The sequence below is a fragment of the Saccoglossus kowalevskii genome, chromosome 18 (genome assembly GCF_978046115.1).
Source record: "Saccoglossus kowalevskii chromosome 18, keSacKowa6.1, whole genome shotgun sequence".
Lineage (NCBI taxonomy): Eukaryota > Metazoa > Hemichordata > Enteropneusta > Harrimaniidae > Saccoglossus > Saccoglossus kowalevskii.
Genome location: NC_140658.1, coordinates 4,855,059 through 4,920,422, shown reverse-complemented (window position 1 = coordinate 4,920,422; position 65,364 = coordinate 4,855,059). Strand labels below are relative to the sequence as shown.

The 65,364-nt window shown below is 38.3% G+C and overlaps 3 protein-coding genes and 1 long non-coding RNA gene across 6 annotated transcripts in view; 3 read left to right on the top strand and 1 right to left on the bottom strand.

The window, feature by feature from the left end:
• LOC100372449 (bestrophin-2-like) overlaps window positions 1–188 on the top strand; it is a 6,223-nt gene extending 6,035 nt beyond the window's left edge. The window contains exon 7 of the mRNA XM_006825581.2: window positions 1–188. This exon is cut by the window's left edge and continues 16 nt beyond it. Coding sequence (XP_006825644.2) covers window positions 1–149 — 149 coding nt within the window. The 3' untranslated portion in view covers window positions 150–188.
• Window positions 189–5,090: 4,902 nt separating this feature from the next.
• On the top strand, window positions 5,091–25,359 carry LOC100372599 (bestrophin-4-like). 3 transcript variants are annotated; one of them, XM_085492814.1, is made up of 10 exons: window positions 5,091–5,205; window positions 17,036–17,315; window positions 17,634–17,925; window positions 18,584–18,735; window positions 19,299–19,376; window positions 21,906–22,043; window positions 22,725–22,805; window positions 23,490–23,650; window positions 23,807–24,128; window positions 24,250–25,359. In XM_085492814.1, exons 2-10 carry the CDS (start codon window positions 17,124–17,126, stop codon window positions 24,307–24,309), a joined length of 1,476 nt encoding a protein of 491 aa, XP_085348940.1. In that variant the 5' UTR covers window positions 5,091–5,205; window positions 17,036–17,123; the 3' UTR covers window positions 24,310–25,359. The 3 variants fall into 3 exon arrangements, with proteins under 3 accessions (XP_085348940.1, XP_085348941.1, XP_006825639.2); XM_085492815.1 differs by having other exon boundaries at window positions 5,110–5,210; XM_006825576.3 differs by lacking the exon at window positions 5,091–5,205 and adding an exon at window positions 14,801–15,055.
• A 1,098-nt stretch (window positions 25,360–26,457) lies between these two features.
• On the bottom strand, window positions 26,458–42,293 carry LOC102803795 (histamine N-methyltransferase-like). The gene is made up of 4 exons (XM_085493299.1): window positions 42,219–42,293; window positions 31,451–31,668; window positions 27,427–27,756; window positions 26,458–26,937 (listed from the first exon to the last, which is right to left on the bottom strand). The coding sequence occupies exons 2-4, from the start codon at window positions 31,650–31,652 to the stop codon at window positions 26,600–26,602; spliced, it is 870 nt and encodes a 289-aa protein (XP_085349425.1). The 5' UTR covers window positions 31,653–31,668; window positions 42,219–42,293; the 3' UTR covers window positions 26,458–26,599.
• LOC146731499 (uncharacterized) lies at window positions 28,705–29,364 on the top strand. The gene is made up of 2 exons (XR_014927078.1): window positions 28,705–28,792; window positions 29,285–29,364. It is a non-coding gene; the product is annotated as an uncharacterized LOC146731499 (long non-coding RNA).
• Window positions 42,294–65,364: the final 23,071 nt, after the last annotated feature.

The following is a 65,364-nucleotide window of genomic DNA, read 5'->3' as shown; positions in this document are numbered from 1 at the left end:
TCGACAACTGTTACGATCTGGTGCCTGATTTGGAGAAAGATAGATATTGGGAACTTCCTTTCTTTAGTCTTCCTAGCTCAAAGTCGGTAGAGTCTCTCAACCAAGGAAAGGCTTGGCTGGGTTCCACCATTCCAGCCGGCTTTCAGTAAGTCGTTTGTTGTTTTATGCATTTAACCTTTCTAAGCACAGGGGCCTGATGATCTATTCGTGTAAATACATGCATCAGGAGCGGATCTAGAATTCTGGAATAGGGGGGGGGGCGATAAGTTGGCCTAAGGCCAAGTTCGCGAGCGCCGATGGCGCGAAGCCCTGTTTGTTGTTAAAATTAGGGAGGGCGCGCCCCCCTCGGCCCCCATCTAAATCCGCCAATGTGCATGCACGTCTATGGGACGGAGCAACTATGTTCTGGTACAGGGCCTTACCTTTGCTAAAAATAATGGATTTCTGTTCCATGTGATACCAGACACCACTGCGCATGCATACAGCGCCCTCAAGTTGACACAATTCACTGTCCTGCCAATTGAGCGCGCCTCACGCATGCGCAGATTGACATAAACATTTGTATCTGGTATCGCAAGAAACAGAAATTGTCAAATTTCGTGAAATCTGGAAAAATTTATATGTAATCTTATATAAGCACTCATAACTGGTTTGAAAAATGTATTTTGTATTTGAAGTATGATTTTCGGCAGCTAAAAAAATGTGTGAATATTTTGTTTCTTCCCTTGTCATATATATATAATGCAGGCTGATTGGTGGTGTCAAACAATATATATTATACCGTATAAAAAGATAAACAGAATGAGGCATAGGTACCGTCCGCCATCTTATGTGCCGTTTGTCACGTGAATGGCCCAACGGGCATTGCTAATGTGTTTAGAGAAGCCCTATGCTAAAAGATTCTTGTCTGCAAGAAAATGTGATTAAAATTCCACACGACACTTTATACTTTGGGCATAATATAACAAGGACTTTCATATTAGAAGGTTTTTCTCCTTGGTTTGTTTCCTGAAGTCATTTCCGGAAAACAGCTTACTCACCTCATCTAGAAATGATTTCACAAAATAAAACCGCATAACAACGATTTTTTTCTCTATGTCTCAGTGACTCGAAACCCCCAAACAGTCCATTTTCATCTTAGTTTTACATTCTAAATGCTTTCAAATAGTTTTTCAGATTATTCCTGTAAAAATAAATAAATAATTATTGATGGCATGATGAAATAATGTTATTTATTGTGAAAATGTACATGACGCGTATAGAATTACCATTGTCGGAGTCACGGTAATCCCTTTGAGCGTCAAATTCAAGTTTTGGCATCTTTTTCAAAATAAACCCGCATATTTTTCCAGATTGTTTCAAAAAAAACGTTACCACGACTTGTGGATAATCTCGACCACTGTGATTTCCAGAGTCTGGCGAAATCTCGCGTGATATGTATGAGCAAGTCATATTCTACATTCTAAAGTAAAGTCTATACCCCTGGTCTTTGCACGTGACATCATCAGTTAAACTGGCCCAGTCATGCAATTTTATTGTTTTATGTGATGAATTCTTTAGAACGAGTTTGTAGAATCTTCCACGTTGACGCTGAATAACCAAATGACGTGACAATTCCGCGTCGGACTACGATTTAAGAAAACAAATATATAAAATTGCCACGGCTGGGCCAGCCTAATCATCTGTGTTTTACTTCGTAACGTTCTACATGCTAGACATATAGCACACTGCTGAGAAAGTACAACTATGGCCGCCAATTTTTAGTCAACGCCGTACGAAATACCGAATTTGGTTTACTTTTGTACTTTCCCACTGTAGTCAGGATATTCTTTCCACAATATATTTACCAATTCGTGAAACGTTTCTCAACTTTTGAATGTCTATGACGAAAAAACAGAATTATACAAAGAAATAAGAGAAACGAGGGGAAATAATCTCGCGTCTCATGTTACTTAAAAAAGACGGTCACCCTATATATATTTATTACAAACAATTAAATAAAATATTAATTAAATTCGGTCGCACACATTGATCATTGATCTCACTTTTTATTCTTCTTCAGGACACTTTCAAAGGAAGTCATGAGCTGGAGTGGGGTCACTACAAACGGGGCAAACGACAAAAGTAATAATGCTTCACATGATAACCACGCATTTGAGAAAGAACAAAATGGTGGCAAGACTTGGGCAACAAAACGAGAGACGGCTGAAACCGGAACCGGAAATGGGGATGGAATTGTGGTACATAATTTGACGGATGAACACGCTCCTGCTTACTCAGGCGTTGGAACTGGACAACCCATACATTACGAGGTTAGTCACGAACTACATTAATCTGGGTTTATAATTTTAAACATTTCAATGGATTTTATATCTTATCATCTTGACAGTCATATCGCCTACTCTGTGTAGTATTTCATAAATGCATGTAATATCCCATCATTCCATGGGGTATCCTACCAACCTACGTAGTATGGCATCATACCATATAATATCTCGCTAACGTGTCAGTGTAGTATATTACAAGCCCATCCCACCAACCCATTTAGTTTCTCACCAATCCTTGTAGTGCTTCAACAACCCTACTAGTGTCTCACCAACCCATGTAGTGTCTCACCATCCCATGTATTGTCTCACCAACCCATGTAGTGTCTCACCATCCCATGTAGTGTCTCACTAACCCCTGTAGTGTCTCACTAATCCTTGTAGTGTCGCACCAACACATGTAGTCTCTCACCAACCCATGTAGTGTCTCACCAACTCATGTATTGTCTCACCAACCCATGTAGTGTCTCACCAACCCCTGCAGTGTCTCATCAACCATGTAGTATCTCACCAACCCCTGTAGTGTCTCACCAACCCCTGTAGTGTCTCACCAACCCCTGTAGTGTCTCACCAACTCATGTAGTGTCTCACCAACCCATGCAGTGTCTCACCAACCTTTGCAGTGTCTCACCAACCCATGTAGTGTCTCATCAACCCATGTAGTGTCTCACCAACCCATGTAGTGTCCCACCAACCCATGTAGTGTCTCACCAATCCTTGTAGTGTCTCACCAACCCATGTAGTGTCTCACCAACCCTTGTAGTGTCTCACCAACCCATGTAGTGTCTCAACAACCCCTGTAGTGTCCCACCAACCCATGTAGTGTCTCACCAACCCATGTAGTGTCTCACCAACCCTTGTCGTGTCTCACCAACTCATGCAGTGTCTCACCAACTCATGCAGTGTCTCACCAATCCATGTAGTGTCTCACCAACCCATGTAGTGTCTCACCAACCCATGTAGTGTCTCACCAACCCATGTAGTGTCTCACCAACCCATGCAATATCATCGCGCCTTGTGTGGTATATATCCATTCACTGTAGTATATATCCAACCTATGTTGTAGTTTTAAAACCCATCAATGTCATTATATCTCACCAATCTTTTTTGCAACTCCAGTATTCCACATTATCTCGTAGTTGCGATATTATGATAATTTAATATGACTCTTGATACACGCGGCGATTAAATACTTTCTAATCAACATTTATTTTGTGACATCTTACTTTTTGTCTATCGTTCTTGTACCTTATAGATGGAGCTCTACAACAATTAACCGACAGAAAAATCACCTTTCGGAATTGCAATCACAAAACATATATCGTCAACAATAACACTGCGAGATTATGACGCAGCAAACATGTGACCACACACCGCGAGATTACGATGCAGCAAATCATGTGACTATAAACTGCGAGATTATGATGCAGCAAATCATGTGACTACATACTGCGAGATTGTGTTGCAGCAAATAACGTGATCACTACACACCGCGAGATAATCATTTTTATGTTATTATTATTATCGATATTATTTTACTGTTATTCTTACAGGTCAATGATTTAATTTTTAAATCAAAATACGAATGATATATATCATGAGTTAGGTATTAGAATTATGGTATTTCTACTTAAAGAGAGTTTGGAGTGGTTCTTCACATTGACAACTCTATTTACTAGTGCCTAAACTCAGACCATTTGTACATCATACGTTGTTGATAGCGCTGGAACTACCATGATTGCACATAAATATAATGAAGTATAGCATAGATGTTAATTTGACATGTTATGGAAAATCAGAATTTATTCTCATGCACATATTCCAGTGTATTTATATATCAAGGAATGAGGGAAAACAGAATTTACTTGCGATTAGTGTATTTAGCATTTTTCTACTTACATTGCACATTTGTTTACTCAGGGTTGAATGATTAAGTTGGATACAACGAACATGACGCATCAAAACAAGATAAGATGCAACGCAACGCAGTAGTTTTTTTTATTTGAACTACTTCCATATAACCATTTGGTGGTAGTAGTGGTTTCGGACATATGTTGGTATCGAACATTTTGATAATTAAATTATTTTGTCTTGTCATTTTCTGTTATTTGTCTATTAAAATGTATCTTACACAAAGTGCTCTGTTCTACGTAAGTCTGGGTTAATAATTGCTTGAGTCACAAAACAAGTTATTTACAGAAATTTAATTTATGTTAAAACTAGTATTTACTAGCTTTCTTGAACAATACTGATGCATGTAGAGACTATGGTCGCTTTTAATATTACGTCATCTGTTTTTGCATTTCAGTGTACATGTCTCTAACTAGCGTGTACGCCAGTATCCTTAAAACGGTGAACACAAAATAAAAGCAACCAGAGATTCTACCTGCATCAGTGTTTTAGTTGTCTCCATATTATATTTAATTTCCACGCTGACACCCGCAACAAAATTAGAAAGTTAGTATTAACAAACATCGGATATCATTATGAGTTTTATATTATCATTTTCTATTCTGGGAAATACAAAATTATCCGCGATGTATTCCATAACATCTTTGATTTAGTTACATCTTAGTACTACGACTTTACTAGACATAGTTTTATAAGGTGCCGTCGTGATCCCATATTGAACACCATTCTCAATTCATAACAAACGCCGCCGCCAACCAATCCAGAAAGCCTATATATAAGACCGACCTTACCCAGACAGTGAAGCGACCTTCACCGATCGACTACTGTTACCCAGGGTACATGTGCATTCACTGTCGCTAATACACTCAGTTTATTGGGAGTGGCTTTTATGTCACGGGTAGTCATTAATACTGCCAGTTACTCGTAAACAAGACGTAACGACCACCACACGACGTCATTTCATGTACTGGTAAGGTACTGATATTTTCTACTATGTGATTTTTCGTTCCCTGCGCAATCTCGCGTAATGCGTGCCATATATTAGATCTAGACGAGTATTTAATGTCACGCGTACGTGTTTGTGTATACGAGTACTATTTCGTTGTCTGACTATTGTTGGTTATGTAATTGATACCTCGCCATGTTTCAGAAGCCAGCGTTTCAGATCGCACTGTTTTTGAACTTGTATTTTTGTTCGGCTTTGCATATTATCCCAATATTACCCGATGGCGGTGATCTCTCAAGCGGAAGATGACCTGAACATCAACGATTGAGGCATTGTTTTTAGAAGTTATTTACCGTTAAAATTACAGTATTACGCCATATTGAAAGGGATACCCGCTCTGTTAAATATTTTAAATGTGTTAGGTTTTTGTACTGTTCTATCAAACAATCTCATTGTTATTCACGGGGTATGACAGTATACAGACTGTTTATCCGTGAACATATGCTACAAATATTCATATATTATAGTCTATAACAGCGTGATGCCGTGTAATAATTTTTATATATTGCTATATTTCATTTCTAACTTCGCACGTAGTAAATATAGAATTTAACAACACACCTTTATCGCGCCTAATATTAAAAACTGCACAAACTCACAGTATGTACCTGGTATATAAATTCACAATTTCAGGGTATATCTTACTTTCGCATTCATGGGAAGTGAATTTTAAAATCGCATTGTACTCGCAATGTCCTTATTTAAATTACTCCTTACCCGGGGTACGTTCAATCCTCTTATGTGATAGACTTTTACAAATATAAATAAATATAAATAAATGTATTATTTTTAAAATATCATTACCGTAATAGTGAATTCCCTGAACTTGACATTGGCATTATAGCAAAGCATACGGGTATGTGCATTTTCGCCACCATGTCTAATACTTTAGTTATTGTTCAGATATACCCTATGAACACCGGCGTTCTCCGGTGACACGCCGGGCGGTCATGTTTCCATATCCTTTATTTTAAAGGGACATTCGCCGACAAATTGACAATTTTACAAAAAACTATCTATAGTTCACAAACGCCACATAGGAGATATTTTCTTAAAACCAGTACGGTACATAATTTTACATCTAATGTTTTGGATCCAACGTGAGATCCAGACGAGTTATGTTTCATAATAAGAATCGTTATGCACCCAGAGACATGTACACTGACTGTGTGGTTTGGCCCCTCAGTGCACGTTCACACCCAGAGACATGTACACTGACTGTGTGGTTTGTCCCCTCAGTACACGTTCATACCCAGAGACATGTACACAGACTGTGTGGTTTGGCCCCTCAGTACACGTTTACACACAGAGACATGTACACTGACTGTGTGGTTTGTCCCCTCAGTACACGTTTACACACAGAGACATGTACATTGACTGTGTGGTTTGTCCCCTCAGTACACGTTTACACACAGAGACATGTACATTGACTGTGTGGTTTGTCCCCTCAGTGCACGTTTACACACAGAGACATGTACATTGACTGTGTGGTTTGTCCCCTCAGTACACGTTTACACACAGAGACATGTACACTGACTGTATGGTTTGTCCCCTCAGTGCACGTTTACACACAGAGACATGTACATTGACTGTGTGGTTTGTCCCCACAGTGCACGTTTACACCCAGAGACATGTACACTGACTGTATGGTTTGTCCCCTCAGTGCACGTTTACACACAGAGACATGTACACTAACTGTGTGGTTTGGCCCCTCAGTGCACGTTTACACCCAGAGACATGTACACTGACTGTATGGTTTGTCCCCTCAGTACACGTTTACACCCAGAGACATGTACACTGACTGTATGGTTTGTCCCCTCAGTACACGTTTACACCCAGAGACATGTACACTGACTGTATGGTTTGTCCCCTCAGTACACGTTTACACCCAGAGACATGTACACTGACTGTATGGTTTGTCCCCTCAGTACACGTTTACACCCAGAGACATGTACACTGACTGTGTGGTTTGTCCCCTCAGTGCACGTTTACACCCAGAGACATGTATATTGACTGTGTGGTTTGTCCCCTCAGTGCACGTTTACACCCAGAGACATGTACACGGACTGTGTGGTTTGGCCCCTCAGTGCACGTTTATACCCAGAGACATGTACATTGACTGTGTGGTTTGTCCCCTCAGTACACGTTTACACCCAGAGACATGTACAGTGACTGTATGGTTTGTCCCCTCAGTGCACGTTTACACCCAGAGACATGTACATTGACTGTGTGGTTTGTCCCCTCAGTGCACGTTTACACACAGAGACATGTACATTGACTGTGTGGTTTGTCCCCTCAGTGCACGTTTACACACAGAGACATGTACACTAACTGTGTGGTTTGTCCCCTCAGTACACGTTTACACCCAGAGACATGTACACTGACTGTGTGGTTTGTCCCCTCAGTACACGTTCATACCCAGAGACATGTACATTGACTGTGTGGTTTGTCCCCTCAGTGCACGTTTACACCCAGAGACATGTACATTGACTGTGTGGTTTGTCCCCTCAGTGCACGTTTACACCCAGAGACATGTACACTGACTGTATGGTTTGTCCCCTCAGTGCACGTTTACACCCAGAGACATGTACACTGACTGTGTGGTTTGTCCCCTCAGTACACGTTTACACCCAGAGACATGTACACTGACTGTATGGTTTGTCCCCTCAGTGCACGTTTACACCCAGAGACATGTACACTGACTGTGTGGTTTGTCCCCTCAGTGCACGTTCATACCCAGAGACATGTACACTGACTGTGTGGTTTGTCCCCTCAGTACACGTTTACACACAGAGACATGTACATTGACTGTGTGGTTTGTCCCCTCAGTGCACGTTTACACACAGAGACATGTACACTGACTGTGTGGTTTGTCCCCTCAGTACACGTTCATACCCAGAGACATGTACACGGACTGTGTGGTTTGTCCCCTCAGTACACGTTTACACCCAGAGACATGTACACTGACTGTGTGGTTTGTCCCCTCAGTGCACGTTTACACCCAGAGACATGTACACTGACTGTGTGATTTGTCCCCTCAGTGCACGTTTACACACAGAGACATGTACACTGACTGTGTGATTTGTCCCCTCAGTACACGTTTACACCCAGAGACATGTACACTGACTGTGTGGTTTGTCCCCTCAGTGCACGTTTACACACAGAGACATGTACACTGACTGTGTGATTTGTCCCCTCAGTACACGTTTACACCCAGAGACATGTACACTGACTGTGTGGTTTGGCCCCTCAGTACACGTTTACACACAGAGACATGTACACTGACTGTATGGTTTGTCCCCTCAGTGCACGTTTACACCCAGAGACATGTACACTGACTGTGTGATTTGTCCCCTCAGTACACGTTTACACCCAGAGACATGTACACTGACTGTGTGGTTTGTCCCCTCAGTGCACGTTTACACACAGAGACATGTACACTAACTGTGTGGTTTGGCCCCTCAGTGCACGTTTACACCCAGAGACATGTACACTGACTGTATGGTTTGTCCCCTCAGTGCACGTTCATACCCAGAGACATGTACACTGACTGTATGGTTTGTCCCCTCAGTACACGTTTACACCCAGAGACATGTACACTGACTGTATGGTTTGTCCCCTCAGTACACGTTTACACCCAGAGACATGTACACTGACTGTGTGGTTTGTCCCCTCAGTGCACGTTTACACCCAGAGACATGTATATTGACTGTGTGGTTTGTCCCCTCAGTGCACGTTTACACCCAGAGACATGTACACGGACTGTGTGGTTTGGCCCCTCAGTGCACGTTTACACCCAGAGACATGTACACTGACTGTATGGTTTGTCCCCTCAGTACACGTTTACACCCAGAGACATGTACACGGACTGTGTGGTTTGTCCCCTCAGTACACGTTTACACCCAGAGACATGTACATTGACTGTGTGGTTTGTCCCCTCAGTGCACGTTTACACCCAGAGACATGTACACTGACTGTGTGGTTTGTCCCCTCAGTACACGTTTACACCCAGAGACATGTACACGGACTGTGTGGTTTGTCCCCTCAGTACACGTTTACACACAGAGACATGTACATTGACTGTGTGATTTGTCCCCTCAGTACACGTTTACACCCAGAGACATGTACACTGACTGTGTGGTTTGTCCCCTCAGTGCACGTTTACACCCAGAGACATGTACACTGACTGTGTGGTTTGTCCCCTCAGTACACGTTTACACCCAGAGACATGTACACGGACTGTGTGGTTTGTCCCCTCAGTACACGTTTACACACAGAGACATGTACATTGACTGTGTGATTTGTCCCCTCAGTACACGTTTACACCCAGAGACATGTACACTGACTGTGTGGTTTGTCCCCTCAGTGCACGTTTACACCCAGAGACATGTACATTGACTGTGTGGTTTGTCCCCTCAGTGCACGTTCATACCCAGAGACATGTATATTGACTGTGTGGTTTGTCCCCTCAGTACACGTTTACACCCAGAGACATGTACACTGACTGTGTGGTTTGTCCCCTCAGTGCACGTTTACACCCAGAGACATGTACATTGACTGTGTGGTTTGTCCCCTCAGTGCACGTTTACACCCAGAGACATGTATATTGACTGTGTGGTTTGTCCCCTCAGTGCACGTTTACACCCAGAGACATGTATATTGACTGTGTGGTTTGTCCCCTCAGTACACGTTTACACCCAGAGACATGTACACGGACTGTGTGGTTTGTCCCCTCAGTGCACGTTTACACCCAGAGACATGTACACTGACTGTGTGGTTTGTCCCCTCAGTACACGTTTACACACAGAGACATGTACACGGACTGTGTGGTTTGTCCCCTCAGTACATGTTTACACACAGAGACATGTACATTGACTGTATGGTTTGTCCCCTCAGTGCACGTTCATACCCAGAGACATGTACATTGACTGTGTGGTTTGTCCCCTCAGTGCACGTTTACACCCAGAGACATGTACACTGACTGTGTGGTTTGTCCCCTCAGTACACGTTTACACCCAGAGACATGTACACGGACTGTGTGGTTTGTCCCCTCAGTACACGTTTACACACAGAGACATGTACATTGACTGTGTGATTTGTCCCCTCAGTACACGTTTACACCCAGAGACATGTACACTGACTGTGTGGTTTGTCCCCTCAGTGCACGTTTACACCCAGAGACATGTACACTGACTGTGTGGTTTGTCCCCTCAGTACACGTTTACACCCAGAGACATGTACACAGACTGTGTGGTTTGTCCCCTCAGTACACGTTTACACACAGAGACATGTACATTGACTGTGTGATTTGTCCCCTCAGTACACGTTTACACCCAGAGACATGTACACTGACTGTGTGGTTTGTCCCCTCAGTGCACGTTTACACCCAGAGACATGTACATTGACTGTGTGGTTTGTCCCCTCAGTGCACGTTCATACCCAGAGACATGTATATTGACTGTGTGGTTTGTCCCCTCAGTACACGTTTACACCCAGAGACATGTACACTGACTGTGTGGTTTGTCCCCTCAGTGCACGTTTACACCCAGAGACATGTACATTGACTGTGTGGTTTGTCCCCTCAGTGCACGATTACACCCAGAGACATGTATATTGACTGTGTGGTTTGTCCCCTCAGTGCACGTTTACACCCAGAGACATGTATATTGACTGTGTGGTTTGTCCCCTCAGTACACGTTTACACCCAGAGACATGTACACGGACTGTGTGGTTTGTCCCCTCAGTGCACGTTTACACCCAGAGACATGTACACTGACTGTGTGGTTTGTCCCCTCAGTACACGTTTACACACAGAGACATGTACACGGACTGTGTGGTTTGTCCCCTCAGTACACGTTTACACACAGAGACATGTACATTGACTGTATGGTTTGTCCCCTCAGTGCACGTTCATACCCAGAGACATGTACACTGACTGTGTGGTTTGTCCCCTCAGTACACGTTTACACACAGAGACATGTACATTGACTGTGTGGTTTGTCCCCTCAGTGCACGTTTACACCCAGAGACATGTACACTGACTGTGTGGTTTGTCCCCTCAGTACACGTTTACACCCAGAGACATGTACACTGACTGTGTGGTTTGTCCCCTCAGTGCACGTTTACACCCAGAGACATGTACACTGACTGTGTGGTTTGTCCCCTCAGTACACGTTTACACACAGAGACATGTACACGGACTGTGTGGTTTGTCCCCTCAGTACACGTTTACACACAGAGACATGTACATTGACTGTGTGATTTGTCCCCTCAGTACACGTTTACACCCAGAGACATGTACACTGACTGTGTGGTTTGTCCCCTCAGTGCACGTTTACACCCAGAGACATGTACACTGACTGTGTGGTTTGTCCCCTCAGTACACGTTTACACCCAGAGACATGTACACGGACTGTGTGGTTTGTCCCCTCAGTACACGTTTACACACAGAGACATGTACATTGACTGTGTGATTTGTCCCCTCAGTACACGTTTACACCCAGAGACATGTACACTGACTGTGTGGTTTGTCCCCTCAGTGCACGTTTACACCCAGAGACATGTACATTGACTGTGTGGTTTGTCCCCTCAGTGCACGTTCATACCCAGAGACATGTATATTGACTGTGTGGTTTGTCCCCTCAGTACACGTTTACACCCAGAGACATGTACACTGACTGTGTGGTTTGTCCCCTCAGTGCACGTTTACACCCAGAGACATGTACATTGACTGTGTGGTTTGTCCCCTCAGTGCACGTTTACACCCAGAGACATGTATATTGACTGTGTGGTTTGTCCCCTCAGTGCACGTTTACACCCAGAGACATGTATATTGACTGTGTGGTTTGTCCCCTCAGTACACGTTTACACCCAGAGACATGTACACGGACTGTGTGGTTTGTCCCCTCAGTGCACGTTTACACCCAGAGACATGTACACTGACTGTGTGGTTTGTCCCCTCAGTACACGTTTACACACAGAGACATGTACACGGACTGTGTGGTTTGTCCCCTCAGTACACGTTTACACACAGAGACATGTACATTGACTGTATGGTTTGTCCCCTCAGTGCACGTTCATACCCAGAGACATGTACACTGACTGTGTGGTTTGTCCCCTCAGTACACGTTTACACCCAGAGACATGTACACTGACTGTGTGGTTTGTCCCCTCAGTACACGTTTACACCCAGAGACATGTACACTGACTGTGTGGTTTGTCCCCTCAGTGCACGTTTACACCCAGAGACATGTACACTGACTGTGTGGTTTGTCCCCTCAGTATACGTTTACACACAGAGACATGTACATTGACTGTATGGTTTGTCCCCTCAGTGCACGTTTACACCCAGAGACATGTACACTGACTGTGTGGTTTGTCCCCTCAGTACACGTTTACACACAGAGACATGTACATTGACTGTATGGTTTGTCCCCTCAGTGCACGTTTACACCCAGAGACATGTATATTGACTGTGTGGTTTGTCCCCTCAGTGCACGTTTACACCCAGAGACATGTACACTGACTGTATGGTTTGTCCCCTCAGTGCACGTTTACACCCAGAGACATGTACACTGACTGTGTGGTTTGTCCCCTCAGTACACGTTTACACACAGAGACATGTACATTGACTGTATGGTTTGTCCCCTCAGTGCACGTTTACACCCAGAGACATGTACACTGACTGTGTGGTTTGTCCCCTCAGTGCACGTTCATACCCAGAGACATGTACACTGACTGTGTGGTTTGTCCCCTCAGTACACGTTTACACACAGAGACATGTACATTGACTGTGTGGTTTGTCCCCTCAGTGCACGTTTACACCCAGAGACATGTACACTGACTGTGTGATTTGTCCCCTCAGTGCACGTTCATACCCAGAGACATGTACACTGACTGTGTGGTTTGTCCCCTCAGTACACGTTTACACACAGAGACATGTACATTGACTGTGTGGTTTGTCCCCTCAGTGCACGTTTACACCCAGAGACATGTACACTGACTGTATGGTTTGTCCCCTCAGTGCACGTTCATACCCAGAGACATGTACACTGACTGTGTGGTTTGTCCCCTCAGTACACGTTTACACACAGAGACATGTACATTGACTGTGTGGTTTGTCCCCTCAGTGCACGTTTACACCCAGAGACATGTACACTGACTGTGTGATTTGTCCCCTCAGTACACGTTTACACCCAGAGACATGTACACTGACTGTGTGGTTTGTCCCCTCAGTACACGTTTACACACAGAGACATGTACACTGACTGTGTGGTTTGTCCCCTCAGTGCACGTTCATACCCAGAGACATGTACACTGACTGTGTGGTTTGTCCCCTCAGTGCACGTTTACACACAGAGACATGTATATTGACTGTGTGGTTTGTCCCCTCAGTACACGTTTACACCCAGAGACATGTACACTGACTGTGTGGTTTGTCCCCTCAGTACACGTTTACACACAGAGACATGTACATTGACTGTGTGGTTTGTCCCCTCAGTACACGTTTACACCCAGAGACATGTACACTGACTGTGTGGTTTGTCCCCTCAGTACACGTTTACACACAGAGACATGTACATTGACTGTGTGGTTTGTCCCCTCAGTACACGTTTACACACAGAGACATGTACACTGACTGTGTGGTTTGTCCCCTCAGTACACGTTTACACACAGAGACATGTACACTGACTGTGTGGTTTGTCCCCTCAGTACACGTTTACACACAGAGACATGTACACTGACTGTGTGGTTTGTCCCCTCAGTACACGTTTACACCCAGAGACATGTACACTGACTGTGTGGTTTGTCCCCTCAGTACACGTTTACACACAGAGACATGTACATTGACTGTGTGGTTTGTCCCCTCAGTGCACGTTCATACCCAGAGACATGTACACTGACTGTGTGGTTTGTCCCCTCAGTACACGTTTACACACAGAGACATGTATATTGACTGTGTGGTTTGTCCCCTCAGTGCACGTTTACACACAGAGACATGTACATTGACTGTGTGGTTTGTCCCCTCAGTGCACGTTCATACCCAGAGACATGTACATTGACTGTGTGGTGTGTCCCCTCAGTGCACGTTTACACCCAGAGACATGTACACTGACTGTGTGGTTTGTCCCCTCAGTGCACGTTCATACCCAGAGACATGTACACTGACTGTGTGGTTTGTCCCCTCAGTACACGTTTACACACAGAGACATGTACATTGACTGTGTGGTTTGTCCCCTCAGTGCACGTTTACACACAGAGACATGTACATTGACTGTGTGGTTTGTCCCCTCAGTGCACGTTTACACCCAGAGACATGTACACTGACTGTGTGATTTGTCCCCTCAGTGCACGTTTACACCCAGAGACATGTACACTGACTGTGTGGTTTGTCCCCTCAGTACACGTTTATACCCAGAGACATGTGTGGTTTGTCCCCTCAGTGCACGTTTGAATTTCGTGTAAACACACAGGGTACACGCTGCATGCGTCACATGGGACCCAATCAACGACTGCTTTGTCAGCACCAGTGTCGTAGACGACGCCTATCACAAACGAGTTAATAGCATGACCTGAAGTTTCACCTTATGCATTCAGTGAAGGGGACCCGAACTGTCTGACCTTACCTGGAGTACGCGTACGTTTGCCAGTGTTTGTCTCGTTATATAGAAATACACTACAAAACAGACTTTACGTAAAACTATGGTCGATATTCTGAGGTTGTGATTGACTATTCGGACATGTAGTCACTGACTTCAATGCGTCGTAGCTTTATTTCCACTGGTTCTAGACAGACTTAGAAACACTTGCACAGGTATGCAATATTTCCTGTTGTCGTTAAAGTCTGGATAATCATTGTTCATGTTTATTTCCTGCATGTCATTACGTCACTGATTAGCTACAAGCGTTCAACAAAACGATTAGCCATAATTACAACATTAGCTCCATGATTTTAGTCTGTCATTCATCGCAACAAACAGTGAGATAGTATTTTTCTGGGAACAATTAAACACTTCCGTTTTTTACGTGAATTTGTTTTATGTTTATCGGGTAAAAGTGGTCCGATTCAGATCACATCTGTGCCCAGACATCCTGATACAAATGAACATTCAGTATCATTAGATCATTAACATTCATCGAGCGTTTGATATTAGAGTCTAGTAAATACAACATAGAACATTTAAACTGTCTATATACGGTGTCTGAACATTTAACTCAATGTCAACAACTGCCATGGTATTAGTATGTTATTCACATACACTGACCGTAGTACATTTTCCTAGTTGGTACAATAGGTGACGTATATGATGATTTGGCCTCGACAATAAATTGTTAAGTTTCAAACCTTACCCAGGGTACAGTCTCACATAATTTGACCTCGACAATGAATTGTTAAGTGTCAAACCTTACCCAGTGTACAGTCTCACATAATTTGACCTCGACAATGAATTGTTAAGTGTCAAACCTTACCCGGGGTACAGTCTCACATAATTTGACCTCGACAATGAATTATTAAGTACCCAACCTTACTCAGGAAACGTATGGAATAATAGCATAGACAAAAAACTAAAATTAAGACAATAATAGTGAAACCATGACAACCGCCACCAGAACGTGAGTATGCTAATGAAGTCGTTTTGTGTGTATAATATGAGATGTATATGCCATAGTGTGACCCGCATTCCAATTACATTTGATATCATATTATGAAAATGCATTTAAATTAAATGTGAATACTGGCAGCATGCTGAGGTTACTAGTTACAAAGTTCACACTATTATCATGTGACTTGTGAGGTCAGCATGACGTAGTTGGTGTTGGTGTAAATAATGTAGTTCAAACAGACTATTCTGATTGTGTAGTCTTTCGTAATTGTATCTTATGAAACTCTATCAACGTCATTCGTTGTTGTATTATATGATATATAAGTTTTCGACTGTTTAGTTTTTTATTTCACTTGTGTCATCTAAAACAGTCCCGTATATACAGTAAGTTATTTTATGTAGTTTTGTGTTCAGGTTTATTTCACTGAATCGTGTTGTTTGTGTAACGCCGCCCGTAGCGATGAAAGGAGTGCTCACGAAGCGGGCAGTGCACAACGGGTCACTGCACACTACCTGACAATAATCAAACGAAATCTGTTGCAATACAACGTTTTTTTAATGATGTGTTTATTTTGGAATAAATCTACACACACAGAAAGACACTCTTCTCTGAAATAAAGATTTTCTCAGACATTATTCAAGATAGTGTCCATTACAGTGCTTTATTTTTGGCAAAACTCCATACATGTTTTCTATGCGAACAAGTTAGGTTCAATATTGGTATTATATCTCTTGCCAAGCGTTGGTTTGTTCATCCACCAGTAGGAAGCGTGAGCTGCGTTAGTTGTACCCTACTGATGAGATTTAGGCTATATTTTCAAGTATTAAAAAATAACAAACGTGAATATTTTCGAACGTTGGTAACTCACTCTCAAAATAAATGTTTGTGGTTGAGCGAAATGCATACGAACCGCATAAATTTCGCATCCATGAGTGTTAACCAATGTCCGTGTGTCAATTGATTATCTCTTGCTCGAGAACAACATTTGCGTCCTGATCTGAGAAATTCTCTGCATTCTGTAGGGGGGGGGGGAGTTCCTTGTTGACGGGTTAGTGAACGTCTAATCAAAATCATCAATGCTAACTTATACTATAAATATACTATATCGTGTTACGCTAATATGGTTGGTTGATATTTTGAAAATTCTATAGCGGTATTAATATTTAGTCTTTATTTTTTGTTATCTCAGTTTGTTTTCTGATGGACGGTCATAATTAAGTTTTCAACAACAATTGTTCATATATCGTCGTATTACCGCTGTGAGACAGAAACCCACTATGACTGTGAGTTACTCGCTCAGCACGTCTCGGGCAGGTGTCCTGACGTTCCCACGACTGTTATTCAGATGGAGAGGAAGTATTTATAAATTGGTGTATGTGGAATTATTCATCTATCTCATGTTTTACTTCGCATTGTCGTTCACTTATCGATTTGCACTGAATGCCTACCAACGAACACTTTTTGAAGAGGTGAGTAAAATAATAAATTTCGATTGGCTATGCGCTTGAAGTATGGCGTAAAAGTATTTTTTACGTGTTCCCATTACCGGCGCACAATGTCTTGTCTTTGGTCCAACTTGAACAAAACCGGTCAAGACATGTCTGAGAAATGACGCCGGAAAACGAATTAATGAAATGAACCCAAAACACCGAAGTCACCATTATTTCAGACTATTTTTTAAACTAAAAGTCGGGCATGATTACGTAACTCCAAACTATGACGTAAAACAGCTTCTTTGAGTATTTCTCGTTATAACTCACAACATAGTGTTGTTCATTTTATTACAGGTGTGCGGGTTTTTCAGTGACATTTTCCTTGACGTTATTCCTCTCAGTTTCCTCATGGGATTCTACGTGGCACTTGTCGCGGCTCGCTGGTGGAATATGTACAGCGCAATTCCCTATATCGATGGTATAAGTCAAATATTTGCCACCTACATCCGGGGCAATGATGACGTCACGCGGATGCAGCGTCGGTCTCTTGTAAGGTGGATCACCTTGACGTCGACCATAGTATTTACGTCTGTGTCACCTCCCGTCTTGAAACGTTTTCCAACGTGTCTTCATCTAGTGAAGGCTGGTGAGTTTCGTTCCCGGGTGACCTCGTATCATTTGTGTTATATAAGCGCCATGAGGTATTGTTATTTAGTTTTCAAAGGTCGTCCCGCACAATACATGTACCCGTTATTGTTCCGTCTGAAGTCGGAATGATGGTTCTTTAAACGCCCTCTAGTGGTGACTAATTGTGATTCGTTTGATTCAATGAACGTCGCAGAATCGGCGAATAAACGGCGTCTTGCCGTTTCAAACAAGCACAGAAAATGTATATAAATATGAAACCAGGTTTAAAAATCACAAAAATGTAATTATCCACGTGATTGTGTTCACAATTATACAAATTTCGCGTGCCCGTGAAGTGCGCCACAAGCGTAAGAATGGAGAAATGTTTATTGCGTATTCCGAGGTCATTTTTTAATATTTTTTTGTTACAGAGGGTGATTTTGTCGATACAAAAAAACATGTAATGCGTGGATTCAAATTAATTATTTAATAAATGTTAACACTAAACATATATTTTGTTGGTGTGGTACAAAAAAATAAAACTGCACAAATTTTCAATTTACCGTGAGAACGAGCACAGCGTGTTTGTCATCAGCCATCATACACAGGTCGTCATTTTAAAATCTCGTACTATGTGGGACGATAGCAGTGTGATAATGTATCGCGTTTTTACACAGGACTGATGACTGAGAGCGAGCGAAAGACGTACGAGCACATGCCCACCCCTCATGTAAAATGGTGGCTGCCGATATCATGGTGCTGTAATTTGGTAGGCAGGCTGAAAGCAGACGGTAAGGTGGATGGTGAAATGGCTGACTTGTTGCTGAAGGTAATACGGGTTCACAGGGTTTTGAAATATTTAAATATAAATTTAATTTTTTGTGATATAACAGCATTCGAATTATTTTTGGAAAATCCATTGATGTTTCTAAAAAGTTGTTTATTTTATTATTGAACCATCTCATTAGTGCATGCCTTCATTTGGTAAAACTCTACAAATGAATGTTTGTTTGTTGGCCAAACATAGTTTGCTCACACATTTGGTCATTTTCCCCAAAAACTTATGGCAGGATTTATTTTGATGGTAATTAAAAAAAATCCAGTAGTGAGTTGGAATTTTTTTACGACAATTTAATGTATTTGTATGTACCAATGAAAGTAAAATGGTTACTATCAGCCAAGATTAGTGGTAATATATGCTTATCGCCGAAGTGCAAACACATTCAGAAACGCTGGTTTCTATGTGCAATGTCCTGAACCTGAAGACGGCGTGTGCTGTAACAATATTTGTATATATTCCTGTTTTTAAAAGTTCAAGTGAAAGTCTGAACACGGTTACAATGAGTTGGACATCGATTGACGTTTAATGTATAACTTGCATTCTTGTTTCAGGAAATTCAAGCCCATCGTCAGGCATGTGGTGCAATGATGGATTATGATTGGATAAGTATACCATTAGTCTACACTCAGGTTAGTATACTATGTCATTTTACTGCTTTTGACAATCGGGAATCTCATTGGCCGATATGTAATCACGTGGTACAATGATGGATTATAATTGGACAACTGTGCAATTTTCTTATACACTTAAAGTGTAACTGAATTGGGACAATTGACTTTTTTTGTGTGCAAAAATTATTTATAAACAACATTATGAAAAAAAATCAAGTGAAAAATGTACATAAATTAAATAAACGATCAATAATAATGTTCTGGATAAGGAAACGCCCACGTCCAATTTCTTGGCCGACTCAGAACGAGGCTTCAGCTAGAGAACCTAATTAGCATGCAAGGGTGATTTGTGACGTCACGGGGGGAACTTGTCACCGTTTCACAATGGCCGCTATACGCATGCAGTGCTCGGAAGCGACACGGAATCTATCTTATCATCGTCTGACGAGAGTTGTGAGATCGAGGAATATGATGACAACGAGAGATGTCACGATTTTGTTTTAGAGTGCCAGGGACAAAGTGGCCCATACAGGTTTGAACCTGCGAGAAAAGTATGCGATGTGGGTCATGTGGGTGTAGGGTCATTCCAGTTTTTGTCCACCCCCCCTACGGATGGTTTAAATCCGAGGGGTCATATTTTTACAAAAAAGATGGATGGTACAATTCCGAGAGGTGTCATTTTTTGACTATTTGTTTTTCTATATCCACACCCCTACAGATGATTTAATTCCGAGGGGGGGGGTCATATTTTTGATTATTTTTTTTTCATATTATCCACACTCCCCACAGATGATGTGAATCCATGCGGTCATAATTTTTAAGCTTCCAAGGGGTAGGTTTGTAATAAAAAAAAGTGTCAGCCAAGAGACCTGACAGGCTTCACAATTATTCACTGAAAAACATCGGCATATTTTGACAAACGGATGGGATTTGACCTCAGTTCAAAAAAAAAAGAAAGAAAAAACAGGGCTGAGATACAAATCAGTTTTGCAAGTTGGTAAATAAGGTAAACCAGACTGAGGTCGACGATTTTCAGTATCGAAGGACTTCCGTGTGAATCATGATTTTCAAATTGTTCATCGGCTGGTCACCAAATATTTACGGCTACAACTAAATGGACACGTTTTTTTCTGAAGACCGATACATTATTTCTGCATGTCAAGTGCTATTCGATTTTTTACAGGGCATGTGGTTTTTATTTGAAAATATTTTTTGTGAGAATACTTTTAAAGTACGTATAGATCGAGCTCAGGTCACTGATCGTGACTTAATTTTGAAAATTGGATGTCAAATTTTACCAGACCGACGCCATCACAACCATCCAATCATAGTTAGAAATGTACGCACTTGTTTTGGAACTTTGTATCAAGATGGCTGGCGACAACGCCTACGCACCAGGCGGCGTACGTGTGTTGTGCATGTATTAGTAGTCCGGCCATGGGATCGGTTCTCTTACCAGAAAATAAAATGAGCTAAAAAAAAGGTAATTTTATAACAAAAACAGTTTCATTTCGTATATAGCAAATTTTGTTGTATCCGAACGACGATTTCATCCTGTGATTTAAATTTATCACAATTTTCCTTGCAGTCAATACGACACTCGACACCTTGCCGATTGTAATGTACTTCACAAAGTTTTTGGTGCCCAATACTCGCAACACTAAAATAATTCAACAAGATATCTTTTTAGTAAAATGTCATTTTACTCATGTCACAATACTTTGAAGCTGATGCCATGTTGATGCCATGAGACTGCGAAGCTGAGGCCACGATGATTCCACAAAATTAGCTGCGGTTCCGTAGCTCTTTGGTGCGAACTACAATCGAATTTCGCCCTAACAATTTCATTTGGACGTCTTTTTTTTAATTTTGTTGTTGTACGGGCCGGCCAGAGTCAGTCACGTAAATAATGCGGTCGGCAACATAGGGCTATGATTCCACAGCTACCACAAAATAAGCGAGGCGAGCACAGCTTCAATTTTCAATGACGCGGAGCTGATGCCACAATGATGCGATGCTGAGGCGACAATGAAGCCGTGCGTAGGCGACAATGATGCCACAAAAGCCAAAGCTTTCGCGAGAACTGTACTGCATACTGTATGCTGGTTTACTAAACGCTTGCGTATGGAAAATGGTAAACAATCTTGTCTGCTGGCAATATCCTGCTTTATGGTCCCGTTGGTGGCGCCATTTCGGCAACACTCGTAATGCCGAAAAAACTCGAAGGTGACAGGAGAGGGGGGCGTGGCCCGGTTATGGAATATCATTGACTGTTTACCCAATTTATATACCCTTTTCACTTGATTTTTTTTCATAATGTTGTTCATAAATAAATTTTGCACACAAAAAAGTCAATTAGCCCAATTCAGTTACACTTTAAGTTAGTATACCGTGTCATTTACTGCGTTTGATAACGTGTTAAAATCGGCACTCACTGATGTGCGTGTACGGCTGGGTCCGATAACGATTATGCTGCCATTAACGACAAATTCGTACATTGAACACCACTGACTATTCAACATTCTTTTTCATCGATTGGTTATCCAGGTCGTCACTATAGCGACGTATACATTCTTCTTAGCAAAGCTATTTTCCTCACAGTTTCTGGAGTCGTCAACCGAGGTTGATCTCTACTTTCCGATTATACTGGTGTTTGAATTTCTGTTTTACTTTGGCTGGTTGAAGGTAGGTAATGGTGCATCTTCGGGATATAAGATATATTTGTGTGAAATATATCTCTAATTGGAGTTCTAATTGGAGACTTACATTGGTATCTTATGGATAAACAGTGTAGCTGTGTAAGAAACGGATTATGATTGGGGACAGGTGTATTTCATTGCGTAGTTGTGTGATACACGAGTTCTGATAATGGATTTACATTGGTGTATTCCGGATAAACGGTTTAGTTGTTTGATACATGAATTCTAACTGGGAATTTACACTGATGTATTCTGGAGAAATGATGTAGTTGTGAGAGACACGGATTATGATTTGTGAGACTTCGAGTCATTACTGCATTATTAGAAACGAAAAATATGTTTTAATGCTCGTCATCACCCACGTTAGTCTGAAACCTATCTGAACATATGTTATTTTTTTTTTAATTTTGCGTATTTGTAAACTATGCCATATGTGATAAAATGAGGAATTATTTGTTTTTTTTTTAAGAGAATGTCTTGTCAATTAAAACAAGCCTTTAATTACACATGCCTTAACTGGGAGGTTATTTAATAAATGTTGAACATACAGCTCCTGTCGTGATATTAACAAATAAAACCGCACCCAGCATCATTTTTCAACCATCCACAGCACGATAAGCAAAACCGTGTTTTGGAATAAGTTTTCGATTGTTTCGCACTTCCACAGGTTGCGGAAGTCATTATAAACCCATATGGAGATGACGATGACGATTTTGAAATTAATTATATACTTGACCGTACTTATCAGGTTAGTCCTCAGTTTCCATTTCTCAATTCTTAGGTCAATGTCTACCACCCAGTCATATTCAGGCAGCACGGGATCACATAAAACTTTACTACGGGTTAGTCAATACGATCACTGTACTGCCTTCGTACATACTCTGAGGTATACTCGTCATAACCTCATAATAGAACTTACAATTTCTAAGATGCAATGTATTGTAGAGTCATATTGATTATTTAATTTATTTGCCAGTTTTAAAACTACATGCGGATAATCACGTTATATCCCGACGATTGGCACTATTTATTTTGACGTTATTTTCAATTTACAGTCAATAATAATTGTGCATGAGTGTGTATTTATTGACGTTTGTCTCCGGCGTTGTAGAAGAGACTATGCATACATCTGAAAGCACACAGATTGTTGGATTGAATGGTGAATATCAACGTTAAAGGGCGGCAGTCGTCGTGCCGCGTCCTGTTCGATAAGGGACTCATAGTGACGTATACAACGCGTGTAAAATACATTGTTTATTTACATGAAATTCGAACACGCGCTGCGCGAAGACCACCGCGCTTTAAATTACAATCTCACACGCGTACACACTCGTATGTTTTTATCTAATTTCCAAAACCTGACCTATTATTGTTATTATTGCCAGCATCATACGCGATTACATTGTATTGTCTCCACATGCTACAATTCTAGATTGGCCTGCTTATCGTCGACGACTGCTACGACATGGTGCCGGAACTGGAAAAAGACAAATATTGGGTTACTCCCGATTTCTGCTTGCCCAACTGTAAATCCACTACTGCCGATAACCAGGGCAAGGCATGGTTAGGTTCTACAGTTCCAGGGGGCTTATTGTAAGTAGAAGTGGTATTATATTGATGATTTGACGTATCACTTGTATAGCTGTTGTCAATGTTAATTAATAATGCAATTCTAGCTGATAGAGCTGTTTTATTAATTGTTGTTCTACGCCATGTAGTAATGTGAATTGCTTACTTTATCCTTTTCAGGTTAAGTGCAAAACACTTTATTTTAGGACACACCTGGAATGGATTTGCAAAAAATATAAATCACAAATATTCAGCCGCAAAAGTTGCACTTCAAATGACCCCTGGTGTAGACCCCCAGACAGAAATTAGCGCGTCGTCGGATTACGATCAAACATGGGCAGCCAAGCGAGAGGCTGGTTTCAATGGGAACGACGACGACATTCCAATGCAAGAACTACCAGACAAGTCCATAGATGACAAGCCACGAAAATATGAGCTAAGACTGAGTAAGAAGGGTCCATCGAATGATACTGTCGAAGTGAAGATGCCCTGTGGTGTGTGTGTAAGTTTTGTATTTCTTTTACAACAAACATAACGACGTAACTTACATGATATCACGTTTTATAAAAGTATAATATTCGTTGGATTTTTCACAAAGTCCTTTTTTATTCTGTTGTCTACAGCTGGGGATCAAAGAAGGCACACTTAAAGAAGTTGAACATTTGGATCACCCAACCAAATGATTGAACACGGGATTATAGAACATGGTTCTCTAAGAACCAATCACAATTGATTTAGATAAAAGCACAGTCATTGGAGAATGACTTAGAATCCAAGTCAATCTACGTGATACATTGTTAGCTATAATTTCAATTTGAATGTTTGTTACATTATATAATCTACATATAATATGATTGCATGATTTTAACCTGGAAAACCATTCTTACAAAAAACAAGAATACCCTCGCCATTGTTTCGGTATATTAATCAACGTTAAATATGGATGGGTTTACAATTTTAATTTTCAATTTTGTCTTTATATTTTGTTAAAATCGCTTCGCTGTAATTTCGCGAGTAATACATGGTACGTGGTACGTGGTACGGTTTATTTTATCATGGGGTGGGGTGTAGTGGGGGAGGGGTTATGTCATGGGGTGAAGGGTTACTTTATATTCCAGAAAAGTAGAAGGCTTATCTCCGATGTAAAATCTACCATTCCAAACCATCTATAATTGTAAATGATTTGGGGAAAGACATTTTCAGGCATGCAGCTAGTTCTGTCAACAAATCTGCACGAATTTCTAACTGCGACTCGGAACTCGGGGCGTACTAATATTTCCAAATGGTATATGCTATAAAAATATAACGTTATCTATATAAAAGTACTAGTATGATTTTCGGTAAATAAATTTTACTTGATCTTAGTTGTGTCCAAGCTAATAACGCAGGTCGGGGAATGAAATGGTTGAGAAGAACTATTTCCATCTGTGTTGAATTGAGTGGATAAATCATTCCATGCTGGTGGAGCACTAATATAAGATAGTAAACAAATGAAGTGCAGTAAGATTAACATTTGTTTATTGGATAACAATTTACAGAATTTTTCAAAACACTTTTGCCGTCCGTGTATAATATACTTTGTACATTTGCCAAGACGTTTTAAATTAAACATATAATATTATTAACGCTTGCCATAACATTAACAGATATTGATTCAGATTGACAGTGTTTTGAACTTGCAAACTGGAATAAAGATGTCATCATTTTTTTCAATAAAGTTGTTTTCTAATATAGCGCTATGTTGTGTAATATTGGTGTTCGATAAGATATAGTAATTGTGGGAATCGAAATTACAGGATAAAGGAGACGATCGATTCAGTCAAGGAAACACCAAAAAATGTGGGAATCGAAATTACAGGATAAAGGAGACGATCGATTCAGTCAAGGAAAGAGACTTTATTATACGATATAGACTACACGAATACTATACAGCTACTGCCGAATAAAGCGTGTGTTGAAAGTATACATACAGTGTGGCCGGAAGTTTGGGCTTACGTAACTTGTTACTGAATAGCCAATCAACTAACTCAATAATAATTAACTTAAGTACATAACGTATCTCTTTTTGGTTTCCGCAGTTCGATTGTGGTTCCGACAGTAATGATTTAGTAAAAACCACTAACTCTTAAGTCACAGTGCTGTGCCCAACCTAATTAATTTCGACAGGCATAATATTATTAAATAATTAGTTTATAATACAAACTTTCTAATTTGTTTGTTAACAAGTACACTTTCAGGAAGACCGGGTATATATGAGAAAATTAATTTATTTATTATAGTAATTTACCAAAGATGATATAATAGTATGGAATATTAGATACAAAATGACAGTATTTGTCTGTAGGCTATGGAGACAAGGCAGACAGCGAGACTGAAAGCTGCCTCAGTACATCAGTCTAATATACTATTCGATAAATATTACTTTGTAAAGAGCTGTACACGTGTCAGCAATGTAGGATGAAGGAATAATGAAAAACTACATTTTTATTATTTTATTTTAATCTCTTGAACATACAGTGACTCAACATAATCACAGTAGTAGTCCTCTATATTTTTGCTGGAAATTTGCTAAGTTGTGGAGAATTACTATATGAGTATTTTCCTATGTCATTACCTCAAACTACAGGTGCATAATCGTGAAAACTCGGTGTAGGAACCAGTATCTATACTACGCAATTTCAATAATACATATTATGTACGATTTTGAATAGACAGATACAAGCGTGGCCGCATATTTTAAAAGATTAAAGCGGGGGAGTCGTCACCTGCGCATGTGTCCGATGGCCATAGCGTGTCATTGTTTACAAACACGTGTCTACATGAGCCTTTGCGCTTTTACGTGTGTTGTTATCGTCGCTTGGGACTCAATTCCCGCGCGTGCGCAGGTGACGACCCTCCCGCTTTAACAAAGTTTTAAATCTAATTAGGCCAAAATTGCATCACGACATTGATACCAAAGATCATCAAAACAAACTATTTTATTAAAACCAAATCTTCTTCCCGAACACGAGTTAAAGCCATTCCCTCCTTTTCTATAGTGTTCTCTCTTAGAACATTCATTATAGACTTTTTAACGTTGCCCGGGGCATTCCTTCTAAAATCAGTCCGTTGAGTCATAAAATCCAGGAGCAAGCTTCCTTCTTCAGATGAGTCATTAAAGCAGTCGGTGACGTCTACCGTGAATTCGCGTGAGTTCCTTTTAATCTTGCCAGTTTTGGTCTCAAGATACCCCAGAGCATCATCGGAATGTTGGTGATGTTTTCCACAACCCGTCAATTTAGTAAAAAGTTTACCAACTAAGCCAAATGTTGCTGAAATAGAGTTAATTGTAATAGCTTTTATCCTAAGACCTAATAACTCAACGGTTTAAATACCGGTGTATGTATGGCTGAGATAACATGTAAGTTACGAAATAGCGTTTATTTTGACAAATACTCCGCAATAATACAAACAATTAAGCAGAGGAATATGCCCGAATATATCGATTGGGTGGAGCAAAAAAAGTGCAAACACACTGAAACCAAAGAAGCCTGATTTCGACTTTATTTCAGATATGTTTAAAATACTAAAACAATGCGACAATTGAAAGTCTTAATAGCCGATCTGTTAATTCAGAAATTCCTTTACAATTTACTGTATATTACTCTCCTGGTGAATGGACCAATCACGGAGTTACCGTTAATAAACAAGAAAGCACAATGTATCGTTGTGTTTGAATCACACATTTCAGAAAAAAAAGGTAGTATAGGTGGTGCTATAATCTGCAGTGGAATATTCAGTATTGATACATAGATACTTACAGTCACCAGTTACCATGGTGTTTACAACAACACCGTCTGTCCTTGCCATACTGTACATGCTGTCTATCGCCCAAACCAAATTCAAATAGCACAAGACATGACAGCTAACAACAATATGGAACGACCCAACATCAGTTTCACGTTGATCAGTCATGTACTTCTCAAAAGTTACATTATGCCAATCAAAGGTTAGACCTGGAGACGATGTTGCAAAGTCCATTGCTGTTTTTTTACACAATTGTAATTGCACCTCTTTTGGTTCGATGATTTTAATATGCACATCTGGATGCACTGCTAATAGACATTTTGCCATTCCTATTTCATGGTTTCCTGTGAAAATATTGGAGAATCAGTGTAAATGTTTGACTTCACATACCTCAGTGAATCATATAACTCTGGCATCACAATACTGTAATATTACCAACCAATTGAAACCAAAAACACCACTTAGCTTGGTAGTGGTATCACAATGCGTTTAAATATTCGATTTACATGCACATACGCATACGCTGCATACACTATACACCATACACGCATGCATGCATACATCATACACTACATCATACATGCATATACTATACATCATACATGCATACATGCATCATACATGCATACATCATACATCATACATACATACATACACTACATCATACATCATACATGCATGCATATACGAAACATCATACATCATACATCATACATGCATACACTACATCATACATCATACATGTATACATGCATACATGCATACACTACATCATACATCATACATACATACATACATACACTATACATCATACATCATACATGCATACACTACATCATACATCATACATGCATACATGCATATATGAAACATCATACATCATACATGCATACACTACATCATACATCATACATGCATACACTATACATCATACATGCATACACTACATCATACATCATACATCATACATGCATATACTACATCATACATTATACACTACATCATACATCATACTTGCATACACTATACATCATACATGCATACACTATACATCATACATGCATACACTATACATAATACATGCATAGACTATACATCATACATCATACATGCATACACTATACATCATACATCATGTAAGTTGTGCAAACCTCCCCTCTGATTGGTTATTGATTACATAGTTAGATTCCTTTGTTTCACCTGTTTGACCTGTGGTGAACTCTGGGCTAGGCAAGCTATTGTCTTCAGTTCAGCATGTGCTTCTGAAGAGTGAAGATGTCTCTGTCTCTGTTCTGAATTGCCCTGCCGCATTGGGTTTTCTGAAACTTGCTAGGTTTGCTAACATTTGTACACCGGTCCGGGAAGGTGCCACTAAACGAGGTAAGGAAGGTTTTCTTTTCATTGTTGGCTTCATCAGCATGAAATTATTGGCAGTGATTTGTTACAAGTTTGAGTACTCGTATGAACTCTATTTTATCACTCTTACTTTGGGTTATTATTGCAAGTCTGTAAATGTTAGTATTCGTTAGTATTCGTTAAGACTTATTTCTTAAAAATTGTTTTGTTATTTATACTATTTGCCACCCATTTTTGTGCCCAAACACATTGCGTACATGTGGTCAGCTGCACGTTTAATAAAGCACATGGTATGCAATGTGTGCTTTGGCTGGTCAAAATGGTTGACAAATATTTCAGTTAGCATTGTTACTTATTGTTACATATTTTATTTGCCGTATATTTATTGGTTGTATCGATCGACTTTCTGCACATATTAAGAGAAATGTATATTTAATTTACTGTACATTTTATGATGAGAATTGTTTGATTTACTTCGAATATTATAGTTTCCCTATTTTGTTTTGTATATTTTAGAACCATATTCTGGAGATGTACTAACTTGTTCTGATTCCGTAACGATTGACCATATGGAATAAATATACGATATAACCAGAGTATGCGTTTCTAGTTGGTGGCGTAAAAGACTGTAATACCTGTGGGAGCTTGTGATGCCTACACATCATACATGCATATACTATACATCATACATCATACACTATACATCATACATGCATATACTATACATCATTCATGCATACACTATACATCATACATGCATACACTATACATCATACATGCATACACTATACATCATACATGCATACACTATACATCATACATGCATACACTATACATCATACATGCATACATGCATATACTATACATCATACATGCATACACTATACATCATACATCATACATGCATACACTATACAACATACATGCATACACTATACATCATACATCATACACTATACATCATACATCATGCATGCATATACTATACATCATTCATGCATACACTATACATCATACATGCATACACTATACATCATACATGCATATACTATACATCATACATACATACACACTATACATCATACATACATACACTATACATCATACATCATACATGCATATACTATACATCATACATGCATATACTATACATCATACATGTATACACTATACATCAAACATGCATACACTATACATCATACATGCATACACTATACATCATACATGCATACACTATACATCATACATGCATACACTATACATCATACATGCATACACTATACATCATACATGCATACACTATACATCATACATGCATACACTATACATCATACATGCATACACTCTACATCATACATGCATACACTATACATCATACATGCATACACTATATATCATAAATGCATACACTATACATCATACATGCATATACTCTACATCATACATACATGCATACACTATACACCATACATGCATACACTATACATCATACATGCATACATGCATACACTATACATGCATACATGCATACACTATACATCATACATGCATATACTATACATCATACATGCATACACTATACATCATACATGCATACACTATACATCATACATGCATACATGCATACACTATACATCATACATGCATACATGCATACACTATACACGCATACACTATACATGCATACATCAAACATCGTACATCATACATGCATACACTATACATCATACATGCATACACTATACATCATACATGCATACACTATACATCATACATGCATACACTATACATCATACATGCATACACTATACATCATACATGCATAAACTATACATCATACATGCATACACTATACATCATACATGCATACACTATACATCATACATGCATACATGTATACATCATACATGCATACATGCATACACTATACATGCATACATGCATACACTATACATGCATACACTATACATCATACACGCATACACTATACATCATACACGCATACACTATACATCATACACGCATACACTATACATCAAACACGCATACACTATACATCATACATGCATACACTATACATCATACACGCATACACTATACATCATACACGCATACACTATACATCATACATGCATACACTATACATCATACATGCATACACTATACATCATACATGCATACACTATACATCATACATGCCTTCACTATACATCATACATGCCTACACTATACATCATACATGCATACACTATACATCATACATGCATACACTATACATCATACATGCATACACTATACATCATACATGCCTACACTATACATCATACATGCCTACACTATATCATACATGCATACACTATACATCATACATGCCTAATGTGGAATTGTATGCAATGTTGAAAAGATTTTTTTTAATTGTGAAAACATTTAAAATAAGAATACTTTCAAACCAATCGTGAAAATGAAATGAACTTACATGGGGGTAAATGTTTGAGAATACAATAATATATAATATTTAAATTCATGATTTAAATATATAAACTTTTCAATATCAGTTGAATCGAATTCATTTGAGAGACTTTCAACAACTGTGATGGCACTGTACTAAAAAGTACTACTGTTAAATCTATTATCACATTGTCACCAATGAGGAGTTTATTTGTAGTACTAGTGTTGTCTTACCATCCCCAGCACCAATTTTCAACATCCGGATCGGGTTTCCCTCATTTGGATTGAAAGAAATGTTCTTCATAATTGTTTTCCACTGCTCTGTCCAAAGTTGAACCACTTCGTCTTTGTTGGTGATGTGAGAAATGAGTGTATCATAGGCTTTGAAGTAATTAACATTATGGTAAATACTCTTCGACAAACTTTGCATCGTCATATCTTTTTTTGCTATTCTATAAATATAAATTATAAAATGTACAAATATTGAAAAAAAAGGTATAATATCGGGCTTTTTTGTTTTGTTTTGCCAAAATGCACCACGTTCACGCAATTGGTAAAACATATAATTGGTTAACATATCATTAGTCTGAGTCATATATAGTTCAGTCAATATATATTTGGATCTGAAAGTATGTTTATAGTAACATGTTTATAGTAACATGTTTAAAATAACATGTTTATAGTAACATGTGTATAGTAACATGTGTATAATAACATGTTTATATAACATATTCATAGTAACATGTTTATACTAACAGGTCACAAATATCCTCGTAAACAACATCTAAGTAGGGAGAGAATGTCAATATGTTATTTATTCACTATTTTCTCACAAGTCAAGCCGTGTTGATTTCGCGGCATTTGTCCATGCAATAGCACATTTTTTGATCAGTTGGATGTGAGTATTACGTCACGTCATTTTGTGTTGTATTGATGCAATCTCCGGTACACACCGCCTCACCATGTTGCGTTGCCATCATTACAATGAATCGATAACAGTTCCAATAGTATTTTTGTTCGATATGATTTAACTGTCAAATCGCTACTAAAATCCAGTGATGTAATGAGAAAATTTGTATTACACTTGGCATTTGAAACCGGCGAGTAAATGGACAATAATATCCAGTTAGTAATAAATGCCATTGAAAGCTGACAATCAACAGTTCAGAGAACAGGCAAAATTCAAACATTTGACCTTACACCGAATTAACTAAAATCCCAATTACATGACAAGAGTTGCTAGAAAGTGATCATACATGCATACATGTGAAGTGAATTTGATATTATACAACCAAGAAATTCTTTCTATAGAATGACTCCAAGCTGATTTAGGTAATTAATATGCAAATTTGCTAATTCACACATGCATCTTAAATGCACAGTAAACTCACGGGGGTCGAAAATTCCGCCATGAACGGTTAAGGATCTGTACTACCGAAGAATCAAGTATACCTGTACAAGTTGTTGCCAGTTCGTCTAAAACCAGTAGAACTGAAGCTGTGGCATTTGAATGGCAAATATATGTCCTAATAATCACTCACAACTTCAGCATGTTGGTATAGTGTTACGTAAAATAACATATTAGTAGCATATTTCTTACATCAGAGGGCGTACACCTGACCCCCAATTATTTCTCTACACGACGCACTCAGTGTTTGGCAATTAGCATACCAATAAATTTGGATTGCATAACGGACGAAGACAACAGTCAGGTCAAGGGGCTTGTAACATTCACGTGTCTCTTTGAGTGATGAGTTTTTATCGATTGACATAGTAGTCCAGTCAATCGAGCAATAAAATAGCCAAACATAGAGCAAATTGCAACAGAAAGTTTATTTTTGGCAACTTAATCTTAATTTTATTGCAGAATATCAAATATGTAAGTGAAGAAAGAGACTAATTTGCATAAATTCAAAATGGCCAACAACACACGCTACCATATACTAAATAGTACTAAAAAGGATTTAAATAATTTTGATGATGCTTTTTCAATGTAAAATTCCAATGTATTATTTAAAATATCTAGCGGATGTGTAATGATAAACAACCATAGTCATTAAAAGAGGCCTATCAAAGCTTTTATACATCAAATAAGAAAACAATGTTGGCTTAAAATTTCTCAAAAGTTGTTGACTATTTTATAGTGTTTCTGATTATCATATTAGGTATTGGTTGCTTTTTATAATTGGTATGACATTTGAACTGCAGTTAACTCAGCAATTTGCCTTGTAATTAAATTGTTATTGTCTACAACTGATATGCAAATGAATAATATAGTTCCTACTCAAAGTTTAGGTTGCATGTCATTCCGAACCATTCCGATTCGGTATCTTCTAAAGCACATTTTGGCACTCCATAACCATGCAAATAAAGTCACGTGTCCATGTAATAATTTACTGTATTTTCAAAGCAAATTCAAAACATGGCGTCTTCATAGTCCAGGACTGTACGATAAGTAAAATCAAAGCCAGAATTGTGTGCCTATGCTAATCTTGATGATTGTTTTCGTCAAAAATTAATTCACATTTATTCTTTGGTGATGACAAAGAAATATGTATAAACAAGCATAATCACATGGGATCCAAGTTTGTCATGAATTCTGCACGTTTTATTCTGAAGTGAAGAGTGCTGCACAATCTCAGAGAACATATATCCCTAGTATTTCTCCTTGTGCAATATGTAGCAGACAATGCAATCCACAATGTTCGAACACTGGATGGTCAAAACACATTTCATGGAATGGGTATCATAGTTACCGCTACACCTCGAAGCAACATACCTAAACCCGTACCAAGGTACAACAAGTAGCAAAGGTTGGAGTGATTGACATCACTTTTGCAAGCCTATTTATGCTTATATTTCTTTAGTGTATCATGAATTACAAGACCTTCAAGGTAATGACACATTATGGTGGTGTGGCCAGTCAATTCAGCTCGATCCTGATCCAACTGGTCTAAAATGTTGCAGGCTGTTCACCAGGGAACTTATCCAGGCATGTCACCAATAACATTCTTACCAGAGATCGATATGGATCCCACTGACATGAGCTGTGTGTATTCAACACTCAAGTTGTGGAATCTGAATATACACTTCAACAAGTGAAATCAATGCTCACATTCACTGTAGTGGAATGCACAGATAATCATTAACAAAGAAGCCCTTAGTAGTGAACTAAGTTCCTTTATATTACGTGGATTCTATGCAGAAATGAATTTCCTAGGTAGCATAATTAATTTGATGGGTGGATCAGGTTTTGAGGAGGTGTTATACCATATAACATAGGGCACATCCTCAGTGGCAAAGCACTTGCAAGAGCAGGATATTTTCTTATCGACGCTGTCCTGAATGCAATAGTTACAGCAGACACGTTTGGTGTATGTCTACTTGATGAACATGATTCCGAGAATATAGAACAAGCATCCACTGATGAAGTGGTTATGGATCATATGCAAACAGGATCAATTCACAGAATATTACAGTATATGTTTGTATTAACAATAACCAAAATAAAATGCATGTACGATTTGCTGTAATTAATTTTCAATTTTACTAATTGCTGATAGCTAGTAGTGTATGTATTTCAACAGAACAGTAGAACAGTATTACATAATACTAAATGTGTGATTACTGTGGATGATGTCTGCTCAAAAAGGGTATTTTGACAAAGTCCAGCACAAAATAGAAATAAAAACTGTCCATTTATCCAACAGCATGTATCCGGTTACATGGTAAATCTTCTTCGTCAGTTCATCAAAGCAGAGCGGACAGGGGACTGGAATCTTTATATACAGACACTCATAGCTATGCTGCCATATTATGCTGCAACTGGTCATAATCTGTACACTAAATCAGTGCACATTTATCTACAACAAATGTTTGAGGTTGAGTCGTGACCTGCAGATGTATTGGATTTCTTCAAGAATCGTTACCATGTCATTCGCGCGTAGTGATCTGTATTTCCCCGAGTTGTCTTTTGATCTAGTAATCGAACAAGTGTTAATGAGAAATATGAAGATGACAGGTGGATTAACTAGAGGTCGTGGAATGCAGAATTCTCAATGCAGACAATATTTATTGTCCATAAAAACATGCCTCTGGTAAGACAAACAAGAGATGATAAAGACAGCAAAGCTTTACATAGATTTTACAAGAGAGAAACCCCTTAGATCCAGATCCATCTTTGCGAAACATTGCCAATAATGTAACAGCTGGTGATATTTGAGTGCAGATAAAGCGAAAGAAGTTGGATTCAAGATTTTGAAATCCTTGAGAAACAAGATCTAAGACTACACTTTCAAAAAAGGTCTCGTGACAATGGGTCAAAAGGCTAACAAACCACAACTTATTGATGTCATTCGGACTATAGGTAGGGTAGGGTAGGTAGGTGTGATATGCCTATTGCCGAAGAGACATGTATGTCACCTTCAATTCCGTCACCTTCAATGAAAGTATGCTACTGTCACTGGATATGGTACAAACCCATCTATATTTTTGATATTGCTCATACTTGGCATTTAAAGAGGTTAGTAGGTGCCCAAGTAGACTTTGCTGGAAATATGTCATTTAAGATCAAGACGGAACATTTCTCATCAAAATCCAAACACAAACAGCGGTTAATATATATGCAGAGTACAAAGCTGCAGGAAAATGGCTTCACAACCATCTATGCTAAAGATGATGCTCTTGCTCAGACAGCAATAAATTGAGTCAAAATTGTGCAACCTCTCTTATTGGAGAGGATACCGACCTATTAGTGCTACTGTGCATCCACACAGACACAAAGTCATTCCCATTTTACATAAGAACAGAATGTAAACAAGACATCAAAGTGTGGAATATTAATTGGCTTTAGCACGATCGAAATAGGTCTTGAGATGTGCAAATTTGCTCATACAAATCGGGATGTGACACCATGTTACAGTTTGCAAAATTGAAAACCAGCCCTGTTAACAAAAACAAGAATCCCAGGAATCATCAAAAGATGAAATCGTTATTACTAGTGAGATGGCTTTGTTCTCTTTGTATTGTGGTCGTTCTTGACATGGTTCTTTTAAACTACGATTTTGTGTAAAAGTACCTACAAGCACCACTACTGTACATGTCCAGAGTATTCCTCCAACAACAGCAGCTGCTTGCTACCACAGTGCCAGTGTTTATTTACAAATTCAACAATGGATGGGAAAAGGTGACAATTTTCACAAGACATCGAATTAATGATTACTTTGAATCGAAAACCACTGATTTGTCACCAGCTACGGAGTCTTCTAAATGTGTTACAATGTAAATGCCAATCAGATTGTGGCACTAGAAGATGCACTTGCAAGAGGCACGGAGTAGAATGTTCATACGCATGTGGTGGATGCAAATACACAAACTCGACTGATGTTTCTATAAACACTATGAGCGAAAAACTACGAATCACTGCTCGTATATATACATATGATAGTCTAATCTTATATTCATGGATTTTATGCTTTTTCGTGACGATTGTTCGTCATTTCACAAATGTTATCTGCCTAATTGGAGGCCAATTTGTAAAAATGACAGACCAAAATAGAATTCTATCATCTAATAATTGTTTAGAAGTAATACCTATCCTAATACCTATATTATTCTACATTATTTAAACAAACATTTTTGATAAAATGTTCAGGGGGGTTAAGACATTCTGTTGCAGTTTGCTATAGGTCTCGGAACATATTGACTAGACTACATATTGAATCACGGACATCGCAAACAACGTAGTCAATGTTCGAATCATGTTTCAAGTGTCAACCATACTTATGGATAGCCTCATGCAATAAATATGCGGTTTGCACATATATGACAGATATCTTTCTTTTGTCTTAAGATCTGAGAAAAACATGCCTCGAAAAACCTAACCATTTTACATATTCACATGATTTAATTCAGCTGATTTTACTAATCAGCGTACTACGTGACAATAGCATCAACAACTTGCTTTTCAAAAATAAAAGGAATTTGGATTCCTACTATAAATGGTTGACATCACAGTTTTAAGAAAGAAAGCAGGAACGTTGCCTCAAAACGTTTCCATGTATGTGATGAACAAAAAGAAAACAAAAATCCAATGGCATGTTGCTCAGGCAGTCTTCCATGCCAGTACTAACCACGCCCGATTGTGCTTTACACTAGACTCAGGCCGATCACCTAACCACATAGCTGCATGAGTTATTTTAAATTCACTCGAATTGGCGGCTATTGCATGTTTTGGAATGTTTTAAAATTGATAGCGCTTGCACAAGAACTTTCTAGAATTGACCTACGACCTCTACATGCTCTGCGTATCACTATGCTAATTTAACCGCAATTTACCAAATATTTATTCACATTTTCGAACTTTTAACAATAGGACTTGTTAATATAATATCACTGGTAATAGTCCAGTCATTCTAGCAAAAAAGGTGGCCAACCCGTCACAAATTGCAACAGAAATAATTTCTTCACAGTGCTTTTCGGGAAGGTATCTAGATTGACATACTAAAAGTCTAGGAAAATCTAGGCTTCCGAACTATACCTAATTTGCATATATTCAAAATGGCCGTTTTGCACATTTTTACAACATGGAAATATAACTATCTGGACATATCTTTAATTCTAGATGAGGTATTTCAAAAATACAGGATGGTATGGTACTGTTTTGAGTTGGAGAAGGTATGAGAGTGCCAAATGTGTTGATTGGGTAGATGAAAATTTGCATAAATCCAATATGGCCGCGATAATATAATTATTTAATGTAACTTCACATCCGGCTTCTCTTTTGTGTTCTGGAAGGTGGTGTGCGGCTAGCTCCACATTGTATTCCATGTACCAATGGACAATTTGCTCTGCTAGGACTGACAATGATGGGGATCTGGTCCCCCTTCTTGTAGCTATAGAAGACCACCACTGTGTTGTCTGTGCGAAGCAACTATGAGTAGAAAGTGAAGTAGATATGGCAGTCCTGAATATAACGCAGGTTGCCTGAGGTTGGCAATTGCCGACCACCAGGGCAAGGCATCCCTCGCTTGGTCCGAGAGTGTTTCTCGCTTCTCCAGTTCCCGTAAGAGAGCCTGGTGTTGCGACAAAATTGCATTGTAACGGGTAGCTGCGTAAAACAGCCTGGGGGAACTACCCTCCGATAATCCGCATTAGTTCCCAGAGGGACACAGAGGGAATGCTGACTAGATGTTCGGCTAGGTCGTTTAGGCAACGGGCCTGCAGTGACCATACCAAGCCAACCTCAGTGTCCTGGCCAAGGACATGTCAGGAACACCAACTGTTGTGTTGGCTGAGGGTGGGACTTGCTCAATTAACTAGGAAGCACAACTGGTCTAGAGAATCTGGTATTAGCCTTACTATTTGACTAACCACCCCTTGTTGGCTTGTGTAGCAACCAGCGATGTAGGTACGTTGATGTGTACCGATGTAATGTGTACCGGCGCAGCAGTAGCACCACTTGTTTCCACACTCTGGTGAATACGTATGAAGCCATGGCCCAACTGGGCGAATAGAGGGAGTCACTGACTCACTGGGTGTATCAGTATGTGCAGGTAAGTGTCACTCAAATCAAATCAAATCTAACCAATAGAAACAGAGCATGGATAATAATATGTGCTCTGTGTTTCCAGGAAGCTCATACTGACTTAGTCTGCTTAAGTCCAGAATGGGGCACAGCCACCTGTAGTCACAATTGTTGTCTTTGGAACCAGCAATACTTGCAAGTAGAAGTACAGTATCGAAGTAGACTTAACGCCGGGTCCTCTATCCTTTGTATAGCGCCTTTGTAAGCAAACTATCTACCTCCTGTCGGATTGCTCTCGCTTTGTGGGGATCCCCTGGTAGTGCCTTAAAAGGGGCTGGTCTTGCCTGTACCAACTGGTCAGTGGGATCCTGAAGCACCAAGACTGCTCCTTCCATCTTCAAAAATGTAGAGGGTGGGGGAAGTCCAGCCTGCATAACTGAGGCGGTGGTGCACCCAGTGAAAACAGCCAAAACCGCATTCTGCTGTACAGAGGCAGCCCCTTCCACGAGAGCCAGATGACACTGCAGGATATCCCGCTTAGCCGTGTGGTATCCCACCAATGGTTGTGTCTGCTGGTCTAGGAGGCTGGTATGTTCCGCCATTAAGACTTCAGAGTGCTGGTGACGCAAAACAATTCGTTCAAGTGGGCTGGCCACAACTCAAAGATGAGGGTCGCCACTCTGTTCTCAGTGCGTGGATTGTTTCTAACTAACCGATTGAAATATTCCATGAATGCCACAACCCGTTGCACCGAACCAAAAAAATTGTTTTACCGGGGCCAGGAAGGAAACGAAGGATCCGATTGATTGGGTAGCGCTTGGTCCAGCAGAAAAGGTTGAGCATAAAATTTACCTACCCTAAGGACTTAGGCCTCTATCCCGCAGGGGACCAAGGTCCGCCCATAAACACCGTCTGTGCGTTCCCCCCTACATCCAGCACTCGGCTGGATCCAAAGCAATACCGAATGCAGGATTCTGAATCCCAGAATCTACCGAGAGTGACTGTTTCAGGATCGAGGGTCGGGTCACTAGGATCGATGTTTCCCCCTCACCCCATGGCGTGGCTCATGGAGTCATTACGAGGAACAAACTCAGAGGGGCCGTCCGAGGCTGCACATTTAAATGATATTATTTTATGCAAATGGTTGTTATTCAATCAAATGTTTCACAATCACATACATTCACACACACCAAACCATGTCGCAGCAACTTGAATATCTAAAAAATGTCATATAGAATTAAAGATATGTCCTATTAGTTATATTTTCTATGTTGTAAAAATGCACCAAACGGCCATTTTGAATATATGCAAATTAGGTATATTTCGGAAGCCTAGATTTTCCTGGACTTTTAGTATGTCAATCTAGGCACCTCCCCGGAATGTACTGTGAAGAAATTATTTCTGTTGCAATTTGTGATGGGTCAAACCATAAATTGACTGGACTAAATAATTCCAAATTAATCACACCAGTTTTGCAATCGCTTTTCACAACTTTGTAAGCAGTTTGTCGTCGATTTTGCGGTTCGCCTTTGTAATAAACTGCATATATTTGAAGCATTTTCAAGACATTTACTAATTGTTTTTGAAATTTACCTGCGGGGTTGTCATGGCAATGACTTAGGTTACAAGCAACTCCGCCAACATTTCAGTCGCATTTTTCAACTTTGCACGCTGTTCTCTAACATTTTACAGTGAGCTCACGTGAACATCTGCTAATATAGGCTGCTTTATTTCATTTTCGTTTTTACAACTGCAGGGTTCTATATGCCAACAACTTAGGTCATATAAATAAATACATCCAACTTTGCAATCTCTTTGAACAACTTTGCCCTGTTTGTTAACAGCTTAAACGCCACTCCGTGCAGACAGCATCAACAACTTGTTTTTGAAAATCACAAGAAATTTGAAAACATTCCATTAGTTTAAAAAAAAATACCCACGATGCTCTACTATAAAAATGATTGACATCACAGTAAGAAAGATTGCTTAACTTAACTTTATTCTATTGATATTTTATTGATGTGCGTGTGATATTGTGGGCATTAAAGATTGTCGCCGAGCATGTTAAAACATGAGAGATTAACCACAGAATGAATAAATGCATCAAATTAAATTACACACATATAATATGCTAATGACATGAAAATATTTCCATGTGAATGAAATTGTAGTTATTCACTACCAGCTTATTGAAATAAACCTACATAACAGTTTACACATTTGTTCGCAAATATCGACTATATTGTGTAATTCATTTCTGACCAGTTCAAAACTACATGCTACAATCTAGCAGGAACTATTGTTACAGTTAAAGATACTAATAATTAGCATATTATTTCAAGCCTTTGTGGCTACATAGCAAACCATCTAACATACTAGTAATCACTCGTGCCCAGTGTGGCCGTTCCCAATATTTAGTTTGTATTATTTTTTATTATTATGCATCTTTCATCGTAACGCTACAGCGTGTCGTAATATCGCGGTATTTTACGGGATATTTTCATCCTATCACATTAGGAAATGCGAATTCCAAACATGGAATGATTACGCGCGTAAGCGTCTTCTAATAATAAAAACAAGCATGGCTTGCCACCGGAGGTTGACCCGACTGAACACAAAGAGGTTCGCTGATTTTCAGCATTCCCATAATGAAGGAAAAGATGTATAATAATAAGGTCATTACGAGGTACCCTCGTAATTGCCTCATATTATCCAGTTATACTGTGTTACAAAATCTACAACATTTTGTTGAAGGCGTTAGTAAATGTAGGAACAACTATTTGCTGTTATATTGTCACCATATCTGCTTCTTTAAAATAATGTCAGTACAAATGAATGTTTTATTTGTGTTATGATTATAAAATATGGAATGTTTATGCCGTAATTTTAATGTGAACATTTATCAGATATCATGGACATAAAATTAACATATATTGTCCCTGTTATGATAAATAGGTTTAGGCGGATATTTTTCTATAATAGCTCTTTTTTATAAATAACTTAACAAAAGTTAATCTGTAGTAAATATAAACACTATTCGAACTCCAAATGTAGAGCCAAATTTGTTTCGGTTCCTTGTCCTGTTTAAGTATATGCAAATGCATACATTTTTTGTGAGCAGTGAAGTTTTACAACCAAGCTGCATTAAAGAACATGATGCTAATTTTATCAAATTCAAAATGGCTTCGGTAAAACAAAATACCTGCCACGTCACACATGTAACAGTGATTTTCTAAATTATTTGACAGATAATAACCACCCTGATAATGATTAATACTATCTGACACAGCTTTTGAACTAGACAACTGATATATTGGAATAGACGACAATAAAACAAGCGGATTGTTATTTTTAAATCAAAACGATGAACAGAAGTAGATCATTTGAGTTATTTGATTAAATCATAAAACATCATATTGAACATAACAATAACAACACTGGCTAACTATTACCATAACTAAAATAAAACCGTCTAACCTTCAGCTGCGTTCAAGCTATTCAATTCCAGTGGACGCATGTTACCTGTTTACAGTCCTTTTCTGCGTCGTATGCTGTTGTACCAGCATGTACAACCCACGCTCATTTATCACTGAACTATTTTCACCGATTATAACAAATACCACTGACAGCTTACCTGAATAGAAAACTATATTTTATCTGCCTCATTTAGATAAATAGTAGCTAAACATTCATTCTGAAGTAAATTGAAGCATATGCACTTCTGATTCGATTAAAATCTCAGAAATACCAAAATTTGTCACAAAAGAGCGCTGTGTTTTGCAATTTCAAGCGTCATATATTTTTCTATACAACCTCAAAATACAAACGCTGTTATCATAATGAATGACGTCAAAATCCACTCAGAATCTCAAATAAAATGCTGGTTGTATTATTATTACTCTGTATAAGGCACACTGTCAGGTTGAGTTGTATGTTGGCAGAAGCTCCCTGTATGGCAGATTTTGGCAAATGGTGATAGTTAAAATACTCTCCTGCCTGCACGAGTCGTGTGTATAGGGACAACAGAAGCATTTTTGGGGAGATGTGAGCTGTTCACTTTCCTGTACCTGTCATCAAATTTAATATTATCGAGAAAACATTGTTGATTTCCATGTCTTTTGCATGGACTGTTAATATAACAATCTTGCTCGATGTACCTTCTTCCATGCTTCCGGAATGCTAAATGAAACTACCTACTTTGCAATCGCTTTTCACAACTTTGTAAGCAGTTTGTTGTCGATTTTTCGGTTGGCTGTTGTGATAATCTGCTTATATATGAGGCATTCTCGATACAATTACTTAATGTTTTCGAATTTTTACTGCGGGGTTGTCATGACAACGACTTAGGTTAAATATACAAGCAACTCCGCCAACATTTCTTTTGATTTTTCCAACTTTGCACGTTGTTTTCTAACATGTTACAGTCAGCTCATGTGAACATTTATAGGCTGCTTTCACCTGGCTTTGATTAATTTTGTGAACTTTACAACTGCGCGATTTTATATGCCAACAACTTAGGTCATATATACAAAAAAATATATCAACTTTGCCATAACTTTGCACAACTTTGCAATCACTTTGAACAACTTTGCAAGGTGTTTTAACAGCATAAAACCCACTACGTGCATACAGCATCGATAACTTGTCCCTGAAAATTAGATGAAATTTGAAAACTTTCCATTAATTAAAATAGTTACAAAAATTGCACGATTTACCACTAGAAATAATTGATTTCACAGTAAGAAAGAATACAGGAACATTGTCTTATATATTTTATTTGTGCGTCATCTTGTTTAGTACGGGAGTCTCCATGCAAGTACTAATCATGCATGATTGTGCTTTACTTTAAACATTTGTCGCATCCAACCACACAGCTGCATAAATTATTTGAAATTAAGCCGAATTGGCGGCTATATCATGTTTTCAAATGTTTTAAATCGATATCGCTGGACAAATACCTTCTAGAATTGACCTATGACCTCTACATACTCGGAGTATCACTACGGTTATTTAACGCTCATTTACTAAATTTGTATTTACATTTTCGACTTGTTATCTATGATACTTGTTAATATGTTATCACAGGTAACAATCCCAAATGAAACTACCTACTTTGCAATCGCTTTTCACAACTTTGTAAGCAGTTTTTGTCGATTTTTCGGTTGGCTGTAGTGATACTCTGCTTATATATGAGGCATTCTCGATACAATTACTTAATATTTTCGAAATGTAACTGCGGGGTTGTCATGAAAATGAATTAGGTTGAATATACAAGCAAATCCGCCAACATATTTTTCAATTTTTACAACTTTGGACGTTGTTTTCTAACATGTGAACATTTATAGGCTGCTTTCACCTGGCTTTTATTAAATTTGTCGACTTTACAACTGCGCGTCTGTATATGCCAACATCTTGGGTAATATATACAAATACATCTATCAACTTTACCATAACTTTGCACAACCAACTTTACAATCACTTTGAACAACTTTACACGGTGTTTTAACAGCTTAAAACCCACTACGAGCCAACAGCATCGATAACTTGTTCTTGAAAATTAAAAGGAATTTGAAAACGTTCCGTTAATTAAAATAGTTACAAAAATTGCAAGATTTTGCACTATAAATAATTGATATCACAGTAAGAAAGAATGCAGGAACGTTGCCTTATATATTGTCCATGTGTGTGATGAAAAAATATTCAACACCTTGTTTACTACTGGAGTCTCCAATGCAAGTACTAACCACGCCCGATTGTGCTTTACTTTAAACATTTGTCGCATCCAACCACACAGCTGCATAAATTATTTGAAATTAAGCCGAATTGGCGGCTATATCATGTTTTCAAATGTTTTCAATCGATATCGCTGGACAAATACCTTCTAGAATTGACCTATGACCTATACATACTCAGAGTAACACTACGGTTATTTAACGGTAATTTATTATATTTTTATTCACATTTTCGAACTTTTAACTATGGGACTTTTTTTATTGATTTTTTATTATTATTTTTATATAATATTTAAACAGGACAAATACGAAATAACATAACACCGTAAAAAATAACATGAAAAAACAAAACAAAACAATCATTTGGAGTAACTCCATTGAATCAAACAGGATGTCCCATATACTTTTAAATCCATGAAGAGAATCTTTCTGTATGGCCTTGGAATACCAAATATTAAAGGTTAAAATCATTTTTTTCATGCCTGTATACTTGGCTGCACCTGTTTCCATTTACACCGCATAATATACAATTTCGTAAAAAGTACCAGAAAAATTAAAAGGGAGAGGTGATTTTTGTTTGAATTTAAAGGTATGCCCAATATTATATCTTTCTGAGAAAATTGTATGTAAATATTGCCGTTAACCTCTAAATAATTTTCTACTTGTGTTCAAAGCTCAAGCACATGGGACATTAAAAAAACAAATGATGGCATCTTTCTACAAACAAACCACAAAAAGAACATCTTTCATCCTCTACCAAATTTCTTAAATGCAAGTATCTGTTAGTTGGTGTAATTCTATGTAATAATCGAAATTGAACATTTCTCAATGATACATCGTCCGCAATTTTATATGGCAGAATGAAAATATCTTGAAATTCGTCAGTTTGCAAAGAATAGAACTCGCTGAACGTTTTTTACAGCAGTGAGTGGTTTTGTTTTTAGATTTAATTGACGAATGTAGTAACTATAAATAGTTTTAGATATTTTCTTATTGCCACTGGGTTATAACAGATACCCGTCTTGCATGTTGTCTGTTTATTTTTTTCAGTTTTGTTTTCCAATTTTGGGGATTGCAGTAATTTAATATTGATATTGAAGTAACTTTGGAGTAATATTCCATTTTTGGCCAAATACATTCAATGGCATAATATTTTTACTTTCATCCAATAAATCCCCAATTACATCAATTCCTTTGTGATACCATTTCTTATACATCACAGTGTTATTTCCTACCAATATTGCTGGGTTATACCAAAGTGGTTGATTTACAATATAATCTGCTTCTGGTTTGGTAATACAATTTTTTTCCCATACAGTAAATACATCTTTCCAAAATGGATTATCACTCAATAATGTATGTCTAATATAACGTATTTGTTCTTCCCACATACGCTTGAGCAAATGATGTTTAAATTTTAGTTGACTATTAAAAAGTTGTTTCCATATATAAAAGTCATCACTGAGTAATTTATAAATCCAGGATGATTTCATAGATTTCATAACTGATAATAAATGGGTCAATTTCAAGCCACCATCGTTGTATTCTAGGCACATTCTATTTCTATTAATTTTATCATAATTAGAGTTCCAAATAAAATTGTAAATTATTTTTTCCAGATCAACTCGTAGTTGCTTGCTAACTAGACTGTAAAATGTTTGAAAGAATACAAAGTTTAAAACAACAAACTATGAGATAAGGATAGACTTGTCCTTTCTCGGCTAAGTCTGGATGTTTATTCTGCTCCATCACAGTGGCTTAAGTACTTCCTATGATGCTAATTATCTATACTATCTGACTGTCACTTTAAGGTAGCGAGACTATTATTTGTGTTGAAAATTACGATTTTCACTTTTATTTATTAATTGATGAAATGCACTATAAACTTTCATGTGATAAAGTCAACATAACATAGAATGTCATGTAAGTTGGTTAAAATGTAGATTTTCTGAAGGGAAACAAGGCAGCCTCAGTAGTGTTTTCCAAAATCAACAACACAGGTTTAATCTGTGTGCCTATAAGTTTCAAAGATAAACTCAAGACAAAGCAATGTTAGGATGTGTTATCAGTAGCTATCTGACACACAATGAGTGTTTCCAAACATTTGAGTTATCTGTCTCCGCCCCTGTTTGTTTCACAGATTAGTCATTTGCATATGAATGTGTCAGAAACAAGGTCATACAGCCACTGAAAAAAAATCATTGATTTTGGTGTTTTCATATGCCGAATTTATCCAATTATCGCTATCCCATTCCTTTATTTTTTTTTGGTTTCCAATAGCCTTACACATTTAGATGTCCCTACACATGTTAAAACAGACCTTGATGGGGAAACAAATTGATTGTGCCGATAAACAAGCTTGAAAATCTTTGCTGTTACTTCATGGACGTTTTCTAGGAGCTTAGGTTTTTCAAAATACAAGGTCTTTAACAAAAAATAACGTATACTTATTGTCGTCGGATTAACACCAAATTTTCACAGCTTTAAGGTGACAGTGAGGGGAACTTGAATGTGTCCAGACAAACTATTTCATCTATTATTTACCAACGAGTTGTGGTTTGAGTTGGGGGCAATGCGACTAAAACAGTAATTGAAATTCAGCACACTATTTTTTAAAACGCGTTGCTTGAATAAAACTGACCAGACACATTCAATTTACCAGACTATTGAACAACTAGGAAAAGTGAAAAAAATACTTCTTATCGCCAGCATAAATGCGTAATTATTTTTTTTACAGAAAAAGTAATTTTTCACCTTTGATTGAGTAACGCGTCGTAGAATGCAGATACGGGCATGCAAAATACACTTGTGAAAAGCTTGAAATCTGGCGATTCTAAAAATATATACTTTCCTGGGTCTATTTGTAGTCATTTAGTCACAATTAGAAGATGAAAACAAGTATACAAATAATAGTCCCGCTACCTTAATTCATTTCTCCCATCCCAAATATTTGGGGAAATTGCGTTGTCTAGTCGGGTATCTTCTTTCTGGTGTTGGAGGTTTATCATCAGCCATGTGCGATCGTGGTGTCCCGGGGGATAACATTGGTACAGGAGAAATTTCCTCTTCGTCCTCAGAGTTGGCAGTATCTCAATCGCTGATGCGGTGATCAATTTCAACTTCAGGTTTTAATTTGAAGAATGACGAATTGCGCGTAATATTGTGTGCAGCGCGTTTAGCTGTTATTAAACTTCCTTTCTGTTCTATGAACTCCTATGGCTTGGCGAGAAACGGCGTTTCCAGTTTTCCTCTCCTTGTGTTTTTAACAAAAACGGAATCACGGACTCTTATTTCCGACTTTTTCGCATTTCGGGTCTTATCTGCATATTTCTTCATCTTTTGTTTTGAAGCTTTATCCCGAAGTTGTATTTTTACCGCTTCCTAGAAGTATTGAAAGTCGGCAATTTTATGTTTATTGGATGTTGAAATACCTGTGTAGCTGGGCATACACCAGTAGTGCTGTGTGGTGTCGCACGATATTTTCTCAGAAAAGTGTACATTTCGTGCTGCCACGACTTCCCTTCAACTTGCGCTGTGCGGATGGCTTTTCCTAGCGTTCTCATCATTCTTTGCGCCTCTCCGTTTGCCTGTGGCCATAGGGGAGTAACTTTACGGTGTCTTGCAAAGTCTCTAAGCTCGTGGCCCTGGAACGGCGGTCCATTGTCTGATGTTGTGACTTCAGGGATACCGTCCATCGACACGTGTTGCCATGCATAGTCATTTGTATCGGTTCGCGCCTATTCTGTGGTGTGGCGGCTTCACAGGCTAAGCAGGTTTTGATTTGATTTTCCACCAGCTTGTCAATGTTGGGAAAATAAACTTTTTCTCTCAGTAATCTTTTCGTTTTGACTATACCCTGGTGTCCTTCGTGGGCAAGACTAACTGTCCGCTCTTGTAACTATTTCGGAATGATAATTCGTGATCCGCGTAAAATTAGATCTTGAGTTGACACCAGTGTTAGAGATTCTCTTTCTTTTCGCAGCATTTCGAAAGAAATTCGGTAGATGTCTGTAGAATCGATGTCTGAAGAATTCGTGTGGTCGTACCATCTACCAGTTTTAATCGCCATGGTTATGGCTTGCAGTTTAGGATCAGATTTCGTTTCTTCTTTGATTTCATCCAAGGTTAGCGCCGTGGGTGCTGCATGACCAGCGATAAAGTTGATATATTCTTCAGTGACTTTCTCTTGGCTCCTGTTTGGCGTGCTTTTCGTGTTCGGGTGTCTCGACATGTAATCAGCTGGGTTGTCTTTTCCCGGCCTATATACGATCTTGTAGCCGGAAAGCCCATCTCTTGATTCTGGCTGGCGGTTTAGCATTTGGGTTGTTGTAGAGACGTTCAAGCGGTTTGTGATTGGTTACTATGGTTACAGGTTTGCCATATACGTATAAATGATATTGCTCACAAGCCCATACAACAGCTAACGCCTCGCGTTCTGTCTGAGAATATCTCTGTTCGACTGGAGTAAGTGATCTGCTCGCGTAACTCAGACCTCGTGGTGCGTCTTCGTCACCATTTTTCTGAGTGAGCATTGCTCCTAGACCAACAGGGCTTGCGTCTACTACGATTCATGTGTCTTTATTCGGATCAAAGTATGCCATGAATGAATTGCATGTTAATCAATCTTTGATTGTGTCGAGCGCATTACGATGAGTACTCGACCATTCCCATACCGCGTCTTTTACGGTTAATAATCGAAGGGGTTGCGTAATAGTCGCTAGGTCGGGTATGAATCGTGAGAAATATGTTACCATACGAGCAAACTTCTTACCTCAGTTGCGTTTGTTGGGGCTTCGGCATTCTTCACAGCCGTGACTTTCTCTGGTTCTGGTGACATTCCTTCGGCTGAAAATCGATGACCGTAGAATATGAGATTTGATTTGTTCAATTCACATTTTCGTTTGTTTAAAGTAAGTTTTCTTTCACGTTGTCATTGGAATACAGCTTTCAGATTGTTTTGATGATCTTCCTGAGTTTTGCCGTGTATGAGTATATCATCGCTAATGTTCTTTGCGCCTGGTATACCTTCCATTGCTTGTCTAATAGCGTTTTGGAATATTTCTGATGACGATGATATTCCAAAATTGTGTCGCTTATAACGGCGTAGACCAACGTGTGTACTAAACGTGGTAATGTACCTCGATGTCGGTGTTAGCTCGAGTTGATGATAACCTTGATTCAGATCAAGTTTGGAAAACACTGTGGAGTTGTTCAGATCGTGAAAGATTTTATCCGTTGTCAGCATGATGTGTCGCTCACGTTTGGCGGCTTCATTCGCGCGTCTCATGTCAACACATATCCGTATATCGTCTGGATTCTTTGGTTTAGGAACAACAACAATTGGCGATATCCATGGTGTTGCTTCGTCGACCTTTTCGATTATGTCGGCGGCTTCCATTTCTGCAATTTTCTTTTCGAATTTTTCGCGATTATGAAACGGTATGCGACGATGCGGTTGGGCTCGTCGGTGTGTGGCTTTTCTTGAAAATCTGTCATTTTGCCTAGGCCTGTGAATAAATCATCGCATTCGCTCACTAGCTTGTCAGTTGCGGTTTGTCCACTGACTTGTTTAATTATTTGTATGAGTCTCAAATCTTCTGCTGTCTGAAAACTTAGTAGCGATTCCCCGAAATTACCGTTGCGCTTGACGACATGAATTAATATATTCGATAGCGATTTTCTACCAGTATTCCTACCAGGTTACCACTGTCATGGAAGTTCTACGGTTAACACTGTCAAGTTAGTCATCAGGTTAACACTGTCAGGGTAGTCCTTAGGTTAACACTGTCAGGGTAGTACTTAGGTTAACACTGTCCTGGTAGTCCTCAGGTTAACACTGTCATGGTAGTCCTTAGGTTAACACTTTCGGATTAGTCCTCATGTTAACACTGTCATGGTAGTCCTCGGGTTAGTCTTCAGGTTGAAACTGTCGGAATAGTCCTCAGGGTAACACTTTCAGGGTAGTCTTCAGGTTAACACTTTCGGGATAGTCCTCAGGTTAACACTTTCAGGGTAGTCTTCCGGTTAAAACTGTCGGAATAGTCCCCAAGTTAACACTTTCAGGGTAGTCTTCAGGTTAACACTGTCATGGTAGTCCTCAGGTTATGACTATTATAGTAGTCCCTAGGTTACCATTGTAATGGAAGTTATAATGTTAACACTGTCAGGGTATTCCTCAGGTTAACATTGTCATGGTAGTTCTCGGGTTAACACTGTCAGGGTAGTCTTCAGGTTAACACTTTCCGGGTAGTCTTCAGGTAAACACTGTCGGACTAGTTCTCAGGTTAACATTGTCATGGTAGTCCTCGGGTTAAAACTTTCAGTGTAGTCTTCAAGTTAACACTATCGGGATAGTCCTCAGGTTAACACTTTCAGGGTAGTCTTCAGGTTAACACTATCGGGATAGTCCTCAGGTTAACACTGTCATGGTAGTCATCAGGTTAACACTGTCATGGTAGTCCTCAGGTTATGACTATTATGGTAGTCCCTAGGTTACCACTGTAATGGAAGTTATAATGTTAACACTGTCAGGGTATTCCTCAGGTTAACACTTTCAGGGTAGTCTTCAGGTTAACACTATCGGGATAGTCCTCAGGTTAACACTTTCAGGGTAGTCTTCAGGTTAACACTATCGGGATAGTCCTCAGGTTAACACTGTCATGGTAGTCATCAGGTTATGACTATTATGGTAGTCCCTAGGTTACCACTGTAATGGAAGTTATGATGTTAACACTGTCAGTGTATCCCACAGGTTAACATTGTCGTGATAGTTCTCGGGTTAACACTGACAAGGTAGTCCTTGGGTTAACACTTTTAGTGTAGTCTTCAGGTTAACACTTCAGGGTAGTCCTCAGGTTAACACTATCATGGTAGTTCCAAGGTTACCACTGTCACGGATGTTCTAAGGTTAACACTGCCATGGTAGTCCTCAGGTTAACACTATTATGGTAGTTCCAAGGTTACCACTGTCACGGATGTTCTAAGGTTAACACTGCCATGGTAGTCCTCAGGTTAACACTATCAGGGTAGTCCCCAGGTTAACACTAAGTTGCTATGGTTATCCAAGTGCCAAATCTCAATCCATATTTATAGCATGTGACATTTGATCACAGCACACCATTAAAGTATCACACCAATATATTCATCATTGTTACATCACATCACACCATTAAAATATCATACCAATATATTCATCATCATTTCATCACAACACACCATTAAAGTGTCATAACAATATATTCATCATCATTTCATCACATCACACCATTAAAGTGTCACACCAATATATTAATCGTCATTACATTACAGTACACCATTAAAGTATCATAACAATATATTCATCATCATTACATCACATCACATCATTAAAGTATCACACCAATATATTCATCATCATTACATCACATCGCACCATTAAAGTGTCACACCAATATATTCATCATCATTACATCGCATCACACCATTAAAGTGTCACACCAATATATTCATCGTCATTACATCACATCACATCATTAAAGTGTCACACCAATATATTCATCATCATTACATCACATCACACCATTAAAGTGTCACACCAATATATTCATCATCATTACATCACATCACACCATTAAAGTGTCACACCAATGTATTCATCGTCATTACATCACATCACACCATTAAAGTGTCACACCAATATATTCATCATCATTACATCACATCACACCATTAAAGTGTCACACCAATGTATTCATCATCATTACATCACATCACACCATTAAAGTATCACACCAATGTATTCATCGTCATTACATTACAGTACACCATTAAAGTGTCACACCAATATATTCTTCGTCATTACATTACAGTACACCATTAAAGTATCACACCAATATATTCATCATCATTACATCACATCACACCATTAAAGTGTCACACCAATATATTCATCGTCATTACATTACAGTACACCATTAAAGTGTCACACCAATATATTCATCATCATTACATCACATCACACCATTAAAGTGTCACACCAATATATTCATCATCATTACATCACATCACACCATTAAAGTGTCACACCAATATACTCATCGTCATTACATTACAGTACACCATTAAAGTATCACACCAATATATTCATCATCATTACATCACATCACACCATTAAAGTGTCACACCAATATATTCATCGTCATTACATTACAGTACACCATTAAAGAATCATAACAATATATTCATCATCATTACATCACATCGCACCATTAAAGTATCACACCAATATATTCATCATCATCATTACATGACACCATTATAGTATCACACCAATATATTCATCATCATTACATCACATCACACCATTAAAATATCATACCAATATATTCATCATTATTACATCACACCTTTAAAAAATCCCACCAATATATTCATCATCATTACATCACATCATTAAAGTATCACACCAATACATTCATCATCATTACATCGCATCACATCACACCATTACAGTATCACACCAATACATTCATCAGCATTACATCACATCACATCATTTAAGTATCACACCAATATATTCATCATCATTACATCACATCGCACCATTAAAGTATCACACCAATATATTCATCATCATTACATCACATCACATCACACCATTACAGTATCACACCAATATATTCATCATCATTACATAACATCACATCATTAAAGTATCACACCAATATATTCATCATCATTACATCACATCACACCATTAAAGTATCAAACCAATATATTCATCATCATTACATCACATCACACCATTAAAGTATCACACCAATACATTCATCATCATTACATCGCATCACATCACACCATTACAGTATCACACCAATATATTCATCATCATTACATAACATCACATCATTAAAGTATCACACCAATATATTCATCATCATTACATCACATCACACCATTAAAGTATCACACCAATACATTCATCATCATTACATCACATCACATCACACCATTAAAGTATCACACCAATATATTCATCATCATTACATCACAACATTAAAGTATCACACCAATATATTCATCATCATTACATCACATCATTAAAGTATCACACCAATATATTCATCATCATTACATGACACCATTAAAGTATCACACCAATATATTCATCATCATTACATCACATCATTAAAGTATCACACCAATATATTCATCATCATTACATCACATCACACCATTAAAGTATCACACCAATATATTCATCATCATTACATCACAACATTAAAGTATCACACCAATATATTCATCATCATTACATCACATCATTAAAGTATCACACCAATATATTCATCATCATTACATCACAACATTAAAGTATCACACCAATATATTCATCATCATTACATCACAACATTAAAGTATCACACCAATATATTCATCATCATTACATCACTGCACACCATTAAAGTATCACACCAATATATTCATCATCATTACATTACACCATTAAAGTATCACACCAATATATTCATCATCATTACATTACACCATTAAAGTGTCACACCAATATATTCATCATCATTACATCACTGCACACCATTAAAGTATCACACCAATATATTCATCATCATTACATTACACCATTAAAGTATCACACCAATATATTCATCATCATTACATTACACCATTAAAGTATCAAACCAATATATTCATCATCATTACATCACATCACACCATTAAAGTATCACACCAATATATTCATCATCATTACATTACACCATTAAAGTATCACACCAATATATTCATCATCATTACATTACACCATTAAAGTATCAAACCAATATATTCATCATCATTACATCACATCACATCACATCACACCATTAAAGTATCACACCAATATATTCATCATCACTACATGACACCATTAAAGTATCACACCAATATATTCATCATCATTACATCACAGCACACAGATAAAGTGTCACACCAATATATTCATCATCATCATCATTACATCACACTATTCAAGTATCACATCAATATATTCATCATCATCATTACATCACACCATTAAAGTATCAAACCAATATATTCATCATCATTACATTACATCACACCATTAAAGTATCACACCAATATATTTTACCCAATTTATTACTTCCCACTACAATGAACACAAGGAAAACCATCACCATAAGTACAGAGTAAAAGAATTAACACTATTAATTAAAACATTTGTAAATACACAGTTTAAAGTAACATCTTGATATGTAAAATCATATCCTGAATCCATCACATACCATATTTTATCACATGTATCATATAGTAGCAGTCACATAAACACATGTAATATTTTTCCAATATTAAATTACTGTTGAACTTTGACCTCGGCAGCTGTCTTATAGGTGTTAAATACGATAAAATGGTTTGAATAATGACCAGACAAACTATTTTACCAAATGTTTTTGTATCATGCATTCACTGATATGTGTTTTCATTGTAAATCACATTGGAGAATTTTGCTTTTCTAATTCTACCATTTTTTACAGTGGTAATGCAATAAATTTGTTTTCTGTCGCTACTGCTTACCGATATACTGTCAACATGCAAGAAAACCACTGATATAACTAACCCACAATATAGTTAAAATGTTGATAATGTGTCTCAAAAATCATTAATACATTGATGGGTGCAAAAATCGCAGTCGATAATCTTGTCGTACAATAAATTGGCCGCAGTGCAGTTCAGATAACAGTATTTCTGTATGAAGATAATTATAACGTGCTAAGACACAATGTTATTTTCTGTGAGGTTTCCGCTGAAATGCATACATGTAATATTCAAATACATAGTAACATTATCCCTGGAATACATCAAGTAGTTTTCAGTACAGTGTCACCATATAAACTGACATATCATGTAACATACTCAATCTAGTGGCACAATTTAAAAATCAGGAATTTATGTGCATGTTTGAACAATGTTGTTTATTACGATATTACATGTTTTTAACTGAGATATGGTATTATTTGTCAACCAATACAAGTGTTAGTTTGGAAAAAAAACATATATAGGTATTTGGTTGATATATTATTACAAAATTTAATTGGTGTGTCGCGGATTTACCCTAAGTAAATTTAACAAAATCTTTGTTTATATAGCTGTATTATGACCCTGTATCAATGAAACATCTAGAATGAGTGTGTGTAGAGGTAATTTGCGGGGAACAAATCAATACTATTATACCTTACTGTTTTACAAAAATGTAATCAAACCAAATTATTTAATAATGATCTAAATGATCTACTCTCATTGAACATAATGACATATGCATAAACTATTAGAAAATTACAACAGTAATATAAGCATAATAAACCAATAACTATATCTAGAATTCCATAACAAATAAACCACAACTACCCTGGTATATAGAGCTGAATTGAAATGAACTGAGTCTAATTTTAGAAAATCTGTTGATAATTTCCTTTTCATATCCTTGCTGGATGAAATCTAATGTTCAGTTTTAGTTTATATTTTTTGGTGGTTTGAGGTCCAAATAACCACCAGTAGGTCAACGGTTCTCAAAGTGAAAAAACCCAAATGTATGTTACGAATTGGTTGGCAGTTTGTAACGTAAGGGGAAACCCCACTGACTCAATGAGGAGAATGTTCATACCATTATGTCTTGCATTTATACAAAATTTGACAAAATCAGTTAAAGTTTATTTGAGAACTAGTAAGACAGGGATTAACCATTTTGAATTAAATTGTTAAATAAAACTGTACTAGTATTCTTCACCCATTGTGTGACAATTTTCACAAAATGTATGTACAGGAAAAAAACAACCAATCAAAAAAAACATTGATTAACGTGCATTTGTCTTCCATTATACTGTCATGATTTATATTTCAGCCTAACGGTGGTTGCCATGGCATCTACTGATAGGGGTTAAATGATGAGGTCAGTCAGTTTGACAGTGGTTGCCATGACATCTACTGATAAAGGTTAATGACAAGGCCAGATGGCGAGCTAGTCGAAATCAGCCAAAAACATCTTATGATTCTGCAGTTTTTTAAGATTACAGTACAGTAGCTGTAATCCTAAACCAATCTTGTTTGCGATTCTAACTAATGTGGTATCTTTGTGGAATGTTAGTGCAAGACTATTACCCCATAAATATTAGTTAGTGTTGACAAGATAGTAGTGTTTTTTCTAGAAAGCTTGACGATTAATCAATTGATTATGATGTGTAAAACTTTCATGTGATTGGTTGTTTGTTGGAAGGCAAGGCCTTGGAGTCTCTTATACTGTTTGTAATTGGTTAAGGAGTGACAAGAAATAAAGAGTGATTTAATGCTGTCTCGGGTGCAAACCAGGGACTTGGTGGAGAATCGTTTTGGAACATGAATGGAGCTTGTGTGTGTTTTTTTGTGAGCCTAGCGTGGAAAACGACCGAATCCCGGTTACCTAAGTGAAAGGTTTTTAAACATCAAACATACCTATCACAATACCTTGTCTATTTGTCAACAAAATCAATCAGGCATATCTAGGAATTCATGCAGGGTTTTCAGAAATAAACCAAACTGAGTTGTAATAATTTCTCTAACAAATCACATATGCATTGAATGTAAGTATACAAATACATACAACCACCATGATGCAGAGATCCTGTAATGTTGAATCTATCAGTTTTGTACATTATACTAGCACTGTGTCAGCTGATATAGCTCTGCTGTTTTAGATGCATAGTGTGAAATGAATATCAAATCACATACATATGCATTGAATGTAATTATACAAATACATACAACCACCATGATGTAAAGATCCTGTAATGTTGAATCTATCAGTTTTGTACATTATTCTAGCACTGTGTTAGCTGATATAGCTCTGCTGTTTTAGATGCATAGTGTGAAATGAATATCAAATCACATACATATACATTGAATGTAATTATACAAATACATACAACCACCATGATGTAGAGATCCTATAATGTTGAATCTATCAGGTTTGTACATTATACTAGCACTGTGTCAGCTGATATAGCTCTGCTGTTTTAGATGCATAATGTGAAATGAATATCAAATCACAATCAGGTTAGCTGTTATCAAGATAACAAGATATTTACTAACATTTTAAAATTGAAGTAATCAACACTGAATGAATTAATCTGATAGAGGAATATTCTTGAAGAGCTGGATATGGTTTTTGCGGTCCAAGGTCCAAGTGTGGTGGAAGCGCCCGAGTTTGTGAGGATGCATAAGCCATACAACAGAGGGCAGCAAAGCCGCTTCATCATTATCATATATCTTATAGGTGTAATTACATTTTTACCACACCCTGACCTCAAACACACGACGTAATTTAGAATGATGTGCTGATGAAAGCCAGGCGCACTGGGCGTGATACGGGAAATTATTGCCCCGATGTGAGGGCGCCCTTCCCATAGCGTTACGAGTCGGGAAATTGAGGTGTTTGATAATGAATAAAATCAATCAGAGGTCCATCCAAAGAACTTACATATAAAATATCAAAACAATTGGATTAGTCATTTTCAATTAGTAGTTGAAATGACAAACATAATCCAAGAAATTGGAGAATTAAATTTATCGTCACAAAATGGTTCACTTTACTCACAAGCAGAACGACACCATTCTGAGAAACGATTACGTGAATCATGTATGATGCCTTCCTTTGCAGACTGTTGCAGTATGTCTATATATGTCTGAGCATTGCCAACGGTTGTGATGAAATCCTTCAACATAGATATGATCTTCGTCTTTATAATATCACTTGCTTCTTCAATGTTTTCATCTACTCCACTGTTACAAAGAACGACGCCCTCAGCAATATCTGGGAAGTGTTCCTTAATAAACTCAGCAACACTAGATTTCTCAGAGATGAGTGTAGGTACACCAGCAGCCATAGCTGTAAGACTGGTTGTTTCTAATTCACTTGATGGACCAGGAATGAACACACAGCACTGCTTGAGATCGTTGCGGACATCGTGTATGGACTGCAGTTGGTGTGTTATGATCTTCAAGTGTGGAGACAAACCCATCTCACTAAGTTGACGCTTTCCATCGTCAATGGTGATGGGCGATGTTCCAACAAATTTTCAAATTGGTTTTCAGACAGCAGACTTGTATTCATCGGCCACTTTTGCAATAGCCTTGGCAATGACTCTGTACCTTTCAAGGGATGATACATCAGAATCCTGGATCACCATCAGCAACGTCAAACCATGGCTTGTGTCAGGAGTATGGCGTATATCAACATCAGCGGTATAAGGAAGTAAACACATGTGTTGTCGTAGTAGAGGAGACTGGTACACATGCTGAACTTGATCTGCAACACTCTGACCAATGGATACAAGCATATCGGCAGATTGCATCACTGAATGGCTGGATGGTGTACTTTCTAGGTCTTGTATGGAGTGGATGATTGGTACATACTTAGCATCTGGGAATACTTTCTCTTTGATACTCAATGCAGCCTCTGCTGTTTTACCAACATGACCAAACACTATCTTCACGTCTTTGTGATAATGCTTTAACATTGGAAATATTTTAAGCCATTCTTAGTCTGGTTCCATTCCACTTAATTCAGCTTGCGGTGTAAGAGGTTGTACGTTGTTGTTTCTTGCATCTACCATTTCATCATTACTCGGGTCTGTCATTGTGCAAATCACTCCATGCCCATTCGATGCCAGCATAACAGCGCCCTCTCGTTGATTTAGGGACAGTGTTAAATTATCTCTCGGCCACCAATGTGATCCCACCATGAGTACTGTATTCACCTATGTCGTAAAACAAAACCATAATATTTTCAGCATTACAGTGAAAACAAGAATAGTGATTGAGACGCGTGTAAAGGGGAACTACATGTTTACTGAAGAGGAATTTCAAAATAGGTTACATAATTATCGTAATATCTTATTGTAAAGCAGTGTAATATTATTGAATCCATGCATTGTTTTAATTTATTTCATGTGGATCATTATCAGGTAGTAACTAGGTTAATATCAGAGTGTTGATGCCCAATATGTCATGTGATCGCCATATATATGATTGCATAAATTTTATAAATTCAACATATTATAGAGAAGATTCATTCATAAACAATATTCAGTGCGTATCATTGACCCACAGAATAAATCGTATCAGAATAACACAATACATACATACCATATCTGCACCAGCCCCACGTAAAATATCCACCACCTCTGTCTTACCCTCCTTGCATGCAATATCTAAACATGACTCCTTGGTCTGCAAAAATAAAACACAATACAAGGAAGGTTGGTATGCACAATAATTATGATTAATGAATACCAGCACTCAAACATTTCAGTATGAAATAATCTAATGACAATAAAACAAAATTAAGTTGATATAATATAGTTAAGATACCAATCATTTGTAAAAATATAGTTATGTTTCAAATATATGTTGATACTTATGGAAATACCATAGAGTTGTCATGTATATGACGAAACTATCAGTATAAAACTGTGATAAACTTCTTATTTGGGTAGTGTGAAGACCCCAGTATAATACCATTTCAGTCAACAACCAACCAATGATCAGACATGTAGTTCACGATATAATAACTCTTTATTAATACCGGGTTAATGGAAGCATCGTCTCGCAAGACAATCATAGCATTAGACAATCTAAATACAAGATTACTAGCCCTTAAATCGGCCATGGCTCGTAAATCATAAGAAGGCTGGCTTTCATTTGGGAAAGCCAATGAAATATTTCTAAATGGTATATTCTAACTGTCCATTGCCATACATGGCTATGTGCCATCAAGTAAACCCTGGTTAATCAACTTGACTCATAATGAGAGATTTATTAGTTCCTGTAGGAAGTCCAAGTATTCTAAATAGAAGCCCATAGGTTTCCTGGCCTGTATCCTCTGGGAAGGTCAAGTTTCTCTCATTAAGCAGTGCGTGACCAACGCCCACGCATGGACTTGCACTTAACACTATTCAGCTCTGAAAAATATCATGACAGTAACAAACCGTAATGTTAACCGGATTGCATGGACTACAGAGTTTTAGACCCGTTCCCAACAAACCAACTCGTACGTGTTTGTGTTGTAAATATTCAATTACCTGAAGAACAATCATATCCACCATTAGACATAAATAAAATAGTTTGTTTTTGTTAAATATCCTGAAATACAAGACTTGTGTGGCTTCAATGATTATTTCTAAATACAATATGAATAACTTTGAGAAAACGATTTATGAACTCATCCTTGGTGCAGGATTTATCGAAAACATTTTTCCAAAAAAAAAAGCGAAATAACATTTTATTTTGTTATTATATCAATATGATAATAGCAATTTTACCGGGTTGTTAATAAAACACACTTTTTGTATGAGGCTATTATGTGGCACCATATGATTGACATCTACTCACATATTGATTGCAACATTGGGGGGGGGGGGGTCAGTATACAGTAGAATACAATCGAAAGTAAGAACCAGAACCATCCAGCGCAGACAGTGAGTATAGTAAAGTAAAGAAAATCCATGGGACGCCATTAGCCTAATGTGTGTTGGATATACGGATTTTCCATTGACACTGAACGGGATACAGGGATAATTTTAATAGTTTTCATCAGCATAGAAAAGACGATATCATGAAAGACAGATACAGATAGAGGTAAGACTGCTTTTTATACCAATTAGATAATGATGATCTGCTCAAAAACTGCAATGGAATTTGATTTAGACGAGGAGCCCCCTGAAAGGGAAATCCTGACTGACACCATTGAAAGCCATTAATCAACACACTGAGTGGCTGGGTTTGGAAGATGGTGGGATGTCACACTTCTTGAGCCACAAAGACTTTATTTCAGACTTGGCAGTGAAAAGGGAAGTGTTGAGTAACATTGGAAGTGACAGCATGGATGAGAAAGTAGAAGAACTGAAAGAATGTAACTAAATTAGAGACCCAATTATAAGTAATGAGAGTAGTGATAAGGATCCCACAACTAATGAACAACAGTGTGATCGCCATGACAATTCGAAGTCAGAGTCTGCTACAGCCTGTGAGGCCATTCAAGGGAATTTAAAAACAATGGGTACCGCCTTGTGGATGAAAGAATTTAAGAAAAGAAAGTCTCTGTAAATTAGCATCTAGTCGAAGCAATAAAGTTATGGGTGTAAACAGTATCAATAGTACCGCTGAAGAAATGATGAAGGACACTGACCCTGTAAATAATGAAAGGAAAAAGATAAAGATAATTCATTGGCTGAACTCAGGTAGATGCGTGCTGAGCAGGTCATTATGAAAGATTTGAGTGCAGAGGCAGCAGCACTGACTGAAGCAAAAAATTACAAATCCAGAAGAGGCCCAAGAAGGAGCAGTTGTAGTAATTGTGGTAAGAGAAAAAAAAAGTTGCAAGCACTGTTACAAATGTGGAATTAGTGAACATTTCCATAATGACTGTCACTCTAAACAAACTAGCAGACAATATAGGGCTACTTCAGCGGGACATGGAATAACCATGGTAACTAAAACGTCCCAAACTGGCCACAATTGTCAGAAGAAGTCAACACCTACCAATGTTTAGTATGTAATGTTCGAAGGTAATGTTCACAAGGATGTCTGAAGAATCACCGGGTACAATACAAAGACAATTGTAATGTGATACAACAGGTGGCAGCCTCAAGTGCTAGGCACAGTGATAGTGATACCATTAAAATGTCATTTCCCACTCATCTGACAACAAAACAGAGCGATAGAAGTACGAAATTAGAAGGGGAGTTTGGTGCTATATGCGCAGAGAAAAGGTATATGTTATGGTCCAGAAATTAAAACAGCTGTTTCTCAGTGAAGATTGAGTCCCAACTACTAGCAGCAGTGATACTACTGATACTTTTCGGGTACCTTTTCTGGCGAGGGACGCGAGTGATGGGGAGGATGGTACCAGTACCAGTTATTGGCTACAATTCTATTGTGGAGCTTGTTAGCAAGTAAGTGGAGGCAATCCATCAACAGCCTTATTAACCTTATTCAGTGCAGAGCAGATGAAAAAGATGCACCGAAGAACAATTGGTGTGAAATGTTAATTCCGAACTGGACTAGTCAGTGAAGAGCAGCCTGTGTTTTTCGAGCCTAATGCAATAATGCCGTGGCCAGATGACAAGTTCTCTTGAGGAACTACACACAAAGTGAAGTACAAGTCCACAATCCAACAAAGCATGACATCATCATGAAAAGTTGCACTGAATTGGGTTAGGTTAATTTGATCTAGAGTGTCATTCCAATAGATATCCAAGAGGTGAACAACAAGACTACAACAACGTCAGCACATATTGATGTAGTCAGCAGTGGGACAGACTCAAAAAATACAACAGAAAGTGACACTGAAACAGATGATTAAATACCTCCTGCAGACAAAATATTGCAGAAAAGATGCTGTGAGAAAAGGCAGATTCATTTTTAAGAAACAAAAGGAATATCACGCAGATAACCTAACGCTGCATATTGAACTTAAGATAAAGAACCAATACAACAGTCATACCAAACAATGCCACGTCCACTGTACAAAGAGGTGAAACAGTACTTAGAAGGCCTGATAAGTCAATAATTGGTAACATCCATCATATCGCCAATAGTATGAGTTACGAAGTGAGATGGACACCTGAGACTATGTGTGGACTCAGACAGTTGCATGAGAAGGAAAATTCCAGATTGACATTCAATTCCTCACATACAGGACATTGTTTAGATGGAAACTCACGGTCATGTCATATGTGTGCCCTACCTAGATGATGATGGTTGTTGAAGAGCATGTTGAGAAGGTGCGGAGAATTCTGCTTGCGGGGTCATGGTATCAAACTGGAGCCAATAAGTGTGATATGTTCAAGCATAGAGTGCGATATCTGGAAAGGATCGTCTCTGAGAATGGTAATCAGATAGACACAGCTAACATGACAGCAGTAGACACGCTTTTCTACGATTGGTGAGCTCCGAAAACATTTAGGCTCATTGGATTGGATACTATAGACAGTACATTCCAGATTTCTAGTGAATATCTAAGCCACTTTTCGATTTATTGGTAACCAAACGCTACAGGCCAGTCTGACACAAAACACAATAAGACAAAAGGAAAGACAGGAAGGTTAGGCAGCATGGTCAGGGGAGACAATTTCAAAACAGTCCATCACCTGGACAGTAACACACCAGCAAATCCTCAAGATCTGCTTGATCGTTTACCAAAACCATCTATCATGGGCTATCCAGATTATGAACAACCATATATACTACATATTGATGCCTTGAGTGAAGGTTTGGAAGCAGTGCTCTACCAGAAACAGAATTGTAAAATAGTGGTTATTGGCTATGAGTCTAGGACACTCACCCCAGGAGAAAGAAACTATCTCCTACATTCTGCTAAACTGGTAAAAGAGTTCGTGACTGAGAAGTTCCAGGACTATCTTATTATGCACCATCCTTCATATTGTACACACATGGAACCCACTCACTTATGTGCTGACCACTACTGACCAGAATTGGCTGATTTAATCTTCTACATCAAGTATTGCCAAAGAAAGACCAATACTGAAGCAGATTCACTGTCCGGGCACGAGTTGACATGGAGACATTTATGCAGATATGTACTGAAGAAGTCTCCAAGCAAGTCATGAATGCAAGTCAGTCAATGGAGAGGTGGTATGAATTGAAGCAATATCGGCTGATGTACGACTGATAGATGCTAATGTGGACACTAGTAAATCTGCAACTCGCCTGACTAATGAGAAAATCAAGATATTACAACAGAAAGATCTTGTGATTGGCCGACTGTTAGTTTACAAATCAATGGGACAGGAACCGAGTAAGAAAGACCGTCAAGGTGAATGCAATGAAACTTTTGCTTTAATGAGAGAATGGGAATGACTCAAAATCGATAAAGAAGGAGTACTTATAAGAAAGACACCATCAAGATCCCAACTTTTTCTTCCAAAAAAGTATCAGTATGGCTAGACAACGTCTCTACTGGCCATACATGCAACGGGACATAAAGCATTATGTTATGAAAGCATGCAGACGTTTGAAGCAGAAAAGACCAAACATACCAACATGGGCACTACAAGTTAACATTGCTTCCTCGATGGCATTTGAGCTATTTTCAAGTACAAGCGCGGATATGAGTATACTAGTTGTTATCGACCAATTTACCAGGTTTGTACAGGCGTATGCTACTACCAACACGTCTGGCAAGACAGCTGCTAACAAAAAATCAACTCATACTAAACCTTACTGGTGATTCAATCGCACCCAACTTGGTATGCTTAGAACTCTAGCAGAGAAGGATAGGTCAAACTGGACGGAATCGCTGAACAAAGTTGTACACGTTTACAACTGTACTAAGAATGAAGCCACTGGCCCCTCACCATATTTCCTCATATTTGGTCAACACCTAGGACTACCCATTGATATGTTTGGGCTTGATCGAAATAGCAAAGATGGCATGTGATATGTCGAGTAATGGAAACGTCAGATGTAGGAAGCCTATGCCATAACTGCAAGAAGTGCTAAGAAGTCAGTTGGCATGGGCGAAGGCAACCATAAGGTATATGTTGCATCGCTTCCACCAGGTATTGGTGAGGAGTCTGAGTGAACGGGGAGGACCAGAAACACCGAGAGCATACTGGGAAGATAAAATCCCTGTAGTTGTTTCCAGAAAACGAGCTGATAGTACAGTGTATAAAGTCAAAGCAGAAGACGGGGAATGTAGGAATGGAAACCAGCTTCCATGTAATGCATTGCCTGTTGATGTGCTCCCAAACTATACTATACCAGGACCGTCCAAACCCAATGTAACACCAACAAGGGAAACAAGAAGTAGCAAGACCAACCATCCCCAAGAGCAGACACTGAAA

Excerpts from the sequence above, each read along its gene's own strand:
- LOC100372599 (XM_085492814.1), top strand. The coding sequence starts at position 17,124 with ATGACTGTGAGTTACTCGCTCAGCACGTCTCGGGCAGGTGTCCTGACG. Across the intron at positions 18,736-19,298 it reads TGGCTGACTTGTTGCTGAAG|GAAATTCAAGCCCATCGTCA; the intron begins GTAATACGGGTT and ends TTCTTGTTTCAG. Across the intron at positions 24,129-24,249 it reads AGATGCCCTGTGGTGTGTGT|CTGGGGATCAAAGAAGGCAC; the intron begins GTAAGTTTTGTA and ends TGTTGTCTACAG.
- LOC102803795 (XM_085493299.1), bottom strand. The coding sequence starts at position 31,652 with ATGACGATGCAAAGTTTGTCGAAGAGTATTTACCATAATGTTAATTAC. Across the intron at positions 27,757-31,450 it reads GAAAATTGGTGCTGGGGATG|GAAACCATGAAATAGGAATG; the intron begins GTAAGACAACAC and ends ATATTTTCACAG. Across the intron at positions 26,938-27,426 it reads CACCATGGTAACTGGTGACT|CAACATTTGGCTTAGTTGGT; the intron begins GTAAGTATCTAT and ends ACTCTATTTCAG.